General features: G+C 39.2%; 1 protein-coding gene across 1 annotated transcript; it reads left to right on the plus strand.

Moving 5' to 3' along the window:
- The first annotated feature begins 5368 nt into the window (after positions 1 to 5368).
- On the plus strand, positions 5369 to 51939 carry fhl3a (four and a half LIM domains 3a). The gene is made up of 6 exons (XM_012875048.3): positions 5369 to 5580; positions 39279 to 39451; positions 41625 to 41799; positions 45575 to 45744; positions 45916 to 46102; positions 48094 to 51939. The coding sequence occupies exons 2-6, from the start codon at positions 39296 to 39298 to the stop codon at positions 48243 to 48245; spliced, it is 840 nt and encodes a 279-aa protein (XP_012730502.1). The 5' UTR covers positions 5369 to 5580; positions 39279 to 39295; the 3' UTR covers positions 48246 to 51939.
- Positions 51940 to 71903: the final 19964 nt, after the last annotated feature.

Raw genomic sequence — 71903 nt, forward strand, 5'->3', positions numbered from 1 at the left:
AAATAGCCATGGCCCCCATCAGGTCCCCAGAACAAAAAAAGTCTAGCTCCGCCACTGCACTTTGCTGGGTGTGACCAGTAGGTGTATTCTGACAGCTGGAGCTCTATAAGGCTCATCAGGTTTCAGAGAAGCTGGTTCCCTGAAGCAGATGCCGGACTGTATTGCTGACGAGTGTTAATCAGGCTCACTTCTTCTCTGGGTCTAACGTTTCTCAAGTTCTGATTCCTTTGCTGTCTCTCCTCATAAGAAAGTCTGTTACCTGTGAATCATTTCCTTGCCTCCAGTGGTCCCCTTCGTCTTTCCCAGGGCCTCTTTGGAGAACTCTCCTTTGGACTCCCTTCATGAATCACCCTACCACTCCTCTGGCGTCTCTCTTGGTACAAGCTGCCAGGAATTTATGGCCACTCGCTCACCTGTCTGACCAACCTCCAGCGTTTTACCACTCCACAACTCCAACTTAAAAAATCATAGAAACTGGACTATGTCCAATTCTACTTCATTACAACCAACATTTTAAGTCATCTTGTTCTTCTCAGATATAAACCACTTACCTCTCCTACTATTGCTGTCCTGGATTATTACCATAAACCCAGAAGAATCCTCTCCTTGTTCATATTTACCAATAACCCTTTGAAACTTTCCTTTGGAATCTGGGATTTTTGTCGACACCAGAGTCCTTCTTTAACAATCAGGACAGTTGAACAATTTATCACAATTGTTTTAGAATATTACAAAGAGTAATTTTCTAATGTCTAGATGGGTAAAGGGATTGAGTAGCTGAGTTGAGTTAACAAGTCAAAACATTTGCTATTTGTGTAAAAAAAACAGTATTTAATAAAAAGGTCTGCCTAAATTGTGAACATTTGTTGTATATTTTTGTGTTTTAGCAGCATATATAGTAATTTATTCTGAGTTAAATCTCCAGTGTGCAAGATTTACTCCCATCTAGTGTTGTGCTAAATGAATTACAAAAGACCAAGAAGCGCGCTATGATGCCTCGTCGTTAAGCACATAATAACTGCTACGAAAGCTGCAGAGTGTCATAAATGTGACAATGTCAACATCCTGCATGAGTTCAACTGTCCTGTCAGGTGATGAAGTACAGAACAATATATTATTTTACATTTTTTTAACTTACAAGTATGTCCTCCATGTATTTGGTACCAAGCTAATGCTAATACCTATGTTCATCGTGTGAAACGGTTTTCGATGACCTGCAGACTCAGAAATCATCTGATGAAGTGAAAGGGAGCGTAATTACGGTAACTGATAAATGATGCAACGGAGCTCATCCAGTATTAGCTAACAAACAAACTAGCTTTCTCTGCCGGGAAGAAAGAGGAGTTGCTGAGCTACACTGCCCTATTTCTAAAATAACGCCAAAATAAACTTCACTGTTATATTGAATTAACTTACCTGTCCAGCAAAAGGCCTGCAACCTCTGCATCAGTATTGAAGCCCCGCTTCCTCATGAATTGTTTCTACCTGTTAAAAGCTACACTGATGAACCTCTACCGGTTATTACTTTTTTCTATTCTTGGTTACTTTCGCTTCCCTCTTGTTAGACAAAGATTATGGATGGTCCTCTATTTCAACAGACAATGGCAAGTACAATGATCTACGATCATCTTTGCTTGTTTTATACTCGTCCACCGACAAAAATGGCAACGCAACATGGTATCTTCCATTGGGTGCACTGCCACCTATGTATTTATAAACTACTCTTCTAAGCTGAGCACACTTTCATTTTTAATGTGATTGTATTTACACTTTGCCAGAATATATATTTATTAAAGCAATGCTAGATTCTTTCTAACAAAAAAACGAATTACTTACACACTGTCATCATTGGTTATGAGCATTTTTAAAACTCCTTTACATACACTTGTCCATGCTAATTATTTAAAAAAACAACAACAGAATCCTTGTAATTGTCTTTCTATATCACAGCTACCATGAGCGATAGGATAGCATGTTCTTGTCAACCTATACATTTTCTTGCAGACTCAAGGCTTTCTCTCATTTAGCTACTGCAGGTAAGAAATGAAACCAAAATGAATCAGGTTGGGCCTTTCAGGCTTAATTTAATCATTTATGTGATTACATGCACAGTAATAACATGACCTAACATTTAGGGTGGAGCTTTTTTCAACAGAGCTGTCTTATAATGCATAACTGAGTAACTTATGACTAAGCCGATCAGAGGTGAGAATCCTTCACGGAGTGGGTTAAGGCAAATGTCTTTCCCACTCGTTGAGTCATGAAAAAAAAAAAAAAAGAAATATCTAATCCGGACACATTGTGAAAAAAGGAAGTGAAGTGCAACAACTGGGCTGGGCCTTTCTGAATCTGCTCTAGTCATATTAGGATATACACTGATCAGCAAAGGCCGCTGAGTATAAGTGATGTTATGGTTTGGCTGATGTTCAGTCTGTCCACAAGTATTCATTTGAATGTAATGTTTCCCCAAAATGGTCCGGGTTGTCTGGAGAAATTTAGCAAAGGGGGCCATAAGAGGAGACAGTTTCCAACCTATCCTGCCTCATATATGGAGGGGCTGGGGTGCACCAGCACCCCTCGCGACCCCACAAGGGATAAGAGTGTTGGAAATCGGTGTATGTATGTATGTATGTATGTATGTATGTATGTATGTATGTATGTATGTATGTATGTATGTATGTATGTATGTATGTATGTATGTATGTATGTATGTATGTATGTATGTATGTATGTATGTATGTATCTGGTCATTTTATCACATCATCCACTAATCAAGCCAAATATCAGAATGTGACAGGGGATTTAAGGGGTTTTGAACGTGGAAGTTTGCAGCAGATGACACCATGACACCATGGCCTTCTGGGGCACTAAACCTGGAAGTTACAGGTCTAGCTCCCCTAGTGGCCAAATGTTACACGGTGCTGCTTTAAGAAATACAACCTTCCTCAGGAGCTACTGATCATCTTCTACACTGCCATCATCCAGTATGTTTTGTGCTCACTAATCTCTGTTTGGTTCAGTTCATTCAAAAGGTCAAAACCGAAACGAACAATTAGATCTGAACGGAGGATCATCATCACTGACCTCCCATCCATTTATGACCGGTACAGGTCCAGGACCAATAAAATGGCAACTAATATAGTTGTCAATCCAATCCAACACATCCTGGTCACAGGTTATTCAGACGTCTACTCTCTGGTCGATGCTACAGAGCGCTTATGGTCAAAACCAACCAACACAGCAAGTTTTTATCACCACGTGGTGACTCTCATGAACACCTTACAGTCAAGGTAGTTAGCGATCAGCAGGGGAATAAAGCCTATCTGCACTATCTTGGCTGTTTTTTACCCCCTGTATGTATATGTGTACAGAAACAAATAACTATACATACTTACTGGTATTTAAGAAAAGAAAATCTCAAACAAGTTGCTCCTGTTCCCCCTAAATAGTTTTTTTTTTTTTTACAGATTGTAGATACTGTAGTTTTTGGGTTTTTTTTTTGTTACAGATTGTAGATACTGTTCTGCTTGTCTGTCTGTTTTCTAGACAATGCAAGGGTTGGAATCCAAAGTCAAATTCCTTGTTTGTACCCACACACTTACTGAATAAAGGTGATTCTGTTTTAGATTCTGATTAGGAATGGTTGTTGGTGTTAGAAGACGGGTTGGTCTAAGTGTTTCTTTTTGGATTTTCAAGGAGAACCGCCTGAGAACTATACACAGAAAGTGGCATTTAAGTTCTTTGATGATATCAGGGGTCACTGGAGAATAGGCTGTTAATGATGACAGAAAGCCAACAGTAACACAAGTGAGTTACAACCAAGCTATGTAGAATGCAATCTCTAAGCACACAGCACATCAAATGTTAAAAAAGATGGACTATGGTAGCTGAGGACCACAACACTCCTTTCAGCTAAGAGGAAAATGAGGCTACACTAATAATGGATTAAAACAACGTTGCTTGGTGTGACGAGTTTTAATTTCAACTCAAATTTTAGTGTACAGTGCCTGAAAGCATGGAAACATCCTGTCTTAAACCAATGGATCAGGCTGATGGTGATGGGGTATAATAGTGATTAGGATATTTTCTTGGCTCAGTTCATGCCCTTTAGAACAAACCGAACATCATTTTATCACCGCAGCCGACCCGAGTGTCCCTCATGCATCCCTGTTTGACCTCAGTGTGCCCATCTTCTGATGGCTGCTTCCAGCAGGGTAATGCACCTTGTGGCAAACCTATAATCAAACTATTTTCCTGACCATGGCAATGTTGTTCTCCTAAAATCTCTATAGTCAGCGGATCTCAGTCCAACAGAACTCATTGTTGCACTTCAGGATATGGTGCAATGATGAGTTCACATCAAGGACATCCAACAAACAAATTCACAGCAACTGAGTGACAATATCATATCAATATGGACCAAAATCTCTGAAGAATGCTTCTGACACCTTGCTGAATGTGGGCTTGAGCCCTGAAATTATTCATACCCCTGGCAGACTTAGGTTTCAAGGAGCCTCATAACTTCTTAACTTGTTTCTTCGAAGTGAAAGTAACATCAGTCTAAGTCCACTGCTCATTGCACTTGGGATCTCTAATGAGACAAGGAATATGACATATGCACAATTGTGTTTTGTACCATACTCATTAGTTATTGCGAAGAAACTACTTCTACAGACACAATTAAGATGTGGGTCGCAGAACATACAAATATATATAATATATATAGAATATATATAGAATACAATATGCAATTAATAATGACATGAGTAGTTTTGAAAGGATATGGCAGCCTTTGATATATTTTTTCAGATATTCTTAACATATGCACTGAGGAGAGGGAGAGGAAGGGCATTCAAGGGTGTTTTTCTCTTTTGGAGACATAGCTATATGTTTACTTCATAGTTATTTCAATGTTGTTCTCAGGAAAAATGAAAATAAAAGAAGCAATGATTTCTTGTGAAACCTGATTGATACTGTTTCACGCTTCCAGGAAAAATACCTGAAACGAAAAAGCTGGGTGCAGTTATAAGAAGGATTTTATCCCTGAAATGTAAATGAAGGGTTTTCCAATAAATATCGAGAACGGATAACTAAGTTCTAACATACCATTTTAAAAATGTAATTAATTGCATTCATATTTTTCTAAACTAGTTTTACAAGATTGCCTTATTTGCCATTGGGACGATACATGAACTTAAATAAATAAATAAATAAATAAATAAATAAATAAATAATAGGAGTCTATCCTTTTGCCTGGACTTCACCGTCTGCTCTTGTCTGAAGTCGCTGAGGAGAGGCGGGCAGGGGAGGGAGGAATGTATTTTGGGAGGCGGGATCTTGTGACTCACCAGCAGCCAACTTCCTCAGTAGTAGGACAAAAGTAGCCGGCAAGCCACATCCATCATTGCCGCAGAAGTTTGTCTGCAGTCAGAAGAAGCGGGGGAAAGTTTTCCGGCTCGAAGAGCGAAGCTCCTGATCCGTGAGAGGAGCGAACTGCTCCCAGACCAGATCCTGAAAAAGAAGCAGACTTTCCGCAGACACGCTGGGAAAGGCGAGTCCAGACGTAACACATAACTCCTGGTAAGATTTGCATCAACTGTTGTTTTTTTTTCCTCTCACTGTTTCCTCTTCAGTTTGATCTTTGTCTGAGTTCTCCAGTTTACCTCCAGAAAACTGCCTTCATCCTCATTCTACCTACCTACTGTTAAGTTTTGAACAGAGAAAGTCGCAATCAGAGTGAGTGCAGTGGAGCTGCAAAAAGGTGTGGAAATGAATCAATGAAGTGCCAAGGAAATGATCTTCTGTGGTTAAAGTAACTGCAAAAACAACGTCTTAGGACGTAAAATGACTGACCCCGTTTCCACAGCCTCGTTATTTCTGAAAGAGACTGCAGGAATAAAAGTGCTTGAACAGGTGGTAGGCATGTTACCGTTATTTGTTTGCCAACTGTGACAGACCCACACCTAGGAGAAATAATCCTTTAGCTTCCCTCTAGGAAGTTTCAGCTTTAAAACATCTGTGTGTAAATATTGATCGCTGGCCTTGTCTATTATATACAAATTTGAACAGTAAAGTTAAATAATAAAGTTAAAGCAAACAAGGTTTTCAGCTGGGAAATGTATTTCTAAGCCAAACTCTCACTTCATATTTCACCTAATAATTCCTATCTATCTATCTATCTATCTATCTATCTATCTATCTATCTATCTATCTATCTATCTATCTATCTATCTATCTATCTATCTATCTATCTATCTATATATATATATATATATATATCTATATATATCTCTCTCTCTCTCTCTCTATATATATATATATATATATATATATATATATATATATATATATATATATATATATATATATATATATATATATATATCTATATATATCTATAGTGTCTCTAAATTATCATAAATTAGGAAAGAATTGTGATTTCTGCCATCATTTGGTGGAGATACTATTAGCTCCAGTTACCATCTGAAGCATCTAGGAAGAATTAAGGGGCAACTTGAGGCTCCCAGCTGAGCGCTCTGTGAAGACTTCAGAGAGCAAAGTCCCTCAGGCTCAATGTGTCTGTTCTCCAGCAGGAGGAAGTGTACTGTGGGGCAGTGTGCGTCTGCCAAAGGGTGTGTCAGTTGCTGCAGCGTCTGCGGAGCTGTGTTGGCAGTACATCAATACTCTGGAGCTCCTAGTGTGTTGTCATCCCGGTGACGACTGTATTTACGCACTTGTTGCTTCATGGAGGCATGGTGGCAGAGCAAAAGTGTTGGGACTTGTCAATGGGGGAATGGCACCAGGATGGAGAAGCTGCTTCATTTGTCATTTTATGCTGAAGAACATAGAGGGACTTGTGGTTAACGAAAGGACAGACCGGAGACCTTTGTCAGAGCGCTGTCCCTGCAGAACATTAACCAGCAAAGTCTTCGAAACTTAAAGGGATAGTTTACTTTTTTTTTTTTTTGTGGTTACTATTTGTAACAGTTTCCACATCTGTAGTAGAAGGGTTTCATATTGCAGTGAGTTTGTAGAAAAAAATACCTCAGAGTGGTGGAAAGGGTAACAGCTAATAAGAAAGGTCCCCATTTTAGATGATTTTAGTAATTTAAACAACTCAAATGAGATACAAATGTTAATATCCTTGGGATACAACACTATGTTAGTGGATATTAAATGTCTTCACTTTCCCAAGAGGTCGTTGTTAAGTTGTTTTTGCCATTTTCTCAAAAGAGGATCAGCAATGTTACCACCTGTACGTGACTGGGTTTGATGCTACCTGTTGTAACCTGACTAGCTAGAGACGCGCCAGTCTGCTTTATGACCGCCAAGAAGAGAGTCGATTTTGAATTTTACTACAGTTGGCCATTTGTTTATAGACAACGGTATGTTCAGTTGTTTGGAAATTATTCCTGCAGGCTTGTAATCAGCTGATCATGCAACTTGGATGTAGGCAGCAGCCTCTTCAAAAGTAATTTTGCATGGAGATCCTATGGGCTTTGTCTGATTAGCATCTGCTGTATTATAACGAGTGATGTTAAATAAACAAAATGCAAATAGAAATGGTCTGAACTTATATAGTGCTTTTCCAGTCATACTGACCATTCAAAGCGCTTTACACTAGAGGCACATTCACCCAACGGCACTCAATAATGCACACACATCGATACGCTGACACGCCTTGCCCACGGGCACATCAACATGTGACGGAGAAGCTGGAATCAAACCCACAACTTTCCAATTGCAAGACAACTACTCTGCCCATTGAGCTATAGTTGCCTACAAGTGACGCAAGCAGTCAATGTTTCCAAAATTACAAACTGTGTTTTAGTGAATACCTGTTCAGTATAAAATTATTTGCTTTAGGTTGAATCAGTCATTGTAGTTTGGATCTTGAACTGGAAATCATCAAATGCCATCAGGGCTCATTATAAGCTGTAGGACAGCACTAGTCCAGTCCTAATAGTCTGCTACCTTATTCCTCAACAAACTCACTGGATTCATTGTGAAGACAGGCCCATTGTTTCTCATCCGTGTAGTAAATCAGCGTCCTTTCTGTTGAGTCCAGACCCACACACACACACCAAAGCTGAACTACGTCCAGCATCTTTATTTATTTATTTATTTTTTTTGCTGCAAAATTTACACCCTGTGTGGATTTGGTCTCTGAGGAATCCCACTGCGCTCTCACCGCTGACAGGTTATTTTTACACAAAGTCTTTGTCACAGTAACAAGCTAAAATAATGCCCTAGAAGCCAAAATGCCAGCTATTTTGTCCCATCTGGCAAGTTAGCCTTGACAGAACCCGCGGGCTGTATAATGTATTTGTTTGCCTTTTTTTTCCCTCTTCCTCTCCCTCTCCGTTTCACTGACCATGGTTACATTCTTCAGAGGGCTCAGTGTTTTCCAAAGGTTAGCCCCCGCTTGGTGGTTGGACCCCCGCCAGTTCCGAACTACAGTGGGACTGCAGCTTAAACGACCCGGACTGGTTGTGGCTGGTTTTTAAATGTGTTGGCAACCGTTTGAAGGCAGGCCAGCAATAATGACGGAGAAATCAGCAGTCAAGTGTTTGCAGGTGCTTTTGGGAAGAGAATATAGAATTGTGTTGGAGTTGCTCTCTTGTGACGCTGTGAAGCCGGCCTTTCCTCAGTGGTGTTTTTTGAGGGCATTGGGTATAGTCTTTGTTTGGCTAATTACTTAGCGAAAATCTTCGGGATTACGGTGCACAAGGTTTTAAGCTCAAAGTGGGACGCTGCATTGACTTGCTTTATCTACATTTACTGGAGGCATGCGTCATCGAATTTAAAAGATGGGAGTTCCCTCGATCAGCGTTTCCTTCATCCCTACGAGTGTTCAACGTTTTCTTTCTCTAAATCCACTCAGCATTTAAAATAAATCCCACTCTCAGTAGTTCTGACAGACCAATAAAATCCTAGGGAGGAAACAAGGCTTCGGTACGGATATAATGACACGAGGTAAACAATACACATGCATACGTCTTCTTTTTTTTTTTTTGTAGCTTGTCTACTTCCTCTGTAGGGGCGCGTGGCTTGAATGAGTAGCATGTCTGCATTCCCTGAAAGGGGGGAAGTGACCTCAGACTTCCTGTGTGGGGGGGGATCGCCAGGTGCAGGGATGTCGTTGTGAGAGTCCCGAGACTTCCTCCGTGGACGCTTTTGTTGGTAAACGTCTGAAACTCGATCCGTTGAGTCAGGCCCCCCACCCCCGTGGGAGGTAATGCCCTCCCGCACCTCCTCACAATCCAGTCATCTCGCCTCACTCGCTAATCCGTCTCCTCCACACTGCTCAGTCGGTGCCAGATTTAAGAGAAAAAGAGAACATAAACTTGATATAGTCTGCTTAATAGTGTGAATAGTAACCGACTCCCCTGCTAATGGGGTAATTACATTTCTCCAGGGATACAATTACAGGTCTATACCTAGCATTTACCTGCTGCACTCAAAGGGAATTCTGTTTTTAGAGGAAATGCCAAATTGTGAGGCCGAATTGCAGATGTCTCATAACGACACGGTTTAATACAGACTAATTACATGCCATGAAAGAACGAAGCTGTTATGCCTCACTTCGAACCTCTCTGCGTCTGATTTGTTATATTTCATACACCATGAACGGGAACATTTACCCTTTTTTTAAAACATCTCTCAAGTAACAGATGTTGTTTGGGTGCAGATTCACGGTAGATTCATGGCTGCATCATCACATTTTGCCTGGCATTGAAGAAACGCGTGAGTCAGGCCTGACTGCTCTCCTGCACCCTCGCCTAAAGGGAGGAGGGCAGGGCCGTGCAACAGAAGTCTGCAGCGAGCGCACAAATTAACAAGACCTGACGAAAGGAATGTTATGCAAACTCGCAGCGGTTAACAGTCTCCTCCATCTGAACCTGCCTCGTTTTGTTTATTGGAACGAGATCCCAGAAAAACCTGTCTGGATTCACGTAAAACCCAGTTAACCTCTGCCCCGGGTTAAACAAAACGTCTGCGGAAAGTGTGGAAATCTCGTCAGGATTGTGTTGATGTCATGATTTACTTAGTTTTCTGGCACCAGTGGAAGATGTTATCCTGGGAAAATAGCTTATTTCCAAAGAAGGCACAAATGGTGCAAGTTACATGGAGGACAAAAAAAAAAAAAAAGAGGAAGAAGCAGACAAATTACAATGGGTTTATTCAACTTCTCATACAGTGTGCATTCCAAATGACAAAAAAAATGGTTACATTTAGATGTCCCGACTGTTGTATAACCCATGGAAAATGGAGAATGATGACCAAGTAAAAAGCCAAGGCCTGTACTTTATGATGTAATGCCACATTTTCTGTGTGGGACGATAAATCTTCTCTTGGATCATGTTGCTATTAGAGAAATCTCTGCTGCCCTGACCTGTAATTATCCTGGCCTCTGTCAGAAGAATGTCACTATTAAGTTGTTGCATGCTTTTCTCTTTCCTGGCTCACTAAAGAGTTCAGTGCTGAATTGGGACTAGGCATGGGTCTGCTATCAAAGTCAATGTTGCGCTTATAAAACTGTCAAACAGTTATAGTACAGAAGCTAAAAGAGCACGGCCCATCACTCTTATTAGTTGTAAACTAAAGTAGGTATACTAAAAGCAGGGGTGTCTGTTAAGCAGCTCACTGCAGGCTAGCTACCAAGAAAATAGCTGTGGTAATTAAACAGCTGATATCAGCTCGTTAAAGTTGTGGTAATCTATAAAGAGCCGGATAGAAAAAAGGTATAATTCTGAATGAACTACTGATACATTTATCCAGTGTTCATTCAGAATTGTACAGTGATGTTATTTGCTAAGTGCTATTCAGTTGCTGTCAGCATGTAGCTTCGCCTGGTAGATAAATTGTGATTATGAGTCCCCAGATTTAAATGAGAGCAATTTCATCTTGAATTCTTGTTGTATCTATGTTTGTGATTCTTATTTTGACGTCAGAAAGGAAGTGCATCCAGCTTTGCTGTGTTGTATTGATATAATTTGTAATTTTTGTAATTTTTATTAAGGATCCCCCGTTAGCTGTTGCCATGGCAAACAGCTAGTCTTCCTGGGGTCCACATTAAAAACATACAGTAAAAAGCACAGTCACAAATATACAATTTCCAAAAATGTCATTTCTTAAAAATGACTATAGAAAGAACCAAAGAACAAGTAAAATGAAACAGGCATTAAAACAAGAACAAATATAATAAAACAGCCAATAAAATAAAAACACTTCAGGGCATCAAATGGAGTCTCAAATTCTTTTTTAAAGATAATTTACTATGAGTGCAGCAGATGTAGTGAGGTAGATTATTCCAAAGATGCAATGATCTATATATAAAGGATCTCTTTAGAGCATTGGTTTTTGGACCTGGTAAAACAAGCTGCCCATTAAAGGAACCTCTAGTGTTCTGATCATGAACAGAATTACTAAAAACAATTTGTGAATGTATAAAAGCAGGAACTTTTTGCTCATGACTGACTTAAACAGGATAAGTGTATTAAAAAGCAACTTGTTGTCAACCGTAAGCCAGGAAAGGCGGGCATGCATTTCTCTCTCATTAATCATCAAGCTGCCCAAAACCACTCGTGTGAAAATCCATTAAAACTGTTTGTGTGGCAGCCTGGATAATGAGTATAAAAAAGGAACAGGGGTGGCATGGTAAACGTGATATGAAGCACTCTGATAACACTTCAACTAACCAGCCATTAGCTGCTAATTACCCTTAAGTTGGCACCTTTCTCTTTGCACATTGCCATTTCAATAAATGGCAATTTCACATTGTTTCATTTGGATAGAATATCATTTGAATCTTTGTTGTTTTAAGATGTAAAATACTTTGAGTGTTCAAACCTGAAATGGAGAACTATGCACCCAGGGTCCCAAGCCAGCGTGTGATGGACCGGTACTTGCTTCTGGCTCAGTTGGTACCCAAGCCCCTGGAAGAAAGAACTGTTTGCTGTCAGTTCTGTGGTATTAATGAACAACCTACAAGGTTTTCTCTAGGATTTTCTTTAAAACCGTGGTGTTTTCTTTCTTTCTTTTTTTTAGATGGGGGTGTTAGATGACATCATTTCTAATTTGTATATTTGTTCATACATATGTGACTAGCTGTAGAAAAAAGAAGCATTTTTCAAAGACAAAAAAGTGATTAAAACAGTTATTAATTTATTTCGAACTACAAGCGACCTTTATGAATTTTAATACATTGCACACAATGTATTAATCCACACTACATAAAACAAACTGTACAAAATATTGACAGCTTTCAGAAGCACACAAAGTGAAAGAGGTGAAGGAGTGATTGAAGCTGTAAGGGAATCAAATTCACGGAATTATTATGGTGCAACAGTTTAAGAAACAAAAAAAACCTCTTTATAAACTATATTTACATCATATTTATTTCCTGCTTTGTAATCCAGGGTGGGATCACCAGCACTTTTGAAGTGCTGGTGATCCCACCCTGGATTACCAGCACTTTTGGTTGTCAATATGTCAACCAAAACGCAACACAGGCCTGTCCTCTCTAGTTTTCCTTCCCATCCAGATAGGAAAGAGCAGGCGGTTTCAAAATAAAGTAAATTTTTACATTCCATGATACTTAAATTAATTTCAAGCTCTGATTATGGTTAGTATACGTGTGCAAAAAATTATTTATATTTATATATATATATATATATATATATATATATATATATATCTATATCTCAATTACATGTTTTACATTGCTTTATATACCACTCTGAAGGTGCGTCGGTTTTTATTTTGACATGGCGGTGCACCAATAACATGTAGCAGAAACCCTGGCCTTTGTGGCCAGTTTACATGCGGCCTGGCCCAACAGTTTGGCAATGCTTTCGTGATTTTGCGGCTATTTCCCAATATCCAGACCAATCATAAACATTTCAATGTATTGATCAGCCAAAACACTGCACAATTGCTCAGTTGGTAGGACTGTTGCCTTAAAGCAAGAGGGTCCTTGCTTCGAAATCTCAGTTTGGTCTTTCTCTGTGGTCTTTCTTCATGGAGCTTGCATGTTCTCCCTGTGTGGATTCTCCGGCTTCCTCCCACAATCCAAAAATATGCATTTTAGGTTAATTGGTTACTCTGAATTGTTCTTAGGTATGACTTTGTCTTTGTGGGTATGTCTGTGTTGTCTTGTGATGGACTGGTGACCTGCTCAGGGTGTACCCTGCCTCTCGCCCATTGACTGCTGAAGAGAGGCACCTGGCTGGGACTTCAAATTAAATCATGTGTATGTAAAGCTCTAGGCTGTATAAGCCTGACTAAGTGTATGTGTTTCTATGGAAGCAAGACATGCGTCATGGTTCCCACTGAATGCCCTTCTAGGTTGACTAATTTAAGCAATAAATTCAAAGCATCAGCCATGCAGTGTTTAAGTAAGCAATTGCACACCAGGAATCAAATAAGGCAACAGTGCCTGAAGCTCAAAATGCCACCTTTCAGTACATTGTAAGTCTTCTGGATAGGCTGTTAACGAGCTATTTATCCGCATCCACAATCCTGCGGAGCTTTGTACTTATATGTATTTGTTTAATTAAAGATTGGGTTTCATATCCATGCACTGTTTGTTCCATCATGCATCTCTTCCTGGACCTCCTGCTGTTGTGATTGCTCAGTTTTATATGGCTTGTAACTTCAGTTTGCCACAACTGCACTGGCGTTGACTTGCTTCCAAAGTACTTAATAGAGCTGCATCCCACATGTGCAAAGAATGAGCTCCAACCAAGACATTACAGCAGAGGAAATGTTGTTAAGGAGTTTGGTGGTTAGCCTGTTTACACTATTATCTCAATGTGCATGAATGTGTTGCGTGTTGCACAACTGTCTTCCAGGGTGGAATCACAAGGACCCTACTTATTGGAGCATGTGAAATGCTGTTACTTGTTCAGTTTAGAAGTGCATTACCCTTTCTGTGATACATACAGTGGTGTTTATTTGCAGTGCAGCTGCTGGAGAGAGCATTCCCCTCATTTGAAGTAAACACTGTAAAAATGCCTGCTGTGCATGATGAAACTAGCAAGTGATCAAGAATGTGACTCCTTACCCAGAATGCATTGCGCTATCTGTCTCTATCATCTGTCTTTTTGTGTCTTTTCGCTCACTAGTATTTACAAGCATGCACATTTTGCAAGCCGTGGCCTCTCACTTTCGTCTCTCCGGCTCTAAGGGAGAAACAATAGCCTCCACAGTCGAGGCAGGCTCAGACAAGCCAGACGTGCTCGATACACTAAGGTGAGGATTTATGGGTCTTACCTAATTGAACTGTATATGACAGTTGGGTGCTTTTCTAAACACACAGAGGAGACTGCACTTGGCACTGCTTAGACACACTTTGGCACTCATTTGTAAAGGTTCAATAATAAGGAGTATGAAGTTGACAGGATCTGTCTTGTCCTTCTTTGCCTCTCTGCGTTCTCCCACCTTGGATGCTGACCCACCCTTGAGTTGTGCTTTAGAGGAGCCATAAATGGTAGAAAGTGTCTGTCTTGCGTCTATAAAAGGATGTCATCTCATGCAGGAGAGCATCACACTGAGGTATGACAGGGACTTGCTCCAGAGAGCTTATTCTGTTTGAGTGAGGAAAGACTAATAGACACCTAATGATTGTAAATAATGCCTTTTCTGGACTTAAAAAGCTAATACAGAAGCACATCACTGATAGATTCACATTGTATTTATATTCTCTTTCTATTTTTGTTGCTATTGATCTGCTGAAGTTTCATCCATACATACCTTTCCAACATATACCTGTAGGAGCATTTTGCGACCTTCTTGATTTATCAGTGCTTGTGACATATTCTTCTTACATATGCAAAGTCCACAAATGTAAAGCAGTTTTATAATTTATGTCTAACAAAGGGTTTGATGCCAGTGAATCCTACTGAGCCAATATATCCTTGGATCCAGTATTTGTGGGTTATGATCCAACCCTAATATCTCAGTGTAAACATGTCCCAATAATGATCTTCTTCCGCTTAAACTATTTTCCCTGTGGGAAAGTATTCAATAGACAGAAAACAGAAGACACTTCCATATCTAACATGGACTGACAAAATGCATAGTCCTCACTCCAGTGTACTGTAGCCATTGCTGAAATACATACATATGCAGGTTACTTCCAGAATTTGTGGTTCTGGAGTAGTACCCAAGTACCCAGACAGGACGTGGGAGGAGCATGGTAATTCGAAAGATTTTAATGTTGAAAAAAGGAAAACCTAATGCATTGCATGAGGAGAACAGCACATGAATCATGGGGAGAAAAGCAGACGGCACATTGGGGAAAAAAAAGTCACTGGCATGGGAGGATCTAGTGAAGAATAATGACTGAGAGCTTATATGAGGAGGGAAGAGATGAGAATGACATAGGATGCTGGTGTGTTTATCAGAAAACAATACAGAACATCTGAGGACGAAGGAAAGTAGGGAGTGTTGCTAATTAACACAGAGGAGCTGAATTAAGATACAAGGAAACACTTAAGAAATTATCTTAGATGTTTCTGTTTTTTAGCTTGTACACATTATCAAGATGACTTATTTGTGGCCAACTTATTTATTTATTTATTTTTTATATTTTGCCATTTGAGTTCGGAGACGGCGTGAGGCGCCACACTTTCATTGCTTATTCCAGAGATCACCAGTTAGCTCTTGCTAGCTGTGCTGTGCTGCCTCCAAGCAGCCCGATGTTCCCCTAAAGCTTAGAAGTAAGAGATGCGATTCCCATGCCGCTATCGTATGTTGCAGTCAGAGAAGATGCAGACCCGTCATCCTGTCCATCGTGATTGGAAATGTAAGATTCCTACCATGAGAGCATGTCTTGGTAGCATTGCGCTAACCAGGACATAGCTAACCTCGCTAACTTCAAACACAAACATAATCATGGACAGTTTATATTTACTCGGGGTCAACAGAACCAATTAGAGCAGTAAGAAGAGTGGAGGGTCTAGCTTTGTTTTTGAATGATAGTTAGTTCAACTCTTGGTGTTTAACTTTCAAAGAGATACTCTGCAGTAAGGACATTGAACTGCTTAGTGTTGGCATCAGTCTATACCCACCACAGCGGCACTAGTAAACAACAAGAGAACTGACATTGACTCTTATAGGCACCTAGGTGTTCACCTACTCAATGAACTCGACGGTAGTCAAAACACTAATGATGCATTCACAATGAGTTTTGAGCATCAGGGGCATCTGGTCTATGGTGGATTTGCCTCTAAGAGCGCTGAGAGGTACTGCGTTTTGAGCGTCGGAGTGGAGTGTTTTAAGATTTCAAGCATCTCAGTCATTGAAGCAGCAGAGGCTAGAGTTGCAAAATCTGAACTTTTGCAGCTCGACATGGAGAGCTGTGTGACGTAGTGGCAGATTTGTCAACGAGATAGGAAGACCATGAAAAGCCGGAAAGTCAACAGTGGAGGACAAACTCATCAAAGCTGTTTGTGCCCATCCATATGATCTGTCGAGCCATCACTACAGAGATAGTAAAGGACCTTTCCTGGAGGAGGATTAGCGAGGACGTTGGGATCTCTGGTAAGTTATCAAAACCTTTAACGCAGTTATTTACCCACATTTGAGGAACAGAGTAGGGTAGCTCCTCCTAACGCATGTCAGACTAGTCTGTCCACACTTTGCTGATGCTTTGCACAAGCGTCCAAGTTGGCTTTGGATGCCTTTTTGACGCTCAAATGGCGTTCGGGCTATGTGCACCATCATACTCTTTATGGAAAGGGTCAGACCTGCTTAGAGTGCAGGGAGCAGTCTTGACAATAAAGGATCCTTCTATTCTTTTCTATAACTAATATGGGAACATCTAGAGATTTAATGAACAGAGAAGTGAACAGAATACAGCAAGACCACATTGCACAAAATAAACCACAGGGGTATGATGAGAACACAAGTAAAAACCAAAACCTAATACCGAAGGATCATGACAACTGCAAAGGGAAAAGGAATCAGCAGCACTTTGTTGATTTGACATTGTACTTTGGTGTGCATTTTTAGCAGTTTAATTTTATTTGACTGAATCAGAATCAGACATACTTTCAGACTGAAAGACTGAAAAAAATAACACACTGGGCAGACAACATTTTACCTTTTTTTTTTTAAAGAAAAAAACAAAACATCTTTGTGTTTTTATTTTCTCTGTCCAATTAAATCCTTAAATCGTCCAGAGCTTCACTAAACAAACAACACAGAACACCTTATTATAAATCCTCACTCAGGCGTGGATTCCACCTCATTCACTTAACCAACATAGGTACATTGTATTATCTGAGCATTAAGTGTTTATTTGTATTCTGCTGTTGTGTATATACGTTGATCTGTGCAGTTACCCAAATCAACTACATAACAGAGACTCAACGCAATCGGCAACGGCAAAGTGTAACACTTTTCTGTCATTAGACATGTGCCGACTAATTAATGCAGACCTACTTTAAATACAATAAATCTTTAGCAGACATTTTATCAAGTAAGAATATTGATACTTGATGGTCACATTGATATGCACATACAGTACAACACTCATGTCTTTGACAATTTGACAGTGTGTCACAGGAGTTTTGGATGTGCTCATTATATTTGTATATATGTGCATTTGTAGGAAAAGTCCCACTCTCATTCTTGACTACATATATCTTGTCCTGATGTATTCCACGAGTAAAGCATACATTCAGTTGTGCATTTTCCCACTGAATGCCTCTGGAAAAAAAGGTAGCTTCTGTTTAGTCCAGTCTTCTCAGAAATCTGACAGACATCTCTCAGTTGTTTCTTCTCTGCTTGCCCTTAGGTCCACCATACGTTTGCAATTCTGTCAGTTACTTTAATGGGCCTAAACACTGCTTCAAAAAGAGCAGCGTCCATTGTTGGCCATGGAAAGTAGATCAATGGGAGCAGGCCAGACGGTGAGCAAAGCACAGGGCCAATGACACAAGAACCATGATTTCACTGTGGAAGTATTTAGCCCCCCTTAACCATCCCCCTCAACCCCCCCAAGCCTCAATTGTGTTGCTTGCTTTCTCAGCACTGGTGAGTGGAAACCGTTTAAGGTTTAATGGCTGCTGAAAAACAACGGAGTAAATGTGTAACAGCTAATATGAGCGTGAACCAACCTGCCTTGGGTTCACGCTCATATTAGCTGTCACCTACAGACTACAGCTGGACCTCTCATCTCAGCATCCTCTTCTCAAAAGTTGCTAAGAAACTTAGCAGTTTCTGTCAGAGACATGATGTTTATCTTTCCAAGTGAAAGTTATAATTAGAGCACGTCCAATTGGGAACATTTGGAGGCTGGTCAACAGTAATGGGTGCACTGTTTTTGTAATTGTTGGCTCTAGATGGAAGTCACTACCAGGCGTGTCCTCACCGCTGCGCCTGCACATCAGACTTCTGATGTGCAACTCCTAAAAGTGATATTTGTACATGTGAATATTTTAATTAAAGTCTAGATGCATATGTCAAATAAGTTAATCTATTTAACTTGATAACGATAAATGGACAATAACGCTAAACACCCCCTTGATGATGCAAATCCCAACTACACATATTCCCCTAAAAATATTGAGTAATGAGTGATAACTAAGTGATAATGCTATGGAACACAGCACCTTTGGTAACTCCATTAAGATGTGCACTAAGTGACTGCCGGGTGCAGCCTCCGCCCAAAACACTGCACTCGCGTCCATCTGTTGCACTCGGCAGCTTTAATTATGTTTGTGTCGCTGTCAGTAGTAATACCGACAAGCGCCTTTACCTTGACGTCCCATACAGAGAGCTTAAACCTGGACGGGCTATCTCCTGGTGTCGACTGGAAAATATGCCGTCTCAAGCACTCCGGTGCGCAGTCTCCATTCGTCATTGTTGTAATATACATCGTGCAACTGAACCAGAGATCAGATGTGGCCGTACCAAACTTATCAGTTGCTCCTCTTCCTCATCGTGCGGCTCTACAGTAGCCACCACTTCAAATGTTTAAATTTGCTCCATTTACTCGACCTTTCCGTCGCTCTTGCTTCTTGTTTCAGACTGGATGGGGTGGAGTCACGTGACTACAGACTGTAAACGTAGCTCGGCGTCCTAAATGGAGAGAAGCATAGCCTTCGTTTACCTATAAAAACAACTTTTTCTTTCATTTTTTTTTTTATGCGGAAAACACTGACATGGGCAAGATGATGTCGGTTATTGTCGTAAATTTCGGTATTGGTAAATTTTCGGTTCATCGCCCAGGCCTATTGTAAATGATTATCCTTATTTAGATTATTAGTAATTATTTCATATATATTTTTTTAGCTGATCGGGGCTAACGCTACTGTAGAAGGGGTGTCAGCTGTGTTGCAATGCAGGATAACTCATCAGATGTTAGATTATATTTAGTGAGACAGCAGCAGTTTCATTTCCTGGTGTCCTTCAACACAAGAAGCAAGAACATTATTTTAAAAATCTATCTTTTGCATGTGTGATTTTTCTTTGAAAAACTACAAATCCAAAGTATGGAGCATTTTGGAGGGGGAAGGAGCGATGAAGAGTGTAAGTAAGAAAATAGAAGGTGCAGGAAGGAGACAATAAACTAACTATAAATATTATTGAATTTTCATCTAGTTACAGAACACCATGGGTGAGGGCCCATTTGACAATACTTTGTCCTGGGCCGGGGCAAGACTATCAGCTGGCCTGAATCCACATGTCATGTGAGTTCTTTTAGCAGTATTTACACCCATGGATCCTTATAGTCTAGAAAATGTAGGAACAGCTATAAATCATTTTAGTTTACTGAAATGTTTCTTACATTTAAACTTAACCTAACTTACAAAGGGTCTGTGGAACTACAACAAAAACCTTCTGGCTCCTGCAAGCCATTGTCTTTGTTTACGTCTGTTTTGAGTTCCCCGCTTTTCCCAAATCCCTGGAAGCCAGAATTCCCGTAGATAGGGGGGAAAAAAAAGAGCAGGATAAATGTGAAATGAGGTCGGAAAACATTCGTTGTTCATAGATTGGGAGATGTAGACTGGTCTGCATTGGGAAGCAGGATAATTCACCCATGCTATCAGTATTTACCAAAGCACCTGTTCTCTCTTTGTCTCTTCATTTAACATAGGCAGATGGGACTGCATTTTATCGCTGGTAATGAATTAGGTGGGGGAAGATGAATGGTGTTTTGCATGAGTGCATGATAAAGAGATCCCGGTGTGTGTGACACTAAGATAAGGGCCTGAAGGATTGCAGCTCTCTTTGTGCAAAGTCAAGAAAGTAACTGCAGCATTTCCGAACTTAAGGACCATTTTAATATGTAAAACAAACCTCAGCTGCTAAGATATGTTATTTGTCAATAAACAAATACTTTTAATACCAATTGATAATCATTTCAAGAGGATCATTTAGCAAATCTATCTAATTCTTGACTGTGGGATTATGTCATATTTAACATGGCATGCACTCTAAGGTCCATGAACAATGAAATATCCCTACATAATGTTTTCTTCATGGCACTGTCGATGGATACAAAAGTTCAAAGCAAAAATGACAAGTGACAATCAATTTTTCTTAATTCCTTTTTGAATTTTACGTAAGTTTTAAGAGAAAGCAGAAAAGGCTAAGGTGGATGTGTTGATCGAAGGCTGGCGGCAGTCTGAACTCATGACAGCATGATTTATGAACACATTTAAATGGAGCCCGGCAGCCCTGACCTACTCACTTAAGTGCCCGGTTATTTGGCTGCAAACAAGGCGACAGAGAGAAAAACCCCCACCATTTTGATCATCTTAATCTTCACTGGTGTACCAATCACCCGAATTTTTAGACAATCATTATTACATATTTGCTACCAAGTCGCAGGTCAGCCGCTCCTTTTGTGCATCCCCCGACCGCAATTCAAGAATAATATAAAGTTGCTTCACCAGCACACAGGGTTGATGTAGGTGGAGACTATTTGTTTTTTTTATTAGATCAAAAGTTTCACCAAAAAACACAAATTTATTAATTTAAATGTCAGGGACAACCCAAAATATTTGCCTTGTAATAACCATGCTTTCTATTATTTCATTGTAAATAGGACCATGTATATTGGGGTTCGGAGGTGGGTGGGTGGTTGGGGGGTGTATGATACAGCCTAGGTAATACTGTTGTCTTCATGGGATGTTGAATACAAAGAAGTTTGATTCTGCAGTAAAAAAAAAATCCTAGCATATAAGGTTGAGTTCAATTTACACTCACCATGTTCTGATTGTTATTACCAAGACCATAACATTGTGTTTAAAACTCATTTCCTAATTCCATCAGGTTGTTGAAGCTTATAAGTATCTTATATGCAACCAGAAAGGTCAAGGATCATGGCTATGAAAAGTAATTACACTGTACAGGAAGTCCCCGCAGAAAAGGCTCAAACAAACTCTACACGCGTGTCTGCAGTTGCTCACTGTATGCGCTATCCATGCATGTGTCGCTGGAGCCCCTCAATTTGGTTGCTGTGCTTATTTGTTCTGTTTGATCCCTCTATAGTTACCCTCATCTCCGTGTTTTCATGAATGGGTGCGTGTTCATGCATCACGTCGGAGGTGGCTGGCAACTCGCAGCGCCTGCAGGTGTGTCTGTGTCGCACCAACTTGGTCCTTGTGCGAGACTGTCTCTGGGTTTAGACATAATAAGGCTGTTTTTCATTGTAACTGTGTACTTGCTTGGGTATGTGCGACCGTCTGTTTGAGAAGTTCCAGAGACTGCTCTGTTTGGAGTAACAGGAAGAAGCACAGTGTGAATTCACAATGTCTTGGACACTGTTATCACCCCCACGCGGGTGGACCAGGTTCGTTGCCCAAAGGGAAATGGAGCTGCTTTGTTTTTTTAGGAGAATACCAGTGAAAAGGAAGAAGACATAATCTTTTTTAACCAGGAAAACGGTTTTGAAGGATAGTTTAGAGGTTGGGTCACAATAACATATACATTATTTGATCGAGGATTTTGTTATCATTCATAAAATCAGTGATTTATAGTATTGTTGAAAATTACCCCACTTTTTCCACCTATGCATTAAAATGTATACTGTAGAAATTATTGCATTAAAATGTACACTGTGGAAATATTGGAAAATCTCCTAGAATTCCCAATATGTTAAAATCTTTGGTTTCTGATCTGCATTCTTATGACTATGTTTGAGATTTCCACCATGGGTTCAATAAAACCTTGGGTTGTGAACTAAGTTAAGACTATGCAACATAAAATGAGCGCCCAATGTCGCTGCCACAGTTTTATAGTCCTCAGCGATGCGGCCACTGTTTACTTGTATCCATAGAGACAAGTCAGAGAAGGGAAAATTCGACTACATATACTGGAAATGACTTTTGAGTTGGTCATTTCTGGTCTCCCCAAATGTCTTGCACAGTGTTATGTTTATCTACAGATTAACCAGTTTCCTCAGGGTTATAGTCTGTGTATAGTCTGTTTTGTTTTGGTCTAGGTTTGAACCTTATGATCAGGTGCCATATTTTCAGCCATGAGCTAAAAGTCTTTCTGATTGTGTTATAAAAGCTTTTGCAGCTTTCATTGCTCATTGTCCAATCTGTGAAAATGCTGACTCAGTCAGCAACACTGAAAGAATATCTAGTAAGCTTAAAATCGTAATTTTCATTTGATAAGTAAATAAAATAAATAATTATAATCTTTCACTAGACTCAAAAGAAGCCTTAAACTATAATATCTCAAATCAAACTAAGTGGAAGAATCCTCTCATCTCTTTTGAAACAGATGAGATTCAAATTGAGGTTTCCTATGCAAATATGCTTTGACTGACTTATAGATTTTTAAATGGGTGGTGTTTTTAGGTTGAAAAAGCAATTTTGTGCTTATTTCCAAAAAAGTTATGCTCTCTTGAGTATTGCCGGAAGTATTAGATTTTCTCACCTAGACTGGGTGGGACATACAAGATTACAAGAACGGAAGGAATGCATTTAGTCACTGTTTCAAGAAAGAAAGTGTAGCAAATTTATGCACACAGCACTGTGTGGATGTTATAAAGGTAGAGTCGCAATTTTTCCATAAGTTACACAAGTCCCTTTTTGAATAACTGCGCATGCACAAACAATACTTATTTTGTCACCTGCCTCTCAGGGGGGATTGTGTGAAAAAAATCTACTAAATCCACTCTGGTCTTATTTCTTTCTACTGAGGCCTTTCTCTTCCTCTCTTAAACTTGTAGGCGGTTCGCTTCATGCGACTCTCAGCCCTGTTCTAATTGTATGGTGAGAGCAGTGGAGCTACAATGAACGGCTAACCGCTAAGCTAACTGAAGCTAACCGGATACATAACCACCTAGAAGTGCGCATGCGCAGCCAGCAAGCGGAAACTAACAATGTTAAAGTACGCACATTGGCGTTACGTGAGCGTGAATCATTGACATATGGGACAACCAATAGATAAGGTGATACTTCCAGAACTTTAGCAACTGAGTGGGGTGTAGCCAGGACGAAACCAATGACCAATTGGGATTAGTCAGAGTTTTTACAGGCCAGCAGCTCTCACAGAGATCTAATTTTTAACCTCCTTTTTCTGAACACATAATGTATTGACTACTGTCCAGATGGAAGGACCATTTCACCCGGTATAACAAAAACTGTTTTTTAACAGGATTACCAAATATAGCATTAAATGTCCCATGGTTTCATTATATGTTGCTTTGTCAGGGCCAGGCCTTTTAGGAATATTGTAAGGTAAACTGTAGAGACCTCCTTTTTTCAAAGTGTTGTTATTACTGTTCACATTTCTGTAGCTGGATCTATAAAAATGTTAAAAATTACATTTGACCGTGAAAGTTATATTTTAGTAGCCTCGTGAGACCATCCTGATCTCGCGAGGTTTCAAGGTTTCACTCGCAGATCAGTCTGGATACTCTCCGTTAAAGAAAATTTGGAGCCGTTCACCAAACGAACGTCCAATCAGCGTTGGCTTTGAGGCGGGTTGAGGTGTGACGCAACGGGAAGCGCGACAGTTCAGTCTAAAGAACATGGCGGCTTCAGCCGATGAAACTAGCGTTAGCGTGGCTATCGAGCAAGTTTTATCGGAATTACAGAGTATTTCTCTGCTGAGCTAACGAGCCTTTACCTGCAGCAGCAAGAGTAGCTTGGCTTGTGGTTGTGTTTTCGTCGTCGCTCTGTTACGAGCGACGACGAATCTGATTGGTTCATTTGGCCCGTCTATCACCAACATAGACCAATCAGCTGACCAGTATTTTCGCCCCTTCCCAAAATTACTTCAACGGAAGGTTTCCAGATGGATATGCGGAGCAAATCTATCTGGCGGAGTCAGGTAAATATTTTAGTACCTAATAGGTTGGTCTCAAACAACTGAATTCATGGATATGCCTTGATGTACCATATTTCCAAAGGTATTTGCTCAGCCATCCAAACCATTGAATTCAGGTTTTCCTGTCACTTTCCATGGCCACAAATGTATGTATAACATGAAGCACCTAAGTATACAGACTGCTTCTCCAAAGGATACGTTGCTCTCAGGAGCAGTGTAGAAACATAAAAGAACCGGTGTAAAGACTCCAGTAAAGCATTTTTTTCCCCTGATGTTATAACAAGGGGGGAGAAATCAGGAACAACAGCTGCTCAGCCATGACATGGATAGGTCACGTAAAATTATAAAGCAAGGTCAGCAACTTTCTGTACAGTCAAAAGCTATAGACCTCCAAATCTAATGTGCTCTTCAGACGCTCAAGAACGTTTGTACAGAGCTTCATGGAATAGGTCTCCAAAGTAGCTGCACCCAGGCTTTATATCTTTGACTGTCAAATGCAAATTTTGATTGCAGAGGCTGCTATGGCCTGGGCTGTATGGCAGTATTGGGCTTGGCTCTTTAGTTCTTATAAGAAGAACTCTTAATGCTTCACCATAGCAAGACATTTTGGACAATTATGTTAGGAGTTTCATTAGTATGGTTTGGATACTGTATTTTTCAATTGTGTTATACTCAAATGTATCTGCTGTTTCTTTGTAGTAATTACTTGTTTTCATTGTCGTTTCCAGTCAGTCTCCTTCAGTGCTTTAGTTCGCATTCATTCACAGCTGCATTCAGTTTATTACACTCGCATGTTTCTCGCTTTAGTAATCATTGTCCCAGTTTTCAATCTCCATTTGCGGGATTCTCCTGTTTTTTCATGCTGTTGTCATGTGCTCATGTTTTCAGTTCATGCTGTTGGATTCGCTGCTGCTTTGGTTCATTATTGAACTTTATAATTTAATGAAACGTCACTTTTCCTGTAATTCTTCATGCAAATGAGTCCATTCCAACAACAGCCCATAGTGAGATGATGCCTCTATCAGGTTCTGTGTCTGGGCTTTGCTGACTTTGTGTTTGCTTCTTTTTGAATACATTGTAATTTGTTTGTACAATGTTGCCAATTTAATTGAATTTAAACTATTTCATATTCACACCATTGCCATTGATATCTGTATACACATGAACTGATGCAAGGGCAATACACAAAGCATCCAGTGGTAAAAGTGAGAAATGGTGAAAGGGGCAAAATGACCAGCAACTGTAAAGTGGACCCGTACTACATGAAACTTATTTTATGAAGCTGAATGAAACTGATAATTTAATCTGAGTGTGCCGAGCAAAATCATAGAACACAGATGGGCAGAATGTCACATGAATAATTTCTGTGAGTTTTAGTAAATTTTTAAAAAGTAAAACAAACTACATGCTGTTCCCTGTTGTGTTTAGAAGCTGAAAATGCTGAAAGTCTTTAGTTCTAAGTTTAGCTTTCTTTTTTTTTTTTTAGTATTCATCCTGCTGATCAATGATCAGAAACGATTAAGAGGAAAGTTGACTGTTTCCTATTTCTAACCCATTGCTTAGGTCATCGCCATAAGTGTGGTGTAAACACAGCATGATGTGAAAATAGAAGCTTTCGTGGCAAGCATTATTATCCACTCATTAAGCATGAACAGCAAGGTCAAAGCATTCCCCAACTCTTAGGTCTTCAGATTTTTGTGGTCTTAAAACCCCACAGCAGTTCTTCAAAGGCACGTGCCTGAAATCCAAGAATTTGGGAGCTTTCCAAATTGGCCCCTAAATATTTTGCGGGATCACACAGTTTAGAGAACCCAGCTTTATAAGTCGGAACAATTGACCTAATAATATATTTGCTGAGTCTGCCTGGCAGCAAAGAAAAAGCGTTTAAAAAGGGGGGGGGGGCTATTTTCCTGTTTTGCCACTGAAAGTATTGCATCAGAATGGAGGGTGGTCTTATGAGCACAACATCCTCTCTCGGGGCTTGCAAACTAGTTACTAAATCAGCCAGCATGCCAGTGGAAGTAGTCTGACCTCACTTAGCATACTTCTCACTCTGCTCACATGTGAGTGCAGACTGTATATATTGAGCGGGTCCTTTTTTAAAGGTTCATACAGTTTTACTATTTTGTTTAAAAAAAACAGTCCTGAGTAAAACAAAGCAGGTGGTAAAAAAGGGAGATGGTGCTCTAGTTAAAAGGGATGGCTTGACATTTCAAAGGGATTCCCTCTCCTTTGGATGACAGGGTTGGGATGGCAGGGATGATGTGAGGATAGCAGGAAAGTGACAACAAATCCCCGAGGTCTGCCACGGGAAACTTTTGAGCAATGGTTGTATTTAGTCAAAGAGCTTTAATAACTGAATCCTCTTAGACTGTGGAAAAGTATTACTGAACTTATTGTTCTCAGAGAGAGATAAAAAAGTGGACACGTGTGCAGCGTGGATTTGCTTTTTTTTTTTTTTACCAAGTTTCTCCTACCATTTAAACATTTACTGGCAAATATCCGCACAGGAATAGCAGGAAGAAAGGACACCCTTCCTTGCATTTTGTAAGCATCGACTCTCCCCTGGCACACAGGAGTTAACTGCATAGTTCAGTCAATCCAAACCAGATGTCAAGCACTAATGTATGGCAGTATTTTTCTTTTCCTAAAGGAAGAGAAATGTAGGCTAAAAATGTCCTCCAGTCATAATGATATAGAAATAAATACAGAGTCATTTCAGTCTTTAACTTCCTTTCAACGTGGTTGGGTCAGTACTATATGATTTGCAGTAATTGCAATGTTATTGTTTGACAGAGTATTGTGGGACAAGCTTTTGGAAAGGGAAAGATGACATGAGACAGTCACATTTTCTAGTTGAAGTACAGTGCTGGTGCTTTGAAAAAGTATTTTCCCCCTTACGGACTCACAGAGGCACGCAGTGCTTTAGATGATACAGATTATTGTGTGACCACCTGGATAAGCCCTTGATACACTCTTGGAGTAGCCTAATTTTAATTGTGCCATTCCTGGGATGGTTGACTGCTGTTCCAAGTCCCAAACCTTGAAATCGCTTAGTAACCCTTTCCCTCTTGATAAGATGTCATTGACTTGGTTTGTCATCTATTCTTGCATTTCTTCATATTGTGGCATGATGTGCTGCTTTTTAGGTTCTTTAGCCTACTTCATGTGGTCACACTGGTTATTTTCTAGTTGTCTCCTAATTCTGTTGTTCAGGTAACCTGTCTTGATTGTGTATAGTGAAATTCAATAAAACAAAATGTGGTTAAGTGTTGTGAATTTATGATTTTACAAGGGGGGCTGTTATGTTTTTTACACAGAGCTAGGTTTGATTGAATAACCTGTCCCCTTATTAAACGAAATTATCATTATATGTACTTTGTCTGATTATTAAAATTAGAGTGACACAAAAGCAAAAAACATAAATTTCTAAGGGGTGAATACTTTTTCACTGCACTGTATACTTGAGTGAGTTTTGCACATGCTGTTATTTTCTTTAGCAGATCCTTGAGTCTAACTTGCCAAATGGCTGTCACAGTATGATAAATTTGTGTTTTAACTTCAGCTAAATAAATGTCAGCACTTTATTTACCAGACTTTTGTTTATCACTTGTAGATTTCTATTTGAAAAATGAGGGTAGACGGTTTCTGACCACTCGCTGCCTTCCTCTAACCCCGTTGGGGGCACTGCGCCATGCAGTAAAGGCTAATATTAAAAGACATCAAGCCATATCTCCAGTGTAGCACGGTCATTAGAAGCTGCCAAAGAGGGAATAAATTACAAAGACCGTTGTGACATTTTCTGCTATAGGTAGTTATTTTCTTACCTTTTGTTTATGATGCTGGCTTTGATTTGAACCTTTTGTCACCTCCCACTCAACACCAGGCTGTGTTTAAGAGCTCAGGGACAATAACAGGTTAGTGTTCCAGTGTCTGGTCCTGCAGCACGTACCCTGTCGTCAAGTCTGACCCGGCTCACTGTGGAGCAGCTTCAGGTGCGCCTGCCATAACCACCATCTGCTTAGGCTCACTCATTGATGTTCTCATAAACTTTTATCCCCTGGGTAATGTATATTAACATTATAATAATGAATAGTTTCCTGTGCATGTTGGCTGACCTGGATATCATATAGACGGAGAGAGAATAATCAGTACAACCTGCGTTGTTCATCCCAATATTTACTAGTCCCAAACTTAACAGTGGCCCAGTTCCATTCTCACTGTATAATCTCTGAGGACTGCAGATTGCTCAAAAGCTTTAGGTGATCACTCTTGGTACAAATGTAGCTTTTAGTAAAATCTCCCTGTTGGCACCCCAATAATTTCCGTAAAAGCGATTTGGAATTGAAGCATTTTTTAAGTCATGCATTACTCTTTAAACTGATCTCAGTGTTTAAGAACTTCTAATTAGTAACCCATTACTTCCTGTTTTCATGGGGTGTAATGCTAAAGTGACATGACACAGGGGAACATTTTTCTTTGCCACTCTTCCAAATGGGAAAGACTAGAAAACATGTCAATGAAGTACAAGGAAATATGTAGCTGTTCACCTGAACTTGTGAAGTTTATGTCGAAACCATGTACAGTGAGGAAAATGGTAAGGGGTGTAAGAAAAATACCCAAAGCTCACTCAGCAAAGAGTACTGCAGCAAAGAGAGCCATCTTGGGGTCACCATGTCTCCATATAAACATTGTGGATACATGCTAACTGACTGTTCGGGAAACATGCCAGCAAAAAATTGTTTCACAAATGTAAATAATTTTTTTTAAAACCGTATTGAAACTGGAATTGAATGTTTTGGTTGGATGAGACCAAGATGGAGCTTTTTGACAATAACTCTAAGTGGGATATGGTGTAAAAAAAGAAAAAAAATCACATGTTGAAAAATAACTGGGAAGTATGGTAGAGGATTATCGGGTCTTTCAACAGGGTAATATGGCCAAATAAATCATTTCACTAGACGCAACCTCCTTCCATTACCACTTCGGTCCGTAGACCTACATCCTTTAGAAAATATGTTGTATGAGCTGAAGAGAAAAGCATATAACAGGGCATCCAGGACTCTGAATGAGTCTAGAGAGACTAGTTAGTTATTGAAGATGACTAAGTTCCAACAATATCTTTGGTAAAACTGGGTTTTACCAAAGATATTCGGTAATACTTTGGGTTATCTAACCCTAACCCAAAGTATTAACAGCACGGGAGGCCAAATTTATAAATAATAATAATAGTTAAAAAACATTTCTTAACATGGGCCTTTTTTCTACTATATAATCTTATATATAAAATAGAGATTTTTTACACATCTTTAACATGGGTACTAACAACATATTAGTAGTAATATTAGTACTATGTGTCATATGTAAATTAAACAGTCTTAACTTTAAACTGATATTGTTATGCAGTAAATTTTCCCTATGTACAGATAAGCAGATTTCTTGCCAACAATCACAATATATTTTTTTAATGAATTTCCAGAATCAGCCATGATAAGTATGTTTAAATAAGCACACTTTATAAAACGAGTCTGTATGAAGCAGCATATCTCCTTCATGAGCAATTTCCTCCTCTTCCTGTGATAAGATTCATTGCCTCAGTGCGTCCCCTTGATTACTTTTGTACATTTATCTGATCTGGTGAAAGCCAAAAGGAACAATAAGCAAAACCTTTAAGTAATTGGGTAATTTGTTAAAAAAAAAAACACATTCTCTGAGTTTAACTCTGTTTTGTCTTCCTGTGACCTGAGAAATCCTAACGTATTTATGAGCTTTTCATAAAGCCATGTTGCTGCTGTTAGTTTTCTGTGACTCGTCTCTGTAAGTATGCAACGCTGGAAAAACATGAAATGAATACCCCTGATAGTGTGTAGTAAGTTTCCTTTTCAAAACAAACAATCATGCCTTTGTCTTTAGTCACCAAATCAACTTCTTCCACAGTCATGAGCTGGAAGGAGCTTTTTGACTCCATCTCTATCGGAGGGCTTTCATGTGTCTGAAGAAGCTGTACTCTGTTTAAAACAGGTCCAGATACATGAAAGGACGCAACGTGATGGCGATTGTTGCTCTGATTATGGCTGTTTCTATGCTTTGAGTTTTCATCCAGCCCCAGCTTGAATGTGCTCCTTGACCGTCACCTTTTCTGGCTTACTTCCTGACCTTTGTAAAAGATCAGGAATTTGAAGGCATCCCGTTGCAACAAGACACTCCTTCCTCTGGTGTCTGAGTCGATTTGCTGCCAGAAGATCCAGACAGACAAAGGTGATAAAGTGGCCTGTTTAGCTGCTACTTTGAAAGTACATTAAATGTTACTGAGCACAGTAAAATCCACACCCGCTGAAGTATCCACTTTAACTAAACAACCCCTCAGTCGTAATGGGTCTGTAAAACGCAAGCCTAACAATTTCAGCAGTTACCTTTGTTGCTGAAACGGGTTCTTTGTTAAGTACTGCTCTGGAAGGCTTTACAAAGCAGCGCACTTACATTACTTCAAACTTTGTGCTCATCTTAACTATTTGAAATGACATGTCAGACGGGGATGCTAATCCTAAGACCATCCTATCGTAGTGCACAAATATACCACATCCACAATGTGCAACATATCCTGGCAACAAAGACCTTTGTTCTTATTCTTGCCACCCTAAGTAGAGGAACACGTCTCTGTTCTTGGATAGCATCTCTTGGCCTTTATTGTCGTCATCCAACTTAACTGCCAACTCCCTAAATGTTGCAAAAAACAAGGATGAAACAGCGATCTTTATTTTCTTTCTTCCCTTTCAACACTAAAACTAGCTTTAAAACTGGCATGCTAAGGGGCATCCGTAACAGAATCCATCCATACTTTGGAGTTATTAACGGTCTAGCCAGTCTGCCAAATACATCTGTTTATGAAAAAGTTAGGTGATTCCTATAAGCAGTTACATTTAATAACTTAGAATACCTTAGATGCAATCAACTGGGTTCCCTTAAATAGGACATTTTTGACCAATTTGTATAATCTAATTGAATTTTAATTTGTAAATGTGTTGAGATGACATGCTTCATCAATTGGCGCCATATAAATAAAATTAAATTGAATTGGATACTATTCAATAGTCAATTTATTTCCGTACTGAAGTAACTAAGGGGATATTCACAGCTTCCACATTTGGTCTGCTTTAAACGGATCAGAGTTTGTTTCTCAGTTTGGTCTGGACCTTTTTGTGCAGGTGTGACTATACACAAGCAGACCCTGGTCCGGACCAAACAACCGGACCGAGAGCCACTTTTTGAGCTGGTCTTGGTCTGCTTCCAAACGGACTCTGCTGAGGTTGGCTTCTGGTGTGAATTTAAAACGGCCGTGATCAGAACCAACTACAGCAAACATCTGTCTCCTTGGATTTAATGAGCCACCATAGTGGTGAAAGTAGTCCTCAAATCATACTTGATCCGGCGTCTGTCGCTGCTGCCAGTATGCTGTGGGGCTCCTGCGGCTTGCAGGGCACATAATCTGACGGCGTTCAAAAATTAGACGTAAAATATCTGCAAACCTGCGTTGAATGAGCTCCTGTTGCCGCTCACAGTGATTTAGCAGCTGTAAAAACAGCGCAAATATGCAAAACAGAGTTCCTGCACGGAGGGCTTCCGTTGTAGTTTTCCTGTTTCCTGGTCTGTGCCACGTCCTGCCGTAGTCATTTCTGTTCAACAACCATTGTCACACACGTGGCTTTGTTTACATGTTATAGTTACCAAAGTACAATGTGAAAGCAAACTGCGCAAAAACATAAGCGTAAAGTCCAGTTTTGGTCCAAAACAAAGAAGAGCACCAAATGACTTTCCTGGTTTGAATATACCCTAGGTGAAACGCAAATATTATTTACACATAGACTGAAGTTTGAAAGCCGTTATTTATGTTAATTCTGATAATTTTTTACTTACAGATAATAAAAACATGGTATTAAAGATTAGAATATTACATCAAACCAATAATAAGAAAAAAATATTTTAAGACAAAAATTTTGGCATAATAAAGTATACATGTATGATATCTCCTTAATGTTTATTTTCAAAATGTACTTTTATTCTGACAAACAAGTCTCATAACTCATTTGAATGTATATTCTGATTTACTGAATATGACTGTATATGACTGTATAACGTTTTGACTGTAAGCTTAAACTTCTATAGCAAAGTCAGACATATTTAACCTTCAGAAACGCAGGATGGCTTCAGCCCAATGTTCGACGTCTGGATCAGATCCAATACCTACAGTGGGACAGATCGCTCCCATTTCAAAGGTAAATTATTACCAGTCAACTTGATGTAGAAAAGAAAAATAAATGCTCTTTCAGTATTGTTGCTCCATATTTGACAAAACTAAAAATAAATCCAGACTGTTGAAAAAAAAAATAAACATTGATCATGAGATTGTTTTAGAATAAAAAAGGTAATTAATAATAAACCACTTAGTTTCCCAAATGTTAAATATTAATAATGAACGCTAATTTCTGTTTTTGAAAACATTAATCTTCATATCTGGCTGAACTGAAATGTAGGAAAAGTTTCAAAACTATTTATCGGGACCTTCTTGGAGTATATTTCTATTACTGAGATTATTTCGTATGGGAAGATAAGTTACTTATCCACACATCAATAATTCGGTTTTACTTATCATGGTTTGTCAGAAACATTGTTAACATGTGACTCAGGTCAGCTACTGCGACACGCAGCCATAAACTGGCTGAGGTCAAGATGAGCTGTCTCTACGTTGCTGGAACTGGATGTCAAACTTTGTCCGTTCTATTGTGGGATGGCGGAAATGTGGGAATCTGGGAGATTTGTTGCCATCAGGCTCTTCAGGCTATTCATTTGGAATTACGCAGAGTGTGATGAAATGTTGGGCTGGGGATTTTACAAGGCTTGCCTGTGGGAAAGAACTGGACTTGGTGGCTGCACTGTCTAAATCCAGTAGCCATCCACAACTGTGTTTCCCAGCGACAACTTTACAGTCAGTCTGGATGCATCGGTCTGCTGCTGTGTGATGTCTCATGGGTGGCCCTGAATCTGCCCTTCTTCTGCCAATCAGGGAGTACTGTGATGACTAGCAGAATGCAGCCTTCACATTCTTCTCTTATCTCATATCCGCATATGTAAAAAACAAGCTAGGAATCCAGCATTCTGGTTGTAAAGGGATATTTGTCAAAGTTCATATATGTCATAACAGGCAACAAATTCTGCCTTCATGATAAGGCTAAAATAGTTGCTTTGATGGAAAAATTCGTCTGACGTGGTTCAGTTGATTGCCAAATGTCACCTTATTGTGAAATTATTAACTTGTCTTACTCTTAAAAAAAACATCTTAGAAGCATGAATATCCCAATGATACATTCCTTTTGAAACTGTGCAATGTCTGCAGAAATTCTATAAAACAAGATGAATGCAATGATTACAAAGCTATTACTCAAGTATTTTGAGGGACATTACACTTTCTCAACTAGTAATATTTTGATGTACAAAACTCATTAGCAGTACGGTTTAAGAGCGTGAATATGTTTCAGTAGAAATATAAAATAATGCGACTCAAGTTTACGTTACTGGGTGCATTCTCTTCTTGTAAAATATTAAATAATGGTGGTCTAACACACTGCCTCATATGTAACGTTTGTAATTTCATATTTTGTACTCTACTTTTATTATAATTGCCATTTTCTGTTCCTACATACTTGATTGTTTTTGTTATATTGCTCGGCACAACATAAAACACCTTTTTAGCTATGACAACATACATAGCAAGATGAGAAACAGTTTAACAGGAATTTGACCCTTAAAAGAAACACCTTGCCTGATCCAATTTCAGTTTATATGTATTATTTATGCTTCCTGCCCACATTCTTCCCACCCACCACAGTGGCCATAACACTCTGTGTGGAAAAAAACAAAAAAGGAAGTGAATGCTGCATTGTCTGTTAAAGTAAACTGGTGGTAACCTTAGGGCATGTTGTGTTGTTTCTGTAATCTTTTGAATTTTTCTGTTTGAGTTGTTATGTATGTATAATGGAAAAAAATATTTTTGTGATGTAATCGCATTTAAAATAGTAATTTTTGATTTATATCTCTAAGAAATGGTAGTTAGAAGTGTGTTAGAAGTTCTTCAAAGGTGCTAAAATAAAGTGCCATACTAATACTGCATGACTGTAATAATTTATGCCACTGTATAATCTGAGGAGGTTTTTTAAATACAAGAAATGGCTCAGGACAATAAACATACATCTTTGTTCTGTGTTGGTACTGTAACGTTTTCATTAAGGCCCACAAGTTTCCCAGGGGGCTGAGTTCAGTCATAGCTCTGGTATTGTGGAACATTATTAGTAAGGTTCTTGGCCTTTAAGCACTGGACATAAAGGAGATGGACTACTGCTGGGAAGCAACCAGGTTAGACTGTAAACAGTTCTGTGAGAAACCCAACCTCCCGTCTGGAAGCTCTTCTGTCTTCTCTTTTGGGTCAGAAACATGTGCATGCACTCACGTCTTTGTCCATCACCCCTGGGGTCAGTGGGCTGACGTCATGCCCCTCTCTGTGAGACCATGTCAGCAGAAGTTCATTACAGGCTTTGCTTTGGCTTATCAAGCACTGATACTAGAAGTGAATCTCTGTAGTGGAAACATTAGAAGAACTGCCAGGGAAAACAAGCATTTCCTCTTATTTATGAGGTAGTATGTGTTTTAGGCTTTGAAGTCCTTTTTTCACAGTTGTTCAATTATTTGCTGCCTCAGTAGATCTCCATCAGATCTTTCTGACAACACCAAGTATGAGGGAAACGTTATAGCTGTGTCCTTCAGTGTCCTCCTGTTTTTGCATTGTTGTCACCTTAAAATGTTTTAGATCGTCAAACAAAATCTTATGTCCGACAAAGACAACCAATGTAAGTTCAAACAGCAGTTTTGGAAAGATGATCTCATGTTTCTCTGGGGGTTAAAAGCCATTAAAACCAGCCTGGGAAAAATGAACTTCCCCCTAAACCTAATAGGTAGTTGTGACACCAACTGCCATCAGGTGCTTTCAGGAGTGGGAGTTAGTCTTTGGCATTGCTCTGTAAGAGGTTTGGCAGGATTGCTTTATGTAGCCACACTGGGGTTTTTTAAGCTGAACAGCCTGCTTGAAGTCATGTCTTCTCAATTGGGTTTAGGTCAGCACTTAATCTAAGCCACTTTGTTTTTTTTTTATTTATTTATTGACTCACTGAGGTGCACTTGCTGGTGTGCTTTGGATCAGTGTCCTTTTGCATAACCCAAATGGGCTTGAGCTTAAGGTCATGAAATTATGGCCAGATGTTCTCCTTCAGGGTTTTCTAGGAGCATAATACTTTTTTTCCATCAATTACGGCAAGTCATCCAGGTTCTAAAGCAGCCACACAGGATTGTATTACCACCAACTTTTTTGACTTTTGGAGTCTGTATTTTGTTACTGAAATGCTGTTAGTTTTACACCAGATAAAATGCAATGGACTGCAGGTCCAGACATGGTGTCAGGTTGGACGCTTAAATCATGTGCTGACCAGCTAGCAAGGTCTTTCTGGACAACTTCAATCTCTCCCTGCAGCTCTCCATGGTTCCTGCCTGCCTGAAATCATCCATCATCGTGCCAAATTGTCATCTGCCTCAATGATTATGGTCCCATCACTCTGACCCCGTCATCATGAAGTGCTTTGAGCGGATCACCTCTCTGCTCCTGGATCAGTGACTTCCTCAACAACAGGTCCCAGGTAGTGAGGATAGGGAAATGCACATCTGCTCCACTGATCCTCAACACAGGAACGCCACAGGGTTGCGTCCTCAGCCCTGCTCTCTTCACCCTCTCCATCCAGGACTGTTCTGCTGTCCACCCCACAGGCATGGTGGTGACGTTTTGCGGACGACACCACTATGATGGGTCTCATCTCCAACAATGATGAGTGCCACTACAGAGATGAGGTCAGCAATGTCACACAGTGGTGCTTCAGGAACAATTTGATCTTGAACACCAGCAAAAGCAAGAAGGTAATAGTGGACTACAGGAGGTCCAGGAAGACCAAACATGCCCTTTCTGCATACAGGTGGCGGTGGTGGAGTGTGTGGACAGCATTAAGTTCCTGGGTATTCACATCTCTTCCGACCTCTCCTGGACTGTAAACACCTTCCAACTGGCGAAGAGGGCCCAACAACAGCTCCTCTTCCTCAGGAAACTGAAACGAACTGGACTTTCCACTAAGCTGTTAAAAACCTTTTACATTGCTTCAATAGAAAGTGTTTTATGTCAGAGCACAAACTGTGTGGTATGGGAGCTCCACAGTGAAGGAGAAGAAGGAAAGCACGGGTGGTGAGGACAGAAAAAGCTTCCTGGATGGGAAGCAAATGTCTTTAGCTTCAGAATAGAAGTCCAGCTGTTTTGTTTTTAACCTTTTTTTTTTGGATTGATCATGACCTAAATGACTGAGAATCTACACCAGCATCCTAGGAGTCTGCTTCTACAAATGTTGAAAGAGAGATAGAAAGGACAACAAAACAAACAGTAAAATTATCACAAAAGAAGTTATACTTAACTAGTTTCTTGGTTCTTCTGTTCTGGTAGTTGTCAGACATGGGTGTGGCTACTCAGATCGAACTCTAAAGTAGGGTTAATCCCAGTTTATTCATAATTTACTAAGGTAGAAGGGGGCATTAACCCTAACCCTAGGACCATGTTGATTTGGATAGCTTTTGTCCTTTAATAGATATTATCTTTTGAAAACTAACATTATAGAGTATGATCAAGAATCTTTATTGTCATTATGCCACAATAATGAAGCTCAGAATTCAAGTAGTAGTGTATAAAATGGCATGTGTTAAGGTGTAAATTTATACCTGCATAATGGTTTCTTAGTCCACTCTTGAAGCATTTCTGTTACACTGATTTGTGGATGATGCATGCACTGTAGAGAGCAATAAATGTCTTAGCTGTACAGTTTGCTTTGGAAATTAACGTTGCCTTTGTGACGCAGTGAGTCATGTCTCATCTCGTTGGCTCACCTGGCAGGCGAAGACAGCACATTCTGTACCTTTTTTACCTGGCACTGCTGATTACAGCATGAGCAGAGTTCTCCTTTTTAGGAATATGCCTTGTTGATCTAATCTAGCTGTAATCTTGATATGCGCCAACTGCTGCTACATTGCTGGAATTTCAGGATGGATGACTTGTGAAATGCAACGGATGTTAAACACATGCAGCCGAGTTCAGTGCCTCATTGTTACATTACACAGACCAACCACAGCTGCTCACGCTGATATTTAGCTCTAACCTCCATATGGATATTGTAATGTGAGTGATCAGAAATTTGTGATGTATTTAGCTAAGTCTCTGAGTGCATGAAGAAATGTTGCAGTAGTAATGTGAGCTACGGTACTATAAACAATGGGCTGCAGGGCTGTCGTGAGCTTAAACTTCGTAATTTATGCTTTGAGGTCACTGAAAGAGGTGAAAGTGCCTCAGGGGATGATGTTTCATGCTAGAGCAAAAAGCCTGTCAAAGGGCTGCATGTGAGGACTGAGAGCAGGTATACTCTGTTGGATGGTGACTTTCTCACCCCAGCTCATTAGGAGCTTTTGTCTTGCAGAGAGCTCAGACAGAAACTTGATTCCCTGTTTGATGATGGATTGTGTGTAATTTGTCTCATTTTGTCCTTTCTCCCCTTTCTCCTGTGTCACAGTGTGTTTTTGTGTGGGTGGGTGTTTACACGCCTATTGTGTGCTTTGTGTGCATATTCAACTTGAGCGTGTAAGACGGGCAGCACAGGTCACGTTTGAAGTTTGATTGATTGTTATATCAGTGTTGATCACTATTCTTGGGTGGTGGGAATGTATATCAAGCAGTGTGCTCTGCCAGAGCACCGGATCACTTATCACCGGGCTGCCCTCCAGCCATGTCGTAACGCTTTGACAACCTGATATTGTTGCTGTAATACTCTCACAATGTTATTCTGTGACTTTGTTTTGTGCTCCGTCATGGTCTGGGGGCCCACAGTGAGGGTAGATCATGCATCTCCCAATTCTGCGTGACAGAAGTAGTTATACCTTTGTTCTGAAAGTAAGCTAGTTGTTCAAGACTCTTGACATTTATGGTAGGGCTATGACTATAAAGTATTTTAGTAATCGAATACTCTATTGAATTGAGTAGTCAATTCTGAGTAGACCTCTGAGGTCTGATTAACATGTTGCCTTCAGGCTTTTGGAAATGTACCCAAGGATGAGTTGTTGAAGTCCACTCCTCTTCTCTTCCTGATATCTTGTGTGATTTCTTTTCATTTTCTCCAGATGTGACACAAGGAAGCAGTGTGTTTGACGTGTTCCCTTTAAGTACATCCACAGGTGTGCCAACTAATGGAAAACAGAACAATGGTACCCGACCACAAGAGCTGTTCTCTGTGAAACATACAACTACTTAACAGCATACAGTCATGAGAAAACTAATGAAGTATCGAGTCACAGATTCTTCCCCATGGGTTTTTAAACATCATTCGACACGTTTGAGAGATCGTTTCAGACGTAATTTACAAACAGGCAGACTCTATGAGCTTCCTGTATTTTATTGGTGTAGACTTTGATCTCAAACACATCAATACTTTGAATACATTTACAGGTGTGTATGATGTACAGTAACATGAGATTTGGACAGCTTTTTCTCCTTCCTCTTATTTTTAGCTACAAAAAAGCGTCTGTCGTTTTTCTGCCTTTATTGTCATTTGACTCTATTTTTGGTCAATGTTTCGTTCTCAGCCAAGCGCAGAAAATTATTTACAGGTTTAATTTTGCTAGCAAAGCTTAATGGTGTTACTGCTGATGCTGTGACTCTCCCTCCCTTACTTCCACATTCTCTCATCCTCACATCAGGGTTTTTCTGTTTTCTACTTTTCTTTTTTTTTTTTTTGTTTTGTTTTTTTGGGGGGGGTTATCACTGTTTTTCTGACCGTCCTCTTCATGGGTTACAGGTTTGCAGAAAACTACGATGGCTGACCGTTTCGACTGTGATAACTGCAAAGAATCCCTGTACGGCCGCAAGTACATCCAGTCTGATGACAACCCATACTGCATTCCCTGCTACGACAGTCTGTTTTCAAACACCTGTGATGAGTGCAAAGAGCTGATTGGCCATGATGCAAGGGTAAGGCTTCTATCCTGACATGACCAGATGTATAATCAGCAATGCAACAACTCCAAATTGTGCATAAAATGTCCTCATTTAGTGCCCATTTACCATATATAACTTTATTTGTTCTGTATTTTATACCATCCAACGTCAAGTAACTCAGCAACAAAAATAACAATGGACGACTTTGATTAGGCTTGAGCTATTTTTATGTTTTGACATGGCTTTAAACCCGAGGTTATGTCGCCCTAATGATGCATAATTCATAGTAAATGAGGCGTGCTCTATTTATTTTATTTTTTTTTAGGCAGGACACTGTGTGGGCTAATTTTACATGCAGTTACACAGACAATTTCCTTTAAAACCACCTTAAACCAACAGACTAATTTTGTATGCAATTGTAAAAAAATGCAGGATGAGTCTCTCTCGTCTCTACCGTCAAGTCACAATGTAATTTCACTCTAATGGGGGGACCCCTAAACATAAGGTGATTATTTAGAACCAACATGCACTACTTGTTGGAGTTTATTTGAGTGGGGTCTGCTGCAGTTAACATCACCATTACTGTCATTGTCTTGACTCTGTAGGCTATCAAAGAGCCCAAATCCGCCTCGAGACTTTTGGACACAGAGAAAGTCTTTATACAGTGTCCTGCAAAGGTTTTTTTGAAGTTTCTTATATTTTGTCATGTTACAACCATAAACTTTAATGTATTTGTTAAGGAGCAGAGCGTGCCAGGGAATTTGAAGGAAAATTATGTTATTATTTTATTTTGAATTGTAAATGAAAATACGGAAAATGTAGCATGCATTTTTCTTCAAAAAATAACTCAGACTCAGTCAGAGAGCATCTGTGATCAGTTTTGTCAAAGATTCTCCATTTAGGTTTGGGTTTTTTCTACCACATAAATATACTTTGATCAAAACCATTCTTTGTATTACTGGTTTTGTTTTCTGGTTGCCCCCCTGGATCCCCACGTCTGATCCAGTCTTAAGTCTTTTAAAGTCTCAAACAGGTTTTTCTTCCAGGATTGCTCTGTATTTAACGCCATCAATCTTCCCATAAACTCTGACCCGTTTTGCCTTCCCTGCAGAAGAAAATCATCCGCACATCATGACCCTGCCACCCCCATATTTCACCATGAAATTGTATCCTCAGGGTGATTTGCAGTTTTAATTTTCTACCCCACCCAGGCTTTTGCAAGTAGGTCATTAATATCAATTTGGGTCTCATTTGACCAAATCAACAAATTTTACATGTTTGTGTAACTCTTACATGGCTTGTAAAAAAAAATGCAAACAGGATTTTTTATGTCTGTCTTTCAACAATGGCTTTCTTCTTGCCATTCTTTCATAAACGCCAGGTTTGTTTAGTTTTTCACCAGAAGTTGTCCTGTATCTCTGAACTTCTCCAGGGCTACCAATGGCCTCTTGAATGCTTTTCCACTAAATGCATTGCTTGCCCAGTCTTTCGCTTCTGGTAGATTTCAAGTTGTATCGTAATCTAAATTTTTTTTGAACAGTCCTCTTAAACAAGTTTTTTCCCTGGCATGCCTGCTGTGTTTGTTGGTCTTCAGGATACAGTTTTTTCAATCATGCTCTCTGATAAACCTCTGAGACCTTCAAAGGACGGCTGCTTTTAAATTGAGATTCAATTACAGATTACTGTTACAGGTACTAAGTAGGTATTTTATTTATGAGTACAGGGGGGTTGAGAACAAATGCACAGCAATACTTTTACATTTTCATTTGTAAAAAGTAAAAATCACAGGGTTGACAAAGGGTTTTTTGAAAATCCTGTGTCATTCTGTTTCCTCTTCACAACTCTGTGGTACTTAGGGTTGGTCTATCACTTGAAATCATAATGAAATGTGTTAAAATGTGTGGTTGCAATGTCACAAAATGCCAAAAAAAAAAAGTTCCAGGGATTTTAATACTGCTGGGCACTGCCGGAGCGCTTTGTTTCGCTGTATACAGAAAATGTTGGCGTCTGTTTCACACTCCTCTCTTCTCCTGTTGTAAAACGGGCCTATGTTTAAGTCTTCCTGTCATTCCTGGATTCGGCCTGTTTGGTTCCCAAGTCACAGACAGGATTACTTAATATCTGTGGAGTTTTTGCAGTTGTAAAAAAAAAAGAAAAAAAAATGACTTCCAGTCTCCTCGTTGTCTCTTCCTCTTTTCGCTGCCAGGAGCTCTTTTACGAGGACAGACATTATCACGAGCATTGTTTCCGTTGTTTCCGCTGCGACCGCTCGCTGGCAGATGAGCCCTTCACCAGCCAGGATGACGCGCTGCTCTGCAACGACTGCTACTGTAATGAGTTCTCCTCCAAATGTGTCGCCTGCGACAAGATCGTCATGCCAGGTAACAGTGAAAATTGAATGCAGCAAGAGTTTTCTCGGAAATTGACGGTGGGGGGAAAAAAAAAGAGTTTTGAAACAAGGAAAATCCATAAATCCTTAATAAATGAAAAAAGATTTAAAGACTTGTAGAAATATACCTTAAACATAGCATACTTCGATATTTTCTCAAGTGCAAGACATTATTCTTCCTTATTTTGTTTACTGCGTTGTGCACAAATTCAAATGATAATGGCCAAACAGTTCTGGGAAATACAGGACAAGTTAAACAACTGGGTTGAGTGATGAAAGTAGTAACCTAATACACAAAAACAGAGAGATGAAAGGAAGAAATGTTATTGAAAAAAGGAGTGGAGCGAAAGACGCGTGAAAGACAATTTCTTTCAATGAGCAGCAGCCAAGGATGAAGGTGATAGATTAATTATCTCTCTGCATCAGCTGTTGTCTCTAAACTGCCAGCAGAACCGATGATAAAAGGAGATAAAGACGTCGTTTAGCCAACACCCATGCAGCGTCTACCTGACACCTTGCAGCAGCTGCGATAGTTTCCAGGAGCATATCCACTTCTATTAGCACTGTACTTCATGTCAGTGTGTCTCAACTCCGTCACATATTTGGCCACACAGAATGGGGTGCATGTTAGTCTCAAGTGAAAATAAGGTTTTAGGTTGAGCAGATTAGAATCCCTATTTGGCCATATGTTCTGGAAAGCACCATCCAGCTCATATTCAGAAAGGCTGCTGATAAAGGTTTGTTGCAATTTCATGTAAAATTGAAACTTTTTCCACTAACGTTAGAGAAAGTTTATAGGAAAAGATAGTTCCCTAGAAAACACACATTTCCATGATCGTGAAAATTACAGCAAATTAAAGCTTGAAATATTCATCTCCATGTGTAATCATTCTTTATGAGTTTATATTTTTTAAATTATGTGAAATTATTTTTTCCACAATTTTCTAATTTGTTATAGGAAAGAAGAATCACTTTCTTTCCTTTACTTCATATACAGCAGTGTTTTTTTTTTCTCCAGTTATATGAAAAGAGGTATCTGTCTCTCCTTGCAAACATTTTGTGAAAAAGTTATAGTTTGACATGAAAATCCAACAAAACTGTGATAGATCTATAAGCTTTCTTGCTGTTTTAGGAAACATTTATAGGAAAAGACAGATACTCCCCCAGAAAATAAGACCATTACTTTAGACCATTACTTTGTGCACGCTACCGGCCTTACGTCTGCAGCAGAGTAACAACACAGGTCCCACTAAGTGCATGAAAACAAAAACACACCCGTTAAGTCATGCATACGTCACCAACTTGCACCTAATTTTACGTCAGGTTGCAGTTATCCCCTCCTCAGCCGCAAAGGAAGAAAAAAAAGATGGAAGAAAACATAAAGCACAGCACTCCAGAGCCAGACAGGATCAAGATCATCTGACTGTATCAGGTGGCAAACCCATTCAGGATCATTTACCTAAATTGATAACTGATGTTGATTAAGTAGCTGACAGCAGATCAGTTTATTCCTTTATCTGAGTCACTCAAAGAGGAAAAAGCAGTCAGAAATGGATCTGATAATAACTTTACCAATATGTGATCTATTGTTAGAATAGAAACACCTGTGAGTGAGCTTCATATGTGTGCAGTTTGAGAATGAAATGGTTTACACATGTTTAGGGAGAGCAAATATTTGCAGAGATGCTCTGACAGGCGTTTGTTGTTTGTACTTGTAAAACTTCTTGAGTTTGTTTTGTTGTTCTTTCTATATCTCTTTCTGCAGATGTAGAGGCAGACTCTGAAGACCTCATCCTGTACTCTCTTTTTTATCTACTCTATTTTTGCCACCTTCGCTCCCTTTTAATGTTTTGCTGACCTTTCTTTCTTTCTTTCTTTCTTTCTTTCTTTCTTTCTTTCTTTCTTTCTTTCTTTCTTTAGGTTTTGTGTCCATTGAATTTGTAATAATCTCAAAATAATTTCCAATTCTTGCATACGTATCAAGCAGAGCACTGTAGCGAAAGCAGTAATGCTCCACTTGTGAAAATAAATCTGTTGGGTTCTCTTTGGCTCTAAGAAAGCAATTCTGAGTGCTACAGTGCCAGATAGGACATAAAAAGATTAAAAAAAAGAAATGGAGAGAGGTGTTTTGTGTTACATTATGGGACAGTTCAGCGCCACAACTTAATTTTTTTCTCTCTTGGTAGTACTAACTCACTGGCACTTATATTACTTGTGTTATTCGTTCCACGCTTGGTTTCTAGGCAAGCGCAGCTGGTAAACGACATTTATATGGGAACCCAGATGAGTGCTGAAATTGGTTAACATTTATTTTCTCTCTAAATTCCGGCCTGTGTTTTTAAAATGTGTTTCACCATGTTACACCCTTCTTTTCATCTAAAATGCATATCATCAGTTGGCTAGATAATGCAAATTATCCTCACTTTAAGAAACACCGATGACTCAATACGAAACAGGAAGAACATGCAAACTCCATGCAGAAAGACCGCAGGCTGGAATTTGAACCTAGGACCTCCTTGCTGCAAGGCAAAACTGTCATTTACTGCATCACTGTGCAGCCCAATATATGTGAACTTGAATGTTGATTCATGGATATTTCTGTTTGTCCTCTGCTGACCAGATGTAGATTTTGTAGAGACTGGCTGCTGCGAACATTGGCAAATGTATTCTAATCCTTCCGTGTTAAAGTGCTGGTCACATGCTCATTCAGTGCCATAACATCCCTATCCCAGCATGCAATGCAAGAACCCCTTCACCTTTCACAACTGAATGCTGAACACTTCTTAGTTTAGGGGGGTTTTCATTTGACTCTGAGCCATTCAAATATCCCTGTATAATTTCCTCTCTACTCTTAAAGTCCTTATAAGTGTTTTTATTTTGCTAGACACATGCAGAAATACATAACAAAGCAGATTCACACCCACGGCTGACACGAAGCCGATAATAAAGTCACAGTGAATTGGTGTAAACATATTCAGCAGAAGCTTTTAATAAGATTACTTGATGGAGCTGCTAGAATGCTCTCTTTGTCAGGAGCTTTCATTTTGATATTCGGGTTCGCCCTCCAGTGAAATCCTGATACAAACGGTGGCTGTGTTTCCCTCCCTGATCACTGCGATCTAAAAGCTTATCTCAAGTTTTTTTTTAAAGTGGAAGCTATTCATGGCACAGACATATTGTGTTATTTCCAAATTTAAAAAAAAACTGTTTTAAATGCGTAATGATTGCTTGAGCACACTTGACAAATAGGGGAAAAAAATAGTTTTCTTCAATGGCACCTCTTAGAAACACTTCAGTTTTGCTGAAATTGGATGTAAGATTTGACGCCAGTTCTCATTTATAGCTGTGCACAACTAACAGCCGGTGAGTCCTACATGAGTTTATGATCTGGAAAGACTTTTTCAGGGTATTTTCCTGTTTTTGATTAGGCAGCAGCGCAGCACAGAGACTCTGAAGCATTGAAACGTAAGCAATCTTTGGAAATGTCCGCCCCACGTAAACCGCTGGATCACAGCATAATAAACTCAACATCCAAGGGATTTACAGGAAGATCAATTGGTTTGCGTCACAGAGGGGGAAACTGTATTACTTTTTTTTTTCTTTAAACTTTCTGCCACTTTCTTGCACCTCAGTGGTATTCATATTCAGTCAGAAAGGGTAATACAAGGAATTTTACGTGCCGCTCTGCATTCAACTATTTTATTTCCCATTTGAATGACCCCCCTGCCCTCACTTTTTTTGGTCCTGTCGCTCCACTTTTTTTGCAGGTACAAGAAAACTGGAGTATGCAGGCTCCACATGGCACGAGGGCTGCTTCATCTGTCACAGCTGTGAGCAGCCAATCGGCTCCAAGTCCTTCATTCCTGACAAGGACGAGCACTACTGTGTGCCCTGTTACGAGGACAAGTTCGCTCCCCGCTGCAGCCGCTGTAAAAAGGTCTGTAAATCTGTCGAATAACTTAAGGATAACATGATTCCTATTATGTTAGGCTGGGAAAAACATTCAAACTTCGGCGTTAATGCAAGACGATTAGTAGGATTGACCCTTTGCAGAAATGCTCATGTGAAATAATTTCTACATAAATGAGTGACGTATTTTTCTATTAAGGCCCTGGCTAAAGGTGGCGTGACCTATCGGGATGAGCCGTGGCACAAGGAGTGTTTTGTGTGCACGAGCTGTAAGACGCAGCTGGCTGGTCAACATTTCACCTCCAGAGATGAAAACCCCTATTGCCTCAAGTGCTTTGGCAGCTTGTATGCCAAGAAGTGTGAGGCCTGCAGCAAACCAATTACAGGCAAGATTAAATTACTTTACTTTATCCTGTTAGTTACATTTGGGAAAGTACGAAAAAAGATGCTTGAATATTTAAGGATGCTTTACAGCTGCTTTACTGTGGATTATAGCAACTGGCTTTGTATTATTGTTAAGGTAAGGGGTTATTTAAAATATAATTTGAAAAAAAGATAAGGTAAACCTTGACTGATACCTAAGGCAGAAATTAATTTGAGAATAAAAATAACACTATACAATTTACAATTCAAGTACAAATACACTACATTGTCATCATTGGCGGAGGGCAAGTGTGAAGCCTGAGAAACTCTGATTCTTTTGATCAAAAATATAATGTCCTGCATTTTGTGTCCACTTGTGTCCAAGACAGTTAATATCCATGACTTAAAGTACACTTGGTTTCAGCTAGACTCAAAACAACGCATTTTACTGAAAACCACACTAAAACTTAAAACATTAACAGCACTCAGGTAAAGTCCACTTTTACCTTAAAACCACTGGGGGAAATTAAAGATTATGTGTCTGGCAAAGAGCATAGAACACCAATGAACAGATCATTAATTGAATGTATAAAATGTATGAATGTATAAAATATCTGTTCAATAAACCCAAAGTTGAAAAGAATAATCTCACAATTAAAATATTCTATAAACCACTTACAGAATGTATTATTTAAATAAAAAAGTAATCGTTTGCAATGAGACTTATTATAAAAGCTCTCCATATATGAACTTAATTTCTATAATATCTTGATAATGCTTCACCACAAACCTATTTTCTAAACAACTATCTGAGCAGGATGTAAAGTCTTCAGTAAAAGATTAAGCTGCTTCCATCACACAGACTGGACGAGTAGCAACATTAGTCAACTAAGTTGACATTAGTCAACTTAGTTGACTAATGTCAACTAATCCTATAAATTCTAAAATATCTCACATTTTACTTTAGATTATTTTTTTATTTATTTTTTGTCCAATTCTCTGCTTTAATATGTGTTTTCTGCAACTCTTATAAACGATCTTGCTGCTATTGACGGATCATTGACGTGGCGTAGTTCTTCACAATCTGTTATTGTCATGTAACCAGCCGTACTTTTTTTTTTTTTTTTTTTTACTTTATAATCAACCTTAAAATATTGATTAGCACAAAGATTTTAACCAATCGAGACCACAGTGGCAAATAAACCGTAACAGTTTATTATTGCAAGCCAGTTAAATGGGGAGAAAACAGCCAAACTGTTGTTAGAGTCTGACATCCGTTTTGAAAGGATCTCTGCATCCTGACCTTTCTGTTTACATTGCGCTTCTTCTGCTCCCAGTTGTGTCCTCTCTTTCGGTGCCTGTGTTATATCCACAGATTACAGCAGGAGAAGCCATGTAGATTCAATCGTTTGTTTTAGCTGTCCTAACCCTTGACACAGCGCGACTGCTAAAATTATTTCAACAGGCCAGGCCTGAACGTTGCTCGAAGTTTCTACTGCTGCAGTAAAAGTTCTTTCTGCAAGACTCAGTGGTCCTGAGTAGAATTAAAGTCCACACATTTAATATTTTCTTATTTAAATGAAAGGTATGTACTATAAAATGCATAATACTTCTGGGCTTTGACATAAGGTTCAAAAAGGTTTAATGGGGTAAAAAACTTTTAACAAGTTACATCTGCCACTGTGTTTTAGTACAAAGAAATGATTGATTCACATGATTGACAGAATATTCATTAACTCAATCAATAAATAATGTGATTTAAATTTTGATATTGAATCCTTATAAGATTTATAACTAACGTTGGCTTTCTCTTAGCCTGAACAAATGCCTTGAAACAGCTGTTCAGATAGCATAAGATTTCGAACCCATTTGACGTTTTTGAACCACAAAATTGTGTTATTTTTGGCTCCGTGATTCTCACTGCAGCCAGGTCTACGACTTTGCAGCTAAACTTGATTAAAAGTCAACGCACATTCCCTTAAACTCAAACGGACTTCTTGTCCCCTTGCCCTAGGTTTCGGAGGAGGAAAGTACATCTCATTTGAAGAACGTCAGTGGCATCAGCCCTGCTTCACCTGCTCCCAGTGTTCCATCTCACTCGTGGGCGCCGGCTTTTTCCCAGATGCCGATAGGATCCTGTGCCGTGAATGCCACAGCAACCTATAAAGCACTTACTCACAGAGGTCTCACCATTCCTTCTGTCCTTCAACAGCTTTTTTTTTTTAAAACACCATGGGTTATTTACCAAAGAGGGTAACACAGGCAAAAAAAAAAAAAAAAAATCCTGCCTCAGGTTGTTTTAATATAAAGACATTAGTTTATGTAAGAGAAGCTATGATAATGTGCAAAATCGTGCTGACGCGGCGTTGTTTTGCATAAATCAGCACAAAGTTTTCTCTTTAGAAAGAAAGTTAAAAGATTTTGTTTTTGGAGTGCCTTATTACCAACATTATTTCAATGTTATTTAGTGTTGAAAAAAGAAACTGCAAATGCTTGCCACTTTTCCAAATATGTCTTAATTAATGTTACTTCAGGGCTCTAAAGAAAAGACACATAACACTGATCTATTACACATCGCCTGTGGTCTATATTTCAGTTATATGGTGGAGTTACTGTTCTAATGCTCTTATAACTGCAGGTCCATGCATTTTGAATGTTGCTTTTTATCACCTTTTCATTATCGCTTTATTATCTAATGTTTTGCTTTATGCATTTCTAACAAGTTACTGTATATAGTGACACAGAAGGAGGTGTGATTCATTTTGTAAAAAAAAAAAAAAAAAAAGTGTCCTGATCCTGGACTGATTTTTTTTTTTTTCCTTAAATTTAAAGTGAAAACAAGTTGTTGTTGGTAGTTTTTTGGTTGTCAGGACATTTCATTTGCACTTTGGAAAAGATGCGCCTTCGCTGCCACATTATGTGCACATAAATACACAACAGAAACACACAACATAAGCAGCAGATCTCTTTCTGCCACATGTTTAGTTTTTTTTACTTCGCAGTGACACCTATTTTACATAAAGATTAATTTCAGCTTTCTTTTTTTTTAGTTTTGTAATGTATATTTTTAATATCTGTGCACAAAGAGTATGTTTAACTTTGAAAGAAAATGCAAATACTGTTTCACATCGCAAAAAAAATATGCATGCCTTGATTTGCCACGGTTTCTCTCACTACTTAATTTGTTGTTTTTAATGTTAGCTACAATCATGTATGTGAAAAATTTTAGTGCTTCAACAAACTATATACTGCATTACAGATTTCTTGTTTTTGCTTTTATATTGGTCACACTTAATCAAGCGATCGCTTTGACCGCTTTTTCAAGTCATCAAAACAACTCTTGCACGTATCAGACAAAGATTCAAAATGTCGTTTTTGCAGGATCATTTTCTTTATTAAGACAAACTCCTTAAGTCCAGGCCAACCTTGCTCTATGTGGAAAAAGTAGACGTACCAAATGGCTGTGCCGCCCAACATTTGCCAATATGCATTTGAAATAACATGCAGTGAGTCTTTTACATCGCTATTAAGGCATTTTGGTCCATTCTTCTTTTTTTTCATCAGATGGTTTTCCAACATGAACTGCTGCTTTAGGTTAATGTCAAAGCCTCTAAGTTGAATTCATGTCTTTGACAAGGCCACTCCAAAACATTCTTTTTGTAAAAGAACTTTGAGCCATTCGGAGATGGTCCCTCTGTACACTTCGGATCATTGTCCTGCTGCATAATCCAAGTGTGCTCAAGCTTAAATACGAAAACTGATGGCCGGATATTCTCCTTCAGGATTTCTGGTACAGAGCACAACTTGTGGTTCCAGGTCCTCAGGCAGCAAAGCAGTGTGACCGTTGGCATAATGTTCTTTTTCTAGAAAGCTGTGTTATTGCTATGCCAAATGTCACCAAACGCATATCTACTTTTGTCTCGTCAGTCCGCGGAATATTTTCCACAATATTTTGGGAATGAAGATGTTTTGTTAGAAAATGCAAAATGGGACATTGTGTGCTTTTTATTCACCAGCCAGTGTTTTTTTTTTTTTTTTTTTCATGGATACCGTTTTTATTCCCAGACTCTCTCTTAATGTTAAATATTGAACACTCACTTAGTGCAGTGAGGCCACCCGTGTTGATGTATTCCTGGGTTATTTCAGGACCTCCTTGAAGAGCGATCGATGGGTCTTTGAAGTAATTCTGCTAGCCCAGCCATTTGTGAGTAAGCTAGACTGATAATCTGTAGCATTCTACGTTACGTTCTGCACATTATCCATCTGGTCTTGATACTGTTGAATATGTTTGGGGAAAAGAGGGATATTCAGCAGAACTTTATGAGCTGATTGGGCGAAGCGACACCAAGTGCCCACCTACCAAAATTTGGTTTTAGTCAATCACAGTATCAAATGAAAAGGTTGTAAGCAGCATACACCATGAGAAACCACAATAAGTTACGTTGCACAAGGCACGTGTTGCTGTTCTTCTTCCAAAGAATTAGGGTTCGGCTGTGGGCTCGGCACGTCTTGCTGTCACAGCTGTATGGCCTGCCTCAAACCATAATACTGCAACGTGATTCAGCGCACAAATACTTTTGAATGCACAAATGTTGCAAGAGCTTATAGGTAAGGTTAATATCTGGAAAGGGTTACCACTGTTCCACACCCTTTATTTTTAACTTTTCTTATTTATGGGTAATTGAGAGATGCCAATGTCTTCTTAATCTATTATTGAATATCTTTAGAACGAGCCACCAGGTGTTGTATATGAAGCTGTTATAGCCTGCTTCTTGTTGTCAAACAGGTCCTATTTATATGATTTCTGCCTTTTTCCTACAGGTCAGGCAGTAATCAAGCTTGGTCTGGCTAGTGAAATTGAACTCAGCCTTCTTAAAAATGTGGATAGCTTTCTTTCCCATTATAAATGAAACTATTTCAAAACTGCTTTTATTATTTACCAAGGTTTCTTTTTGTTATGTATCCTGTCTGGCAGTGTAGCACTAAGGATTGCCGTCTTAATGCGAAAGAGAGACCAAGAGATTTACTTTCACAAGTGGAGCATTACTGCTGTCACTATAGTGCTCTGCTTGGTACATATGTATAAAAAAAACAAAAACTTTATTGGACATTATTTTTGCATTATTTCAAATTCAATGGACACAGAAACCTAAACGTGAGAAAAAGGTGACGCAAAACATTGAAGGGGAGAGAAGGTGACAAAAACAGCGCAGAGAAAAAAGAGGGTGCCAGATAACGTCATTGGAGTCTGCTTCTACGCCTGCAGAAAGAGATAAAAAAAAACATCACTGCAAAATACACAGTATTGTTTATTACAAGATGTATTTAGTGACAGCCAAAGCTAACTCTAGGGTTTTTTTGTATAGAAGTGTATCTGTAAGCACCTGGATCCAAACAGCTGTGGGTTTTGTGAGAGTACACTTGCATATATTTAAGGTTTATCCATAAGGAAAATGTTCAGTAGTGATTATGAGGAGCCAAAGATCCGCCTCCCAGAACGGCGACGCAGACACCGGGGGGACCAGAACCCCAGACTAAGATTTCTTTGTCTGGAATTAAAATTTGTTTGATGACTTGAAACTTTTAAGTGTGACACAACAAAAGAAAACAGTGGAAATCTGTAAAGAGGCAAAAAAAAAACCTTTTCACAATAGTGTAGGTATAGTTTTTGTTTTGATTATTTCGGCTTTGATGCTGGTGAGTCAGAGTTGGCCAACAAATGTTTTGAGATGGAAAATATGCCATCAAGATGACAATCGTTTCAGCTTAATGTAAATCAGTTTTTGACTGTTGTGGATAAATTGTTACTGCTATTTCTAAAGAGCAATTAAATAAAGTGACACTGACTTATTCTTTTTTACCTGTTTGCTTTTTTTTCTCTCTCCTGTGGTTATGCTGAAAATCTATCTCTGGGTTAAGCATGTGCGGCTTTTTGGCGACTTGTGTTTATGGGCAAAGCCAAAGAAAATCCCTCTGGTGTGTTCAAAATGGGTTTCTAGGAAAGAAGTGTGCGGGTGTGAGCGCAGCTCCAAAGGGAGAGGGCATGAAAATGTGGGAGTGTGAGAAAGCATGCATGTTTAACAGGGAGTAAAAAGAGAGTGTTTCCATACATTTAGGATAATCATATATGCAAGTACCAGATACATAAAAAAAAAAGAAAAGTGTGTGTGTGTCAGTCTGTCCCCGACTGGACACTTCTGTTTATGCTGAGTTGACTGTTTTCCTGCCTTGATGGAGCGCACATACAACAGATCCCCTCTTCTGTCGGCTGTTGGTGAAATGTCCTCCTCCCTGCCTCTGTTTCAGATTTTTTCACCAAAAAAGGAGATGGAAAAGTCATAGCTGCATGGGGGAGGGCAATGGTGGAGCACAGAGAGAGAAATGAGTGTGGGAGAACGAGAGGAGAGAGACGGAGAGGGAGGATGTTCACATCTGGAGTTGCTCCATGGCACTTTCATCTGGAGGGGGGGTTCAGCTAACACGTGGCCTCCTCTGGATTTATTAGAGGAAGGGACAAGAGGGGAAATGATGGGCGAACAGGAAGGGTCAAAGGCTGAAAATGAACTGTGTCAGACGGTACACACGCTTTAAAAGCAACAGAATCATGGTCGTGGTTATGAGTATTAAGATCATATGATCTGCCTTACGCTAAGATCCCTTTTTTTTCCATTTTCTCCTTTTTCCGTGACAAATATGTCCCAGACCGAAGAGAATCTGTCCTTTTTATAGCTATATTTTCACCATGTCGGTCACTCAATGCAAAAATCCTGTTTATTCAGCTGTGCCAACTACTATAATGTATAGCTAAAATAAATCAGTATGACTTTTAATGTCATGTAAACATAAAGATGGTGTATGCAATTAACTCTTGGGTAATTGCATTAACTTAAATCTTGGGTTCAAATCCTGGCCTAGAGTCTTTTTGCCTGAGGTTTGCATTTTCTCCTTGTGCATCCTTGGGTTCTCTCCGGGTCCTCCATCTTTTTATTCACGGTTCAAAACATGACCGTTATGTTAATTGGTCTCTCTACATTTCCCTCGGGAACGGGTCTGTGCATGTGTGCTGGTTTGTCCGGTCCCTGATGGACTGGTGACCTGTCTACGGTGAACCCTGCTGGAGGTAGGCACCAGCTTCGCCTCCCTGTCACCCTGCGGATAAGGACAATGGATGGATGTTGTAATTAGCTTATTTTCCTCACTTCTTACTTTCTTTACCCACATCACGGTGTCCCTGTTGCTCTCTGAGCTGTGACATATCAATCACTAAGATCTGGAAATCTGGCCAGATATTTTATTGCCAAACTTAGTCGAGATGCAGCATGACGAAAAATGGTAGCTTGTCAAATCTTGCATCCAGTACTTTGTGATCGTGTTCTTGCACACATTAAATGATGATTCAATATTGTGAACCTCGAGCAATGAACATTAACTAAAGATTTACAGAAATTACAATAAGCTACTAATATAGCCTGTGAATCTATTAATAAAGAAGCTTATAGACAGCATATTTGCATGGACTTACCGATAAGAAATATACATTTAAAATCAAACCAACCTTATGTACTTGTGCTGATATGAACAAAAGGGCACGTGTCTAAAGAAATTACCATGTTTAGCTGTCTATTAAGCTGAACTCTAATGTTTTTCCAGACTGCATTAAGCTTTTATAGAAACATGCAGGAAATATCTGGAACAAAGGAAAGAGAAATAAAAGGGTTTATAGTTAGGCGTTCAACATCTAGTCTTATTCAGTTGCAGACCGAGAGTAATGCAGATTGATTCAACTACTATCTGGTTTTCTTTGTTAGAAAGAAAACCCTGTCTTTGTATAAAACAGAGAAATTCAAGTTGCACCTTATCAGAAACATAGACTTCAGCTGTTAGTCTGGCCATAAAAAAAAAACATTCTCTTCAAGATGGAATACTGGAGACGAGAGTCTGCATGGCCTGATGGGAAAGCAAAAGGTTAGACACCACTCCTATTTTAGCCTCCCTGCACTGGCTTCCCAGCAAATATAGAATATAATTCAAAATGTAAGTGTTGACTTTTAGAGCCTTGCATGTTCAGGCTCCCAAATATGTCTCGGATCTGTTGTGCCCCTACACACCTGGCAGCAAACCTTCAGTCCTCAGGTCAGAATCCTCTCCCGGTTCCAAAGACCCGCTTTAAAACCAGAGGAGACTGGTCCTTTCAAGCTGTTGCTCCATAATAGTGGAATTCCCATCCAGGAAGCTTTCTCAGTTGAAAATGTCTGGACAGTGTGGAGTTCAAAGCTTTATAAACCTGCAAGCGAGGCCTCATTGGAGCTTAGATTGACATGCATATACGCCTGGAGCTGGTCGCCCCAACAATGGAGAGTCGTTCCACATGACTCCAGACATTTTTAATTGAGAAAGCTTCCTGTATAGGATAAAAGTCCAGTTGTTTTATTTTTTTTACTTTTTTGGATTGATCATGACCTGGATGACTGAAAATCTTCACTAACATACTTTCTGTCACTTTGTGTGGCCAAATCTGTTGATTCTTTCAAAAAGCAGCTGAAGACCTATCTATTACTTCGAGCCTCTGGTTAACTGGGCTTTGATTGCTTTTTTAATCAGTTATTTTATATAATTTTAAATTGTCTGTGCTGTTTCAGATGTCTTTTGTGAAGCCCTTTGTGATTTTATCTGCGAAAGGGTGCTATATAAACAGTTTCTTCTTCCTCTAAAGACGTAACTTATTTGAGGGCAGTGTGCCATACAAATTTTAAAATGTTAGTCCCTTCAGTTAAACTTTAACAGAAATCCAATCATCCGAGCTCTGATCAAACAAAACTGGGTAAAAGGTTGGCGCAAATCTGTGCATCCAGGTGGCTTGGCGAGAGGATAAAACTGCACAGATCCACAAACACGGAAAACAAAGCAGCTTTGCTCAACAATGTGCTTCATGTTCAACAACCCTGGCATAGTTCTGGCATCTTGCCTCAACATCCGCATCCAGATGAACACAATTGCTGTAAAAGAGGGGGGGGGGCAGCGGTGCAGGAGTTAGGGAGTTTTTCCTGTAACTGCCGGTTTGCCGGTTCAATCCCCCACTCTGACTGTTGCAGTTGTGTCCTTGGGCAAGACACTTCACCTGCATTGCCTACTGGCGGTGGTGCTGAGGTGGCGGCCTCGCTGCTGTCAGTCTGTGGCTACCAACACAGCTCGCCACCGTGAATGTGTGAGTGAATGGGAGAATGAATGACTGTAGTGTAAAGCGCTTTGAGGTCGTTGGACTTGATAAAAGCACATGCCATTTACCATAAACATTGACAGAAGTGGGAAGTGAACTGAAGAGCTTAAAAGGGATATATTTAATTTTTGTAAAATAGCATAAAAACATGTTTTCTTCAATGTCCAGGTACAAACCTAACATTCGATCCTGTTTGTGACAACCTAGATTTCGAAATATCAGTGCCTTCTGTGAGAAACGGTTTGCATAATCACTTCAGAGCGAAGCCAACATGTTTGTACAAACTATCTATGGAGAAACTTCCCAAACATTATTACATTTTTGGGGGACAGTAGTCTAGCGGGTATGATGAAGCAGTTAACCCTGAACGTTATTGCTGGATCGAAGGGCGGCTTTCATCTGCTTGTTATTTCATGGTACACAGACACGTTGTTTTACTTATCGTCCTACATTTTTACTTCAGGCAGTTTTACTCCTTTCATTGCCCCACCCTGCCATTATATGCTGATTGTCTGTCACATGCTACTCATTTGTCATCAGTTCTCTCAGCACTGACCAGTTGCTTTTGTTAAATGACAGAACGTTGTTGTTCTACTCTGCTGCAGTTCCTCGTCCTGGAGCTTTGTGTCTGACACACTATTTCTCCATTTGTTGTTTTGTGCTGTTGCTAGGGCATATCGGTAAAACAGAAATCCTATCGATAAATATCGATAGTTATCAAAAAATTCGAAACGTATATTTTAAGTGCAGCTCTTGCTATTTTGGTGTTACTTAATGACCTAGTGTTAGACAAACACTGAATTCAAGCTCAACCCGTTATTCAACCAACTTTTTATCAAAACTGCAAGTTACTAAAAAAAAAAGAAAAGAAAATATAAGACATACTCTCTGAACTCTTTGAAGGGGGCGGAGTTTGGCTGTGATTGGTTTGGATGATGTTAATGACTGTAGAACTTTTTATTGACTTTTTTTCTATCGTACCACACATCTATATATATATATATATATATATATATATATATATATATATATATATGCCTCTCGCATATATACATATATGTGAGAGGCAGGGTACACCCTGGAAGGGTCACCAGTACATCACATGGTAGACAGCTAATTAGATTCATCACAGTCCTTAAATGCTTTATTGTTTGAATGATTTAATGGATTTAAATAACCAGATTGAGTTGAATTAAGAGTGTTACAGTCTTAAATTAAACAGATTAAAGTCTGATGAGCTCATCTGTCATAAATACGCCATGTCTTAAAGCAAAATCTAATGAGATTTATTTTAGCCTTTAGGAATGGTAGAAAGCCAAAGGAAGCTGATATCCTAATGTTGGGACTAAAGCCACATGACATACTTTCTTCATTAAGTTATTGAATAAACTGTGTTGATTAGCAGATGGGGCTGACCCCAGTGTTGGATAAGTGGAGCAAATTAGCTGAAGTGAAAATTACAAAGTGTTTGGTTTCGCTCACAAGCTTTGCTGGTTGCTATCCCACAGGGGGACCACATTCCCAAGCGCTGAAGCTTCCTTTTAGCTTGTCGAGAGTAAATATTAAAACTCTGCAGCTTGAGATCATACAAAGATAAGTGCGTGCCACGAATCGATTGTGTAAACTTGTTATTATTATGTCTGACCTTTTAAAGTATCAAAGCCCTCGTCAACAATTTACTCAATCTAGATAATGCCAACAATCTCTTGACTAAGAACAGACGAGGATGATAGTATTGATAGTGGAAAACCTTTCTTGATTTGTGTAAGAAAGGTTGATCAATTGCAGCACAGGTAAGCTAGTAATTTCTGCAGAATGGGTGTGCTAAAATTGAGAATCCCCTTTTTTTTGTTTGTTTGTTTCATGAATATATGGTAAAACTTTCAGAAATCTCGGACAACGTTTTATATAATTTCTAATTGGCATAGATTATACCTGCCTATGTTTGATTCATCCAAATCAAACTTTTTTTTAGGTTTGCTAAATTATAAGGAGGTCCTTATGGTATTTCAGCTTTAAAAAATGTTTTTTTTGACAACTAGAATAAAGGTTTCATCAACATTAAACAACAGTGTGAGCGTGTTATAGTTGTTTTGTCCTGTGTGTCTCTGTGTTGATGATGGACTGGCGACCTGTCCAGAGTGTGGGGAGCTGGAGATAGGCACCATCTGGATGGTTGGATGGATACAATTAAAATTTACTTCATTAGGTGAGAATAGACGCCATTAGTCTCACCTTCATTTGGTTCAATAACGTTTGACTGTGAAGGTCAAAAAAGTTAGAAGATAAGCACTCCGGAGTTTATTGCCATGCAGACAGTTTTTTAGGTGTTCTTATATTAAAAAAATGACACAGTTTTGAACAGAGACTGCCACGTGTCAAGCAATAAAACACAAAGCCAGGGTCATATGTCACTGTTGCTTCTTCCTTGTCTTTGCTTGCCTGTGTCTTTTGCAGTTTAGTGTCTGGTATCCACTTGACAAAGTGCTCCGCTCCACCGCAGCCACGTCTGATGCATAAAACCTCAGCAGAAGGTGGTTAACCCAAAATGTCTGCGATATTATACTCGTGAAGGTAATTTAGCATTTTCATCGTCTGGCTAACTGCATGTTTGCTGCCTGAGGCATTGTATGATGGGGGGAACAGAATGTGGACGGTTTAAATGTATAAATCAAGACACGTCAAAATCAAAACAAAGCACCGTCATCTGTCTTGTTCTTTTTTTCTTTTTTATTCTTTTTTTTTTTTTAGGATTCATCTGATCACATCATCTCCTGGCTTTTAAACTGTTAGTATGAGAGCATATGGTGTACAATTGAGAGAATTGAGAGCCTGGGAGCAGATCAAGATTTGAAAAAGTTGTTCAAAGCTGACGTGTGTCTGGTAATGTTGGCAAGGTTTGAAGTTGGCCTCTGTGGTTTAGCCCTGGCTTTCGTCCTTTTCATTCACTCCCATCAAAGGTCAAGGAGTTGTGCTTGCTTGTGGGAAGGTCTTTAAAGTCTTGTAATGAGTGCTCTCAGCAGGAAAACAAACCCTTGTTTTTCCAAAGTTCAGGGTTGGACGTGTGCGCGGCTCAGATCAGACCCGAGTTCCTGTCCTTAGGCTATCCCAGTACAGCTTCAACTCCTGATGACTTTCAGGTCTCTGTATGTTTTTTTATTGTCATTATAAATTATATAATAATGTAATAACACCCTGCAAACGTAAATAATTCCTGATTTGATTTAGATTTTTCCTCCATGGTGCAAGTGTGATCCCAAGCAATATATTTTCAGGTTTTTGAGAGGTTTTAGCTATAAGCTTATCTTTCTCATCTTTAGTCCAGCACCTGAATATTTCAGGTAAATTGGGTTCAGCAAGTCCCTTCACTCTGGCCTTTAAGTTGTTAAAAGAATGAAATATGATGGTCTACACTTAACAAAGAAATCAGCAATTAACCAAACCTCAAATGTGTTCTTTGGGTAATTTGTTACCAGTTGTTACAGAGAAAGCTTATCTTTTCATCTATCATGTCAGCAGTTTACGTCTCAATAACACTATCTGAGCCTGTCTGGCTGAATTCTGGGTCCTCTGTTTCCAGTCATTACATCATCAGTCAAACATCTGAAAGGATGTAAGAGTAAAAGAATAACAATTTGACAAACAAAAAACACATAATTTCCATGCATTTGGTTATAGCCTCAATGAGTCAATACTTGAAACTAACTGTTGCTGCAATTTTTCCAATTTTTCTTTCAAATTAGCTCAAGCTCAGACAGACTTGATGGAGAATGTCAGTTAACATCAATTTTAAAGACTTCTCTTAAGTTCTCAATTGAATTTAGCTCTTTGGACTTTGATTGGGCCATTCTAACTCATAGAATTTTGTTTATCAATTTAATTGTTGAGGCTGTAGGTTTATGGTCATCATATGGCCAACAGTTTTTATCTTCCTACATATATTTGCCTATAGACATGCTCATCATGTTTGAAAGGCTTGTACTGTGTTGGTTTCCGTATTCCACAGCACCCTGATGGTAGGCCACAAAGTTCAAATTTGTTCTCATCTGACCAGAGCATCATCCACTTGTTTTCTCTGTCCCCTTCATAATTTGTGGCAAGCTTTACAGATTGTCCCTCTCTGCAGCTCCTTCTGAGTGACCATGGTCCTGTTGACTGCTTATCTGATTGCCTGTGAGTTTAGGTGGACAGCCATATCTTTGTAGGTTCACAGTTGTGCTTTACCCTTTCCATTTTCAGATGATGGGCTGAACAGAACTCTGTTACGTGTTCAAAGCTTGGCACATTGTTCTGGTGTCTAACCCTGTTTAAACCTTCTTCTAAATGTTGCCCTTTACCTGAGCGCTGTGTTGCTATCTCTATGTCTTTCACAATTGGAGCCAGATGAATCCTGGCATTGTCATCTTGGAATATACCCATGCCATCAGGGAAGAAAAAAATCCACTGATGGAATAACCTGGTCATTTAGTGTATTCAGGTAGTCAGCTGACCTCATTCTTTGAGCTCATACTGTTGTTGAACCTAAACCTGACCAACTGGAGCAACACCAGATCATAGCAATAGCAACGCCCCCACAGGCTGGTATAGTAGCCACTAAGCATGATGGGTGCTTCACTTCACCTGTCTCTCTTCATCACTCTGGAACAGGGCAAACCTGGACTCATCAGAACATATGACTTTCTTCCAGTCCTCCGGAGTCCAATTTTTTTGCTCCCTAGCAAACTGAAGCCTTTTTTTCCTGGTTAGCCTCACCGATTAATGGTTTTCTTAAGGCTACATAGCTCTTCAGTCCCAATCCCTTCAGTATCCTTTGCACTGTGTGCATGTGGAAATGCTCTTACTTTCACTATTAATCATAGACCAGAGTTCTACTGTCGATTTCTTCTTTTTCGCTCATCACAATTGTTCAAGATTTTTTTCTGACCACATTTTTTCCTCAAAGACGATGGGTCTCCACTATCTTTCCAGTTTTTAATAATGCCTCGGACAGTTCTTAACCCAATTTTGGTAGTTTTTGCAATCTCCTCAGATGTTTTCTCTGCTTGATACATGCCAGTGATTTGAAACCTTCTGAAACAGACTAACATCTTTTCCACGACGATGGGATGTGTCGTTCGACATGATTGTTCAACAAATGAGAAGCAACTCATTGCACCGGTTGGGGTTAAATAACTTTTTACCATCTGAAACATAATCACCCATGCAGTAATTATCCAAAGGGAGGCTCTAACCTATTTGCTTAGTTAAATCCAGTAATTTTTTTTTTTTTTTTTTTGGCCAGGCAGTGTATATGTCTTTTTTCTTAGACCTCACAATTATGCTCAACTTTGGTTTATCACATGTTTATCATATGCTCCAATAAAAGATTGTTGTTGTGTTGTGACAAAATTTTGAAGACATTTGAGGGGTGTGGATATTTTTTTGGGGCACTGTGCTTTCACATACTGCAGATATTTCTTCTGAAGAAGTTTTTTAATGCTTAACATTTCTTCATTCATCCTTCACCCTTCCACTTCACTTCTTTTTTTAATGCACACAGTACACAGCATGTTGTAATTTTCAAGGACAAAGAACAGAGAGCAAAAAGCATTGCTGAAAGACCAAAATAAAAAACTGCAAATGAAAAAAAGCTGAATGTGACGTAAAGAGGTATTTTAATCTAAGTGACAACTGTGCAGTAAATGTCATGTATACACTCAGCTTCTATTCACTTCGCATTTTACACCCACGCTCAAAATCACACATTAGCTGCAAAAATGTGGCAGTACACATAGTGTGTTTGAGTTGGTGCCATTAGCTCTCTCCGTAGACATTTTGCACTTTGTTGGAGCTGTATGCGGTTTTAAAACTAAAGCGGAGTATTGATGTGGGATCAGAGGAATGTGACACATTCTTTAAGGGACCTTCAGACATGAGCATCTTTGGGGCAAAACAAAAAAAAAAAAGCTATTACTAAAGTCTTTTGTTTGACTGTGGTTTTAAGATTTGTCTTGGTCTGTGCTTGGTTTGTTGCAATCCAGGAGAAAAGTAAAACTCAAATGTGCTGTGAGTTGTAAGAATTTCACCCCAGTTCAAGTGAAGACAGCACTCTGTATTGGAAGATTAAATGTTCAGGTTACACTTCTTATTTTTGTTAAGACTAACATAATTTATATTTATAATGTTTTTAATGGTGCCTGGAATAAGGTGACCAGATTTCTAAAATCAAATCTGGGGACATTTCTTGCTCGTGGATAAAAATCAATACATCTAATCAAGATGAAATTAGGAAACGGGGACAGTAATGGTTTCATTTATTTTTACATGTTTATTAATATTTAAACAATAAAAATCAAGTGTAAAAGACAGGAATGTGCCTCTCCAGACCTTTAGTGCATCCTAAGATTAATAAAATCAATAAATAGTGTTATTAATAGAAACTAGAACTGTGTCTCTGGGTTGGGGCAAAGTGGTGGGTGTGGAGGGGTCCAGAGTGGTTAGCAGGGTTTTTCAATTTTGTGTAGCCCAAAGAGCTCTGCCACCCCCTAAGGGGAAAGTGACATGAGGAAAAGAAAAACCAGTAAATACAAACATTTAGCCTGTGGCTGTCTATGGAGACAGAGTCCCCCAAATTTAAAAAAACTGCAACAAATACTCATTCTGTTCACGTCTACATACCAATGAGAAATAGGTTTTTCTGCGTTAACATCAAAAAGTAGCAGTCAAGCCCGCTGGTAAAGGATGATATATGTTTCTTACTGTCAACTGACCACATAAGGGTTCTGTGCATCACAAAGCCGATTAATTTCTCCCACTAATGAGCTATAAGCACATAGAGCACATAGTGCATAGAGCCTGTTTGGGACAAGACATTGTCCAATGGATTGTGGTGATGTGAGGTAAAACAAAGGCACAGACTTGGAAAACCCCTTGACATGAATGCAAGTGATTTTGTGTGTAGTGCAGCATGAGCATGTATAAACTTACATAAAGTGTGTATAACTACATTATGTGTATGTGTATGGTAGTAGCTGATGTGTGAGTATATTGTTTGATCCTATAAGGTGAGTTAACTCTGGTCAGTGAGTCAGCTAACATGAGATCATCTCTGGTTTCTTCAAGGCATTTTGTGTCTGAAGAGCCATCAGCCACGGTATCCAAAGGTCTGGATAAAATACGAGGAGAAGAGGATATATTATGTGCAGAACTGAAATTTTTAAAACACAAGAAAAAAAAAAAACTAAACTGCCTCTTTATTGTGCCACAGCTAGGGAAGTGCAGTGAAACTCATGTTCAGTGCAGAGACTCAGAAAGAGGTTATATCCTCAGACAATTGGGCTTCTCAGCTCAAACCTGAGTATATCATATCAGCACTTTATCACTTGAACTTTATTAATACTCTAAGTAAATATTTCTCCCTTCTCGTCAATCATTCTTTACATCAATATTCCTATTTTCCTCCACTCTCATTTAATCTCCTTACTGTCTTCCTATTCTCTTCCTTTCACCTCTTGTATCAATCTTACATTATTCTAAAACAGAGACATTATATATTTAAAATCACTTCCAAAAACATTAGATTGTACAACATGAAAATGTCCAATTATTATTATTATTATTTCCTCTGATTAAATACAAAAAAATGCTAATTACCACAATACTAGGAGATACAAGCAAAAACAACATAATAAATGAACCTTAAACAGGCAGTTATCTCTTCCTCCATCGTTCTCAGATCATGTAGATCTTTTCTCATTCAGTTTTCCTGTTACTGACTCCTATTTTTTCATGAGGAACTTTCATAAATCCAAACGGAGCAGTAGAAAAGCTCAACCTAAGCCTGGAAGTCTATGCTCATAAGTCACAACCATAAATCAGCAAAACAACTTGTAATAACTCTACTAATAACTAACTATCTGAAATATAAAGTAAAGGTCACCAATCAGTTCTAAAACCTCTTTAGACGAACCCTTGTTGATCCCTGGAGAACCAGCGAACCAGATTAGCGCCTTACAAAGAGTTTTCAATCATTCTGTTACATTTTATCTGAGTGTCTTTTACTCATGTGAGCAGCAACTCATGGTCTTGTCTTACTTTTTATTGATTATTTTTAACCTGGAAAAAACCCAAACATTTCTCACAGGATCAGCTTGATCCAAATAAAATGAATCGATTAACACACTTACCATAATACAGCAGCTCCCCATCAGTTGCCACCAGTTGACGACTTTTCACTTCTTCTTCTTCTGTTTTAAAAGTGGTGCGCTCGTCTTCTTCTTCTTCCTCTTCGTGTTTTAATGGCATCTGACATCGAAAAGGATCATTACCGCCATCTAGTGGTGCACTCTGTTCCTCGTCTTTATATTATCAGCAGCGCAACCAGCTACCGCAACACATTTTCCCCCTCGGTAAAATCGGGGACATTTCCGGGGACAGCTTTAGCCGGGGACAGGTGGTCCGAAACGGGGACAGTCCCCGGAAAACGGGGACGTCTGGTCACCCTAGCCTGGAAAACAGAAATCTGATGTGATTTCAAAGCATGAAAGCTGGAAAACTCATCGCCAAGGCAGCAGCTGAAATAGTATTCACCTCCTTGCAAAAGTATTCACACTTTTTGAAACTTGAAACTCAACCTAAACCATGACAATATGTAGCACGTGTTGAAAATTGTGAATACTCTTGCAAGCCACTGTACTGGTAATTGTTAGGTTTAGGGTTAGAGTAGGGCCATAGAAAGGGTTGAAAATTAATAGAAGTCAATGAAAGCCAATGCACGGTCCTCAGTAAGTATTTAAAATAAGGGCGTGTGTGTCTGTTGGTTTATTATTTAAAATTCAATGAAAAACGGCCAAGTTCATGACTTTAATTTGACCAAATGTGAATAAGTTCAAGGGATATGAACATGTTTGGAAGGCACCACATTTCAGCTGACTGTGCTGCACTTTTGATATCTTGAAGGAGGTTACTTTTAAACATGACAGTAAAAAACACATGCTTGCAATGGAGGAAGATACGGTTCTATCTCTGCTGTTACCCGAAGGATGATAAACAAACTGTTTCATGAAGACTCCTTTAAACACAGGTTTATGCTGACCGTAAGGAAAAGGCTGAAAGATGACTCAAATGAACTAAAGCTGTCGATAGGAAAGAAAAAAAAAACATTTCTTAATTATGTTTGCGCTTCTGTAGGAATAACATTAGTCCAAACTTAGAGGGATGTGTTTGCATTTGCAGGCATTACAACACAGAGGTGAGCAGAGGGTAAAAATCTATGATAGAAATTTCATGACGATACAGTCTTCTGTTTTTTTCAAGAGGGTGTCAAATTTGTATTCCCGTGGGGTCACACTCTCCTGGCAGTTGGGCAGCTTGGTTGGAGCAGTTGCTTGGAGATAAGACGCTTGGTATGCGAAAAGTTTGAAGAATGGGTTGCCCGTGATCAGCTGCAATTCAAATGTCAGACGGAATTAGCTGACAAGACTGTGACAAGACAGAGATAGCCTCCAAGATGTTGTGAAGAGATAATCGGGTTTAAGGGACTAAAATAAAGCTGTTTTTAGCTTTTTCTGATTAAAAAAAAAACATTCACTGCAAATTTAAATGAAGCATTGATAACTGACAAGTTGAGAGATTTTAAATGAACAGTTTCTGAAAGCCGCGAGCACTTGAAAGAATCAGATGTTCAGCTTTTACTTTGTTCTCACGCTGACATTTGCCTTCATGTCTGTGCATGTGCTGCAGTATTTTCGCAACGCAGTGTACAGTTAACCATGATCACACGTTGTTAATCTTTTCTGTCAGTAAAACTGCCATTGCTTGATATCATTGCTAAAAAACCTGTGACTGACTGCGTAACGCAAGGTAGAAAATAGAAAATGAAAGTCACGCGTCAACGAGAACATTTCAGCCGGAGCAGGGCCACCAGAGGAAAGCAATTGTCTCATTACACTGCAGGAGAGACAAACATTCTTGTAGGATTTAAATTTTGATCACTTCTTAATAGAATAGCAGGAAAGGGAAGAAAAATTGTCATTATTTATGGTTAATCAGCATGGTTCTTCCTAAATGCACCATACACTGAACACAGCAGCTTCTTTAGACCTAAATACTGATATTTCAATCTGAAAAACTCACAGAGAAAGAAATGGCAATTAGAAGGATTTTATTGATACAATATTTTAAGTCTTTGGCGCTCAGACCTCGGCAGGAACATTAATGCTGAATTATACTTTAATATGCATAAGTAGATGTATGAGAACAGGTAAGTTCCCCCCGGGTCTGAAACTGGTGGTGGAGTGGAGATAGAAGAAGTTTGTTCAGTCCATATGGTGATCTGTTTAAGATAGATGTCCAACTTGATAAACACAGGTTGCATGAACTGTCCATGATGAGCAAGCTTGAAGCGACTGTGGAGAGGAAAAACTCCCCTTTGGGAAGAAACCTCTGGCAGAACCGGGCCCAACATGGTGGTCTTCTGCCGGACCAATAACAGGCGACTGAAGGGAGAAAACACTCTGATGGGTTGAGGATGGAGGAACGTCTTGGAAGCTAGATGAACTCAGCTACGATGGTGGAGAAGGGGTTGGGGGTGGGTTGAATCGGACATCTGATTCGAAATCCAACATGCAATCCGTTTGCGCTTGCTGGTTAGCAGGCTGAGACGAGGATTTGAAGTTGCTTTTAAGATGAGCGTGGGATGCTGATTGGCTTCATGGAGGTGCGGTTCGTAGCTGATTGGCTCACATCAGAGGCGTATCGGACTCTGATTGAATGGAGGCAGGCGATGAGTTTCTTCAATTGAACTTGCGCCTTCAGCTTCATTTCCCCTTGAACCTAATCTTTTTGCTCAGTCTTCCCCTTAAATTTAGAAAATTCCCTATGTCGATAGTTTTAGCAACACAAGGTTTTATGAAGATTTCGGAATACCTGATTTGGGAAGTTTCAAATTACCATGATTTTTCATATGCCAACAGAGCCATCTTGTGGACTTTTGTTTTATTGCAATAATACAATCGACCAAAGCAATTAATAAGAAGTTAAAAAAAAAACAAGACCAACAGGTCTTTTTCTTGCCAATCATCTGCATTTGTGGGTCTTATTTGGGCCCTCAGCCTGTTTTTATCCCAGCATTCTAAAGCACGCTTGTTAGGTCGGTTGGCCCCTCTAACTTGCCCTTAGGTGTGCATGTGTGATGGCCAGTTTGTCTTGTTTATCATGTGTTTGCCCTGTGATGGAGTGGTTACCTGTCCAGGGAGGATCCCAATTGGTTCCCCTTTGACTCTTTGAGATCAGCAACAACCTCATCAAACCTAGGTAGGAATAATGAGGACAACTAGTGGATGGATGGAAGGTCAAAAATAAATTTCAGCATGAAATATTTACTCTTTCCGCCCATTAAGCCTATCATTTTCTAAGAAAACACTTAGCCTCCTGTTTATGTTGTGATCCTTATTACTTTGATATTGTATTATGATTACTTGTGTGGTTTTAGTTTTGTCTTAGATGACCTGTATAAATTTCATAGTGATTGTGTTCTGTATTTCAACCAGAGTGGTAAAGTTTCTTTTTTTCTTTTCTCTCTTATTTTAAAGTTTATGAACTTATGTGGTGTCTCTGTTGCCGTCTATCCTGGTTTACTCATTCTGTACACTCCTTATACAGTCCTCAGATGCAGGTCCCACAGCTGAACTGCATCAGTTGATGACCCACCTGGTTCCTATAAAGCAATCACGCCTCCCTGTGTATGTACTGTATACTCACTGCTCTTCTCAGCTCTTAGTCAGATCCTTCTTTCAATCAACGGCTTCGCCAGACCTTGCTGCTAACGGGCTTTCCACGTGCACTGAGTCATGACAGCTTTAGCCTTTTGCATCTGTTACTATTTTACTTAAACGCCGATAATCTACACTCATATTTTTAGGACTTTGTTTCTCCAACAACTCTAAGTTGCACTCTAAGCTCTGTGAGACAGCTGATATGATCATATCAGGCTGTGTCCTCAGGAACCACTGTCCTGAAAGTTTCAGATGTGTCTCAGCTCCAGGACTGATTTGAAATGATAGCGTTACCTTCTCTGTGTCCCATCTATTGCTGCAGAAGCTTGAAATTGCCCAGTCATTTGAGTCAGGCAGCAGAGAAACCCCTAACATGCAGGGTAGAGTGTCTTGAGGACCAGGGTGAGATACCTGTGATCTATGAAGATATTTATTTTCCCTGTTGTGTTCAAGGTTATCTAACGTGTCGTCAACCATATTTTTGTCAAAGGTTTCATAACCATGCACAACAGGACTTAAACTCGTGTTTAGTCAGTTTGGATACATTATATGGACCGATTTTGGGCTTCCTTTATTGTTGCTAATAGCAAAGTTAAGGACGTTCAGCCCTAAAGTTGCGTATTCTATCCAAATGTGCACATGCTTTATAGTTGAGACGTTCTCTTGTGATAACTATCATATCCAAAAGGGGGCAGTGCAAACCAAGCTTCACAGTTTTCTAAAATGTAAAAATTTCTGGTCACAAAAGCTTCTGAACTCGTTCCCAGACTAATTCAAAATACAAAAAAAAAATACTTAAAGTGGTTACATATTAAAGGGAAAATGTCTTTTTCAGACAGCTGTGATGTCACAGCTTTTATTTCAGTTACAAACAACCTCTTTGAGTTTTTAAAGCCTCTACCTCATTTCAATGTTTTGGTCTGTCCAAACATGACTTTGCTTTGTTATTGCCTAAAGCAGCCCTTATGTTGCTGCTGAAATGTGCCAGCTTGTAAGAGCTAATGTGCAATCATCTGAATTTTCTCATCCTGCGTCGGTAAAATCACCCTCTCAAACCTGAACCTGTAAGAGGCGGAGGTTTGTGGAACTTTATAGAAATCTTTCCAGATCAACAAGAAGCTAAGTTGCCAGGACATCTGCAACAATCTAATGTTGAAAGAATTTAGAAGCCACCGTGCTGAAAATGGGGATCGACAACAGATGCTGGCAGCTTCCGCTGGCTGCTTAGTTAGAAATCCTGATGGCCTAAATTGCTCTCAGTCCTGTCATCAAGTTTATACACATAATACAGTTTTCAGCAGCAGCGATGGCATCAAATTGTTAACATTGCAGCAATCCCTTATATTACATGTGGTGACAGTGGAAAGGAAAACTTTCCTTTAACAGTAAGAAGCCTCCAGGGTCAGTGGGAGCGGCCATCAGTCCTTCAATTTCTTTGTCTAGGGGAGAGAGATGGTTGAACACAGTAAGACCGCGGCAAGTGTATTATCTATAGTGAGAAAACGTTTATATGCAGCAATAGCTGAGTCAGTGACCCCCTCCAGAAATGTGTCACAGACAAACAGCAATGACTGGTCAGATGTAACTTCTATGACAAGAAAAATTTGAGAAAATGTAAAGTTAATTTCAGCAACAGCAGCAGATAATGCATACTTTGAGAGTAGTAGGACAAAGGAGCAGGGTGAGGAAAAAATGCCAGTATGTCCTCTTGCAGCGTAAGGCCATGGGAACATAATTAGAGAGATAGCTCAGAATAACATATCTAACTATAAGCTTTATCAAAAATGACAGTTGTAAGCATCTCTTTAAAAGTAGACAGGCTTCATGGACAAAAACGGTTCTACGGGAGACAGGCCTGGTAGCTAAAAGGTTTTCCTCCCACCCTTTTTCGAAACTCCAGGAACCGCCAGTAAACCTGCAGACAAACCTAAGTGCTCTGTTGGGAACAAATTAAACTATCAGAGCTCTGATGTATGATGCAGAGTGATTAATGAGGGTTTTAAATGCAGGAAGGAGAATTTTATTTTGTGTTTTGGATATTACCGTGAGCTAATGGAAAATAAGCTAAAATTGGGGAAATATGATCTTATCAGAACTCTTGTTTATGTGTTTGGATTCCTCCTATCAAAGAACTACAACAGCCCAGCCTTAAAGTAACAAATACATGAACTAGTTTTTCTACATTAGTGTTGTACCAAAAAATGGCCAATCGGACTTCGGCTCCCAGAGTGCAACACGGTTTAGAACCCAAAAACTCAGAATCCTTTGAGACCATGATAAAAGCACGGTGCAAAGAGGGTTCGTCTCCTTCAGACAGCGTCAGCGAAGAGACCTTGTCTCTTTATTTAGAAAAGGGTTTAATGCCAATGTTTTAGTCTAGAATAAGTTATTGAATTGTCTTTGAATGTTTTACATGCTGTGACTGAATATAAGCGATAAGCTGCTCATTGTCTCCTTTCATTTGATTACTCTGAAAGCCACTGCGCCAACGGTTGACTACTATTGTGGATCTTATCATTATTATTCTGAATGGGACACGTCATCAATGGCAGGTTTATTCTGAACATTATTGTTAGAATCCCGATTGCCTCTTGTTTCCTTTCTTCTCTTCTCCCCCTCTTCTGCTGCTTTGATTTTTTTGCGCAAATTTCCCATTGTAGCCACTCGGCTAGTAGCAGGCCTTATTTTAGTGCACCATCACATCACTCTAGTTCCATTTCAACGTTTACATCATTTGCTACTGTTTTTAATGGTGATTATTCACAGCTTAATTAAGTGAGGCTCAGTTTAAGTTAAAAAATTACTTAAAGGTTTCTGCATCCCAGTTTCATCATTTTGCGGTTTTACTTTATTTTTCTCTCATATGTTGTTCTGATCTAGTAGATAGTGTTCAAGTAGTATTAGTATTAAACAGAATAATTGCTGTAACAGGGAATGATTGGTTTAATAAATCTTAAATTGCTTAACTGTGGTTGTCTGTGATCTTTATATCAGCGATCAAATTGTCTCTAAGAGTACAAATCATTCTTTTGGGATTAACAATACAAATATATAAGATATATTTGTTTTCCTTTGCCTGTGGTTAATGAATAATGATTCCAAGTGCAATTATACTTAACGATTAACATTTACTGGTGGCAAGCCTACTTCAGTCTGACAAAAGATTAGTCATCCATTTTTCATGGTAAATAAGTTTAATAATTGTTAAGTAATAAATCCAATTGCTACTTATCATTAAAGGCTGGCAGCCATTAATCACAGCCATTTGAAACATGTTTTGTTGTTGCTTTCCTTTGGTTAGAATAACATTATCAATTATAATATGCAAGTATAATTATTAATAATCATAATAAAAAGAGTAAATTGCACATTAGTCTATAATTAGTGTGTTATTTTAATAACTGTAAAGCATTCTGATAGTCTCTCTTATTAAAGCTCCTGACCCAATATATAAGTATATATATATATATATATATATATATATATATATATATATATATATATATATATATATATATATATATATTCCTCCCCTTTTAATCTCTACTTTGTGTTGGTCTATCACATGAAAGCCCAAGAATATACATTTACCTTTGCGGTTTTAATGGGACAAAATACAGAAGCGTTTACTTCAACATTTCCTTTCTTCCCAAAACTTTGGCTAGATTTGGACAGAGAATGTAAGTCCCTGAGAAATCTAACTTTCAACACAGTTTTATGGGCTAAATAAGGACAAGAACTTGCTGACTGTGAATAGCCATAAAAACAAAAAGATTGCTATGGATGCCCAGAACCTGGAGAGAAAATGACAAATCATTCGGCATCTGATCCCTTGGTAAATCAATGGCAACCAGATATTCCAAGGATTTACCAAAAGTTTTGCTTGGAAAACTGTGGAGTGGTGAACAAGAGAGCAGAAACTGCAAAGAGTGAGAGTGGGAGGTGAGAGAGAGCTCCGTCCAGTGGAGCCAAGGCAAAAATTTATGGTCAGGAAGAGCGATGAACGTGCAATTTACGGTGTATGCTCTGCCATTTTCCCTGCCCTCCCTTTGGGTAATGAGAAACGGCTGTTTTGTTGTGGGGCCAATACATGGTACACCCCCTCCCATCTGGCCATGACACACCATTAGTTTTTATTTCTGTCTCTGCTTTTACGACCCCCTGCCCAGGCGCCAGCATTGGGCCAGTGATCCCGAGCATCCTATCTAACCATCTGAGCTCTTTCACCTCCCAAGATGTTTTTTTTGTACCTGGAGGAAAACCAGGCCTTAACGGGACAGCGCTTCTTTTATTATGATGATGAGGCAAATCAAAGTGCAGGAGACTTTTACCAAGATTAAATAAAAAAATTAGCTGGTACTCAAACAGAAAACTGTCTGAATCATCAAGACTTAATGTCCTTTTTTTTGTTATTTTGTTTGTTTGTTTTGTGAAATCAACAAGTAAAGTTTATATTTTAGGCGACTTTCACAAACAAAACTGTCCCAAAGAGCTGTAAGGAAAACAATCAAATATCCATTAAATGTGCCAATAAAAAAGATAAATTAACACACAATGAAACACACAATGAAACAAAAATACTGTTAAAATAGCTAAACATATCTAAAGAGGTACTGTTCCACAGCCTTGGTGCTGCAGAGTGAAAGATTTGGTCCCGCTTAGTCATCAGTCTGGTGCCTAGAACAACTAGAACAGGAATGTCCAAACTTTTTGCCATGGGTCTAAAGGTGTTAAGTAGAAAGTATTCAGGGGCCACAAAATAAAAAAAATATAAAAAAAACTTTTTACCTGCTCAACGATAAACTAAACATACAATATGTTAGTTAAATAAGCTAATTCATCTGATTTATGTAG

This window comes from Fundulus heteroclitus, chromosome 3 (assembly GCF_011125445.2).
Source record: "Fundulus heteroclitus isolate FHET01 chromosome 3, MU-UCD_Fhet_4.1, whole genome shotgun sequence".
NCBI lineage: Eukaryota > Metazoa > Chordata > Actinopteri > Cyprinodontiformes > Fundulidae > Fundulus > Fundulus heteroclitus.

Bases quoted from the DNA above. Each gene is read 5' to 3' on its own strand.
- fhl3a (XM_012875048.3), top strand. From the start codon at position 39,296: ATGGCTGACCGTTTCGACTGTGATAACTGCAAAGAATCCCTGTACGGC. The intron at 41,800-45,574 runs GTAACAGTGAAA...CTTTTTTTGCAG, and splicing joins CGACAAGATCGTCATGCCAG to GTACAAGAAAACTGGAGTAT. The intron at 46,103-48,093 runs GCAAGATTAAAT...CCCTTGCCCTAG, and splicing joins CTGCAGCAAACCAATTACAG to GTTTCGGAGGAGGAAAGTAC.